General features: G+C 31.3%; 1 protein-coding gene across 1 annotated transcript; it reads left to right on the forward strand.

Moving 5' to 3' along the window:
* The first annotated feature begins 492 nt into the window (after positions 1-492).
* LOC113376893 lies at positions 493-34,151 on the forward strand. The gene is made up of 3 exons (XM_026616986.1): positions 493-745; positions 4,143-4,227; positions 31,714-34,151. The coding sequence occupies exons 1-3, from the start codon at positions 545-547 to the stop codon at positions 34,128-34,130; spliced, it is 2,703 nt and encodes a 900-aa protein (XP_026472771.1). The 5' UTR covers positions 493-544; the 3' UTR covers positions 34,131-34,151.
* Positions 34,152-72,089: the final 37,938 nt, after the last annotated feature.

Below are 72,089 nucleotides of genomic sequence, written 5' to 3' on the forward strand. Positions count from 1 at the left end.
CGGTCTATTTTTAGCAACTTTAATTAATTTTCATAATTAAACCACTTATCATAGGCCTATAATATTTTACAAGGTTTGGTTTGATTATCAACTCTATCACCATGCGAAGTTTCATCAAAATCCCGGACGAGTAAACCTGAGGGTTCCCTTGTTAGTTAATTATCGAAGAATTTTTTTATGCGATTTTGTTGATGTTTGTATAATTATGGGCATACTTATTTAATTATGAGTTCAACACATTTAAGAATCGTGACAATTTAAAAAGGGGCTAAATCTCAATTCTAATTCACTAAGGCGATTTATATTAAGTCGACACATTTCGGGAAAGTTTTACACTTACACTTAATTTATAACTTTTGATTAAACAAAAATTGAACAAAGTTTTAAGAGTTGAAAATTAATTCTGAGCCAATTTTCATTGCGCATCTTTTTCCGCTCAACCATAAAAATTAATTACTATCATTTATCTCAACTCTATAATTTCAGAGACTGGATATTACTTCTTTGCATTTACTGTGGTTCATCAGGATGTCACAAGGCGTGCATGAGCCAAAGTTTAAGTTCCGAAGAAAATTCAAAATATAAATGTACCATGTGCCTATCGAATGCTTTACAACAACATAACATTTCTTTATCGATGCAACTGCCACCAATAAAATGCAAGAATAAATCTTTGAATAAGAAATGTTCTAATTATGGAAGTTGTAAAACCGTTGAGGCGAAGCAAGTCACAGAGGGGATAATGGTTAGTGTGTGTATAAAGTATGTTTTGTTCTGCGAATAATTCAATAATGGGCAGCTAATTTATTAAAAAAAAATTTAAGTAATTGTTTGCTTTTTTAAATTACGCAATGTGGTCATTTCAAGAAGCTGCCGGATATACGCATTGCGTTTACAAAATAGGTCAATTGTTATACATTTCAGTTATATATGTATAAAATATGCTTAGTACGCTTTCATTATGTCTGGGAATTGTAATCAGTTGCCACCATATAGTTTAATCGCAACCAAAATGATACCATGAAAATCAATCGTCATCAAACAACTATAATATATTCGGAATGTCGTCAAAATGTATAATGTATCAATTTATATATCATGTATATGTATAAGTTGTTAAAGTAACACCACAATTAACAATTTATAATAGGAAAATTTAAATAGACAACCAAATGTTTTTAAAACTACGAAAGTACTATTACGTCACTCAATAAGTCCGTAGGATAACACATAGATAATATAGTTATGTAATCGTCTATAGGATTTATGTGAAGCAACAACTTTAAGAAAATGTATGTCAAAACTTCATGACAATCCGACAATTAGTTTCCAAGTTACAAGTTACAGTTCAAGTGACGCTACTTTCGATTTTTTTGAAACCAAAGCAATTACTGTCATTGCTTTTTGATGGGTAAAAATACTATTTCTGCACTTAGCACCGCGATGATGGAAATTGGCAAAACTGATATGACCTGATTTTTTTTTAAGATGTTTTGCTTCGATTGGTATAAACTAATTTTTTTTTGCTTTTTCCGTTCTCGAGATAAATAGGTGGGGCCAAATTCGGTGCTAACTATAAGTATAGTCAGCACCGACCCCTCTAAAAATGCAAAAAAATAAAAATTTTTTTTACTATCGTTATCAGTGATTTTTTTTGCTATCGAATGGTGCAATTAGTTTTGGGAAAAGTTTTACCCATCATAGATTTCAACGCATCGGAAAATTCCCAAATTTACCAATTTAAAAAAGTGGGTGGCTTGAAACGGCCGGACCGATTTCAAAAATTTAAAAGCCATTCGATGTATCTCGATGAGGACTTGCGTTTTTCGGTTTTGTACGACGATCGGCCTAAATGTTTTTGTAAATCGCAGAAAAGTGAAAAAAATGTCCACGTTTTAGCTCGCAATTCTGAATCGATTTTGAAAATTCAAAAACCATTCGAAAAATATTGGTTGGGAATCGACCTGATTAGTTTTTGGTAAAGGTCGACCGGGTCGTATTCTTGTAATAACTTGTTAAAAAAATTTTCGACGATTTTCATGATTTTTTACGGTAGGTACTAACCGACAAGTTTACTCTACCACAAGAAAATTTGTCAAAGTTAGCAAAAATTAGTAACGTTTTTTAGGCGATTGTCAAAATTAGAGTTTTCATCGACATTTGCTCAAAAAGGCCTGAACCGATTTCAGAAATTTAAAAGCCGTTTGATGTATGACGGGGTGAGGGTTATCGTTTGTCAGTTTTGTGCGACGATCTGCTGAGCCGTTTCTTTGTTCTTTGGAAAATAGTGTTAAACTTCTCGTCCATGTTTAGGCTCATACTACCGAATCGATTTTAAAAAATCAAAAGCCGTTCAAAAGTTGGGAATGATACTGGTTAGTTTTAGGTGAAGATCTACCGAGCCGTTTTCTTGCAATTAACTGTTGAAAAAAAAAATTAAGCCGATTTTTATGGAACTCTTTTTGGCGATATATATCATAGTCCTATAGAACTTACTAAAATATTACGGCCACACGGCAAGTAGTTTAATTTAAAAAATTTTTTTTTTGGAAAAAAACTCTCTTTATTTTGAAATATTTTGGAAGTTCCGAACTTTTTCCAAAGCAATCGTACTGCTTTAACTGCATATATGGTAAACCGTTCCGCTTTACCCTATATTTATCCGTATCTTTTGGTTTCAATTTCCGAAAACCTGTCCATTCTTCACTAGTTTGGTGACCTTTTTCCTGCGGTTTTTTAAGCCCCGCTTTACCCTACTACTATAATGATTATTACAAGATATGCGTTTGTTGTAAAAGAGATAAACGTACTATAAATATAATTGTTTAATAATTTAAAATAAATCTTACTAATGGCCAACCCTTTTCACTTGGTTTTGATAAAAAATATGTAAAAATCCTCCCGGTGATATACCTATTATTTTCCCAAATTTTTACGGCGATTGCATGTATCGGAAAGAAAAGAGACACAAAATTACACACAAAGCGATTAATATTTTTTCAATATCTTTTATATTTTTGGAAAAAGGTTTGTTATTTACACAACAGTCTCTACCGAAATGTATATAAATCAATATGAGTGATCTTCTACGGGAAGTTAACTAGTGGGGCGCATGGCATCGTGCCTTAAGGCAAATTGCTGGAACTTTCCGTACCAAATTTTTTTTTTAAAAGATTAGCATTTTTGAAAAAATGAGATTTTTGAGAAACTATGAATTTTTGACAAAAATTTACTTTTTTTGAAAAAAAGAAGAAACATTTTTTTTCTTAATTTTGAAATGTTTTGGAAATTCTGAACTTTTTTTGAAAGCAATCGTATTGCTTTAACTGTATAAAGACAAATTATCGAAGCGCGTAAGCGCCGCGTCACCGTCTAACGGATAAACATTGGTACGGAATCGATAGGAATGTAAACAAAATTTATACATTTTTTTTACTTTTTTTACTAGATTTCCGAAACTGCTAGACCTGCTTTCATGAAAATTTGATAAATTTTTCATCTTGTACATACAAGTACAATATTTTTTGAATTATTAAAATCGGACACTCCGTTCTCTTAAAAACTGAGTTACCGTTTGTGGCACATTTTGCCCCATATCTTCGAAACGGTTAGACCTACTTATGCCAAAAACTGATCAGCATGTGTCCTTATCAATACGAATCGAATGTTTTTTGAATAATCGAACTCGGTTGAACCGTGTTCCCGAAATCGTCGACGAAATTTGTATTCGCACACACACACCCATAAACACACACCTATACACACACACACATACATCCATTTTTTCTAAGGTATGCCAAAATGTTCAGAAACCTCTGAAACGAATAGGTATATAAAAATTTTCATTTTCGAATTTTTTGCGATTACTATAACTTACCCTACGGCAAGTTAAAAATATTTTAAGAAGCCAGTTTAAATAAAATTGTTTATATTGACATATTCAGCTATGTTGAATATGTTTATTAATCTAGTTTATCGCAGGAAGTTAATTGATTTGATAAATAGTATCCTCGAGAAATAATTATTATTCCTCTTTTAAAATTCGTAAATCCATCCTTAAAATCAAAAGAAAATAAATTGCTCCTTTTGATGTATTATGTATTCGTATTGATTTGTTAATAAAGAAAATGTTGTTAATGTAGGTAGTTGCCGATGCACCTGGTAAAGCAGTTGATGTGTTGGATAATGTTGTTGATAATGGAGTGAGAGCAATGTCAAGCTCCTCAGGTATGGACTTTAAACATAATTTTATTGTAATATTTCGCTTTTAAATTGTGATTTATAACATTTTGCTGACAAAATCGACGTTTCTCGAAGTTTTCAGAACCATTGACAAATAAAATTTCACAGTTTTTTCATTACTCTCAAAATTAATTGAAATTTTTCAAATGTTAATATTTCGAATATGGACTGGAACTTTTTACCATATTAATTACAACTTTTTAATTATTGATTACAACCTGTGTTAGATATAAATGCACGGAGTGAACAAATTAAATTTAAAGTCGGCATATAACATGTATGTGCATAATAATAATAATAATGGGTAGTACAGCTCTAAGGCAGGTCTGTGAGCTAAGTTAAACTCAAACTCAATTGAGGGAAGAAGTCAGCACCTTTTATCTCAGAACAAAACCCGCATTGAGAAGGGCTACTTCCATTTGAAGTCGCAAATTTGGCGCTAGTGAGCCGACGAAAAAGTATTTTCAAATGTTTTATGTTGGTTACTAAGAAGTATTATACCAGTACTAAGTACACTACCAGTATTATTTTTGTGTCAGTTTACAAAATGGCGATTCTTGTTCGTTTGTCTTTGTATATTCGTTAATAAAGTTTTCATTAAAATTGTTTAGAAGAAAATGAATTGCTTAAGAATGTCAAATTTTGCACGGGATGATTATTAGTTATTGAGAGTTAAAAATGACAGACTATGGAACGAACTAACACTATAATGCATTTTTTACTAAATTTCACTAAATGTTTATTATAATAAGTTGAAATGAATATTACAACTGGCCATGTTTTTGTTGATTTATATTACGGTTTGATTATATATTTCCTAGATAATATTAGAATTTGTATATTTATCTTAATATAATATATTCTAGTATATTTTTGTTATTATTGAATTATTACAAATATAATATGATTGTAATACCAAAATTAGTTTCAAATACTCGATTACTAAAATTCATTAATTTTCATTTCAAAGGGTCTGATCGAGTTTCCATACAGAATTGGCCCCATCCTTTTGAATATGTTCTACCACATGGACTAAAAATTATTTTTACTTTTTCATAGAATATTTATTAATGATAATATAGTCCACATCGATGTGAATAGAACTGCGTTATTTGTTTGTCGACATCTTTTAGAGTTTCGTCAAAAAACGACTTTGAAAAAAGGGGCCACTTTCACATATTTTCAATGATATCTCGGCCAAATGATAAGCTACGGATTTGAAATTTGGTATATCGGATTTTCTCGAAAATGGCATCATTTCAATACCAGGGTGGGGCCAATTCTGTGTGGAAACTCGATCAGACCCTTTTGCGCCATTAATTTGAATGCCCACGTCTGAGCGGAGAACCCTTTAAGTATTCCTTCTGAACGTAAAAATCGGGAGAAAGAAACGAATATATTAAATTTTAATATTGTCTAGGGAAGAAGTAGTGTGAGAGTTTTTCCCATTTCCATTTTACTCCGCAGTGCCCGAGATGGGCTAATTTTCAATTAGAAACATATTTTGATCTATATGAAAACATATACAACTTTTGTTTTACGTATGTTTGACATAACCAAGTTTTAATAAATTTATAAAATTACCATAAGTTTAATAATCATCGATCTAACATGAATTTACTGAACTGTGGAACTAAAGTTGATGTGCTCCCATGATTAAGGGTACAGCAGCTTTTCCAGAGCAAATTGTTAAATTTTCGTCCACATTTAAGCTCATTCTACCGAACCGATTTTAAAAAATCAAAAACTGTTCGAAAGATATTGGTTGGGAATGATACTGATTAATTTTAGGTGAAAATCTACCGAGCCGTTTTCTTGTAATTAACTGTTAAAAAAAAATTTAAGCCTTTTTTCATGGAACTTTTTTTGGCGATATACATCATGGTCTTATAGAACTTACTGTAATATTACGGCCTTACAACAAGTAGTTTAATTTTAAAAATTCGTCAAACTTTGCTAAAATTATTATCGTTTTTTTTTAAAGTAGGATTGATGAAGTATATTATTTACACTTTTTTTTGATTAAGTCGATTATTTACACATATCGGGAAGTTCATGTAATTTGCCTCAAGGCTAAATACCAAACCAACTAGTTTACACATTTTTTTGATCAAGTCGATTATTTACACATATCGGGAAGTTCATGTAATTTGCCTCAAGGCTAAATGCCAAACCAACTAGTTATATTTATATTTATATTTATATTTATATTTTTATTCATATTTATATTCATATTTATATTTATATTTATATTTATATTTATATTTATATTTATATTAACTTCCCGAAGGAGAAGTTTATGTTTTCATCAAAAAATCCGAATTGCTAATTTTGTTTTCTCGTCGTTTCAAGCCATTCTGAATCGAATGACACCAAATTTGGAAAAACTATGTGTGTGTGTCTGTGCGTGTATGTGAACATATTTTTTGCCGTAAATTGACGTTTTCTCGAAAACGGCTGGACCGATTTCAAAAATTTAAAAGCCACTCGATTTATCTTGATGAGGACTATTGTTTGTCAATTTTGTGCGACGATTGGCCAACCCGTTTCTTTATGAATCGCAGAAAAGTGAAAAATTTTTTGTCTACGTTTTAGCCCGCAATTCTGAATCGATTTTGGAAATTCAAAAACCATTCGAAAGATATTGGTTGGGAATCGTGCTAATTAGTTTTAGGTAGAGATCGGCCGGGCCGTTTTCTTGTAATAAAGTTTTTTAAAAAAAAAATTCGACGATTTTTATGATTATTTTTTTGACGGTAGATACCATAGTCTTCTAGATCATACTAAAATATTACGGCCCTACGACAACTGATTTAGCTTTAAAAATTCGTCAAAGTTTGCGATAATTAGTATGGTCTTTTTGGCATTTGTCAAAATTAGAACTTTCATCGACGTTTGCTCAAAAACGCCTGAACCGATTTCAGATATTTAAAAAGCATTTGATGTATCTCGATGAGGATTATCATTTCTCAGTTTTGTGCGACGATCGGCCGAGCCGTTTCTTTGTAATTTGGAAAAAAGTGTTAAACCTTTCGTCCACATTTAAGCTCATACTACCGAACCGATTTAAAACAATCAAAAACTGTTCGAAAGATATTAGTTGGCGATGATACTGATTAGTTTTAGGTGAAAATCTACTGAGCCATTTTCTTGTAATTAACTGTTGAAAAAAAATTTAAGCCGATTTTTATGGAACTTTTTTTGCCGATATATATCATGGTCTTATAGAACTTACTGAATTATTACGGCCTTAGGACAAGTAGTGTAATTTTAAAAATTCATCAAAGTTTGAGAAAATGAGTAGTTTTTTTGACGTTTGTTAAAAATAAAATTAGATGATTTAGTTGGTTTAACGATAGTGTACTTGGCCTTGAACATAGTAAACCATTAAAGTCCCATGGAAACTGGTTCAATTATAATTATTGATTAATTGAAATTATTGATTTGTGAAAATTTGCTTTTAGAAAATACTCGGAGTTAACGTGTTCGTTCGTTCGTTTGCAATGATGTGTAATAAATCCACTCGGAATACTTATAACTTACTATATTTTTTATTGATTAAGTCGATTATTTACACATATCGGGAAGTTCATGTACTTGCCTCAAGGATAAATACCAAACCAACTAGTTTTAATTTGTTTAATAAGCATTTGCAGTTCATTTGTGAACTTGAGGTTAGTAACTCTTTTAATTTCCTAGCCTTAAAAATTATCAGAACTAGTGGTGTGTATGGCATCGTGCCTTAAGGCAAATTGCTGGAACTTCCCGTACCGTAGCGAAACGATCGAGGAATATTGAATGTTTTCAAATAGATTATTATAAATATTGTAACATTGTCTAATATTTATAAGAATTATATAAACTGAATTGCAGAGTTCAAATTAATTGTTTAACCCTTCGTCGGGCGCAGCCGATCTGACAGATACAGAGCCAATAATTTTTCATGCTGCGCCTTGGTTGAATGTTATAGAAACCTCCACTCTTCAATAGCCTCCTAATTTTATATGTTTTATTTATGCGTCTTTATCATTTTGTGTTTGACCTTCACATATAGTGGCAATCGGTATTTTGATCCTAGAGATACACTGCGCCCGAACGTGCAACGTTTTGATACGTACGAATATTGCAATTTTTTGTGAATGTAAGTATTCTTTTTCTGTATTTTTTACGTATTTTTGAATATATATCTCAATACTTCTCATTTAATTGCAATTTTTTGAAAGTATCTACGAGATTCACTGCGCCCGAATGTGTTACTAACTTGAGTCCATACATTTTATAGGCTAGTAAATATGGCGAGTGGTAAAAAAATATATAATTTAGAAAAGCCAGCTCATTCAGAAGAGATTCTAAGAATGCTGAATGATGATGCTGATGAAAATAATCTTCTTGACGATTTAGGTGATGAAAGTAGAAGTGACGAAGACCATCTAGAGAGTCGCGAAGTCGATTCTTTGACAGAACAAGATGACGAACAGGATGAGAGTGAGGAAGAAATAAATTTGAACAATAATGCTGAATATTTTATGAGTAGAGATAAATCTACAAAATGGTGTAGGAAACCTCCCTCTAATAGGACTCGAACAAAATCCCAGAACTAAGACATTTACCAGGTGTTATAGGAAACGCAAAAAATGCTGCAACGCCTATAGAATGTTGGAGTCATGGGAATGGTAAGAAAGATCTCCGAAGAAGATATTTTTGAGACAATTATCGCATGAACTTGTTCTTGGACAGCTAACAAGAAGAAGTGAAATCACGAGTGGGATACTGTTCACTTTGCAGGCAGGACTCAAAAGATTCAGACCAAATTCACAGGAAAATGGCTCACAAAAACAAGAAGAGCCACGAAAAAAAACGACGATGTGAACCGTGTACATTAGAAGCTAATATTAGACGGCTTTCAAGATTTTGTTGTGCTAAATGTCGAAAAGCACTGTGTTTCCAACATGCCATCTTTCTATGCAGTGCTTGTTGAAATGCTTCAATAAATGATAATATTTAACTATACACATTAAACTATCATTATTATATTACTTATTTTTTATAAAGTGACAAATGAAAAAAAAGTTAGAGACTGTGTATTTCAATAAAGAAAAGTGAGTGTATATAATTTGTGCATATATACACAGGTTTATATTTTTCTACATTTTATAATAAAATATTATTGAATTCTTTTTTTTCTATTTATTCAAAAAGTATACATTCTGAAATATAATTAAACAAAAAATTAACATGTTTATAAAATAAGGAGCCTCCTGAGGATATACTTAAAAACCGTTGCTGTCGGATACACTGCGCCCGAACGTGTGCGTAACGGGACTGCGCCCGACGGAGGGTTAAAGTATATTAGAACTATAGTCAGAATTAAAAATAAAATCTGAATTAATTTCGATATACAAAAAAAAATTGTTTGAAAAAAAAATTGAAAAAAATTGAAACAAAAGTTTCTTTTCCAAAATCAATTATTTTGTTAAGACAAGCAGAAAGTTTTTTGAATCACTTAAATCGTACGCTTAGTTCTATCAAAAACTGACATTTTTTGCACATTTAGCTCCGTATCTTCGAAATGGCTGGGCCTGCCATTGCCAAAAATTAATAAACACTTCTCCCAATCATTACTAATTGAATGCTTTTTAGATCATTGAAATCGGATCCTCCGTTCTCTCAAAAACTCGATTTCTATTTTTTGCACTCTTTGCTCTTTATCTCCGTAACTACTGGACCTGCTTTTGCCAAAAACTAATCAGCACATCTCCCTATCAATAGGAATCAAATGTTTTGAACCATTTAAATCGGTTGATCCGTGCGCTCGAAAACGTGACCTTCCAAAGTTACTGGAGGTCGGTCATACATTTGTATATTATTGAGGCGCTCTAAATGAGCCAAAACAGGATTTTTTAAAATTTGACCCAATCTTTGGGTGAATGCACGGGACATAAGAATTAATTTTAGAGATATGGTTTCTTCCGCAAAGTATCTTATTTTGATCCCTAGTATACGAAAATCATATGTGCCTATGTGTCTTTTTTACCCATGCAAATCGACCCGCCCTAATATATATCTCTTATATATAAAAATGGAGCTCTCTTTCAAATGTCTTAGTAAAACTCGAACACGGCTAAACCGAGTTGGCCAGTTTTAGTCTTGAAAAATTCGTGCCAATCCAGAGAAAGTCCAAAAGGTGAGAAATTATTTCAAATCCGCGTAGAAACTTTACATTTTTAATTTGAAAATTTTTGGTAAACAGCATTTGATTCAGAATGGCTTCCCACACAATATTATTCAATTGACTGATTTATCGCCTACTCATATGTCAAATGGTTTTGACAAGTTAAAACAGATTATGTGTTATTCTTTTAATTTTAATATTTAATTATTTATATATTTTTAAATGTTAATAAGAATGCTGATTTTGATTTTATATGAGGTTTTTATTTAAATCTCAAGTGTTTGCTCACTGCCTTTTTGTATTCTTTTATCAAGAGCTTGAAATAATACTATTATTATTGATTAAGGCTTGCTTATGGTTTGTTTCAAACGCTGTGCAAGTAGTTATTGGTTTAATGTGAATAATGTGTTACCAAAACATTTTATGAATTATATCATTATTGCATTGCATTTAGGTTATTCAAATTGAGATCCTAAATTTGGAATTCATCGAAGGGGACACCATGAACATTTCTGCCTAATCACTTATTGCAAGTTATAATAGACAGCAATATGAATAAGAAAATTAGATTATAACACAGATAATAATTTTAGAAATCATATTCATAAAAATCTCAATTACAAGATATTATTATTGCATTTAGGTTATTCAAATTGAGATCCTAAATTTGGAATTCATCGAAGGGGACACCATAGACATTTCTGTCTAATCACTTATTGCAAGTTATAATAGAGAGCGATATGAATAAGAAAATTGGATTATAACACTGATAGTAATTTTAGAAATCATATTAATAAAAATCTCAAGTACAAGATCTTTGGAAACAAAGTTGTTTGAAAATTGCTTATAAAGCTCACATTATGTTATTTTACATCCACATAAGTACAGTTTAAATATATATGGAAGTAATCATTTCGAATATATACAGTACAATCTATTTACAATACAAATTTTTCATTACAATACTATATGGAGTTTTGTAGTTATATGGTCCATGACATTTATATTTTTAGAGTTTCACAAATGTCACAGTTCACAGAAGAATGGAAAGTATCAGCAGTACGAACTTGCATTATATTACATGATTTCATCATCCGAATAGGCTTTCTAATGCATAGAAAGAAGTTTTTCCAGCATTCCAATTTGCAATGAAAAAATTAAAAAAGTTAAGCATGTCCCACATGATAATTATAGAATTTTTACAGAATTTTTCTTATGTTGTTTAGATACTAATGCTTTTATTCATTTTATTCAATTTATTTTAATAGTAATTATAAATATTGATGCAGGTTCAAAACCTCTTAGAAACTCTGAAAGATCAATATTACATCGTCAAACAAAACAACTGCAGGAAAATAATCGGTTACTGCCAATTTATTAGAAAATCTTGAGCAAGGTATCAATTTAGATGTTAATGTCAACACCATTGACATAAGTAAGAATACATACATACATTTAAACATATTATTAAAACATATTATTATCTTTTTAGATTAAAGTACTGCTGTTACTTTTTATGATACAAAAACTACTAATATCACGTCAATTACAAATTGATGATTCTGTATATAATGTGACAAGATGTATAATGTGATCTTTTGCAACAGTCAAATGAAGTAATTGAACTTCCATATAAAGACTTCAATTTGTTCAGGAATGCACGAAAATTGTTTGAAAAACAATTTACAAATGATAGCTTTGGCTATGTATGTTTTGTGTGTGATCGACTTTGGTTTCAAAGTGACTTAGAAATATCAAATTATGCTCAAAAACAAATTCTTAATAATGGTTTTTTGAATATTGATTCAAATAATCAGGCTGGATGTCAAATTTGTCGAAAGGTATTAAATTCGGGTAAAATTCCCACTTTGTGTAAATTTAATGGGTTTGTATTTCCACCTATACCAAATTATCTACCTAAACTAGATACTGTATTTGAAAGGTTAATTTCACCTAGGTTGTGTTTCATGCAAATTAGACGATTGAGACATGCAAATGGACAATTTAGAATATTTGGACAAATTATAAATGTGCCTTCTGATGTTGATAATATGGTTAATTTATTATCTCGTAATATTGATGATGATCATTGCATTAACGTTCACATAAAAATGACCTTCATTACATTATTGTTTGCAAATATTATACATATTTTTAATGCAATCATAAATATATAATTTATAATTTATCATTATATAAATGTGTATAATTGTCGACGCTAATAAATGTGTGCGTCACCATATGTGTGTTAGCATATTACTAATAAACATTGTTCCAAATTGTTATATGATGTATTTATTTTTACTTAACTTAAATTTGCTACTTTACGAATGATGACTAAGATGCTAGCCGAAACGTATGGATTTTAAATAAATAAACTTTTAAAAAAACTCTCATATTTAAATGGCATATAACTAGTTCATTTAAATGAAAATTAGAAACATTGTATGCTATTTTCATTTGCATGATAGCTTACTCATTTTACACGCAGAAGACCCTTAACAGTACTCGCTTGCTTAGCTTAAAAAAGCTTATTTTGAGCACCATAAAATCCCATGGAATACATAAAATGTAACACCTCGCCGCTAGATGGCTCCAAATACAACAATTAAATTTCGAACGAAATAACAAACGACTTTGCTCTTTCATATCTAGCTTAATATTGTTTCTAGGACCTATTAAAAAACGCCGATTTATTAAGATTTTAATTGATAGAATTTTGTTTGAAATCAATTACATGATTTTCGTTAAAATGTATATCTTGGAAATATTTGCAAAAAAACGATCAAAAACTCCAAAAAGAAACGAATTTTTAGTAGCCGGTAACATGAAAAGTATTTGCTTTTTTAAAACATTACAAAACTTTTTTTTTTCTTATAATGAATTGTTCTATCGATATCCGACGTAATTTTGAAAAAAAAATTGCACTAATGAGAAGGCCTGTCATCCCCCCGAGTGGTAGCGGCGGAGTTTAAATTACTTTCATTTTTGAACTTGATAGTAAGATGAATCTAATTCCAAAATTTCATCCCAATTGGATTAAGGTAAAAAAATTCAGACCCAAAACGCTCCATTGACTACAGTAAATATTCCGTATCCAATGCCAAACAAATGAATGTTTGACACAATGAAACTAGTGGTGTATGGCATAGTGCCTTAAGGCAAATTGCTGGAACTTCCCGTAACGTGATCGAGGATTATTATGTTTTCATATAGATTTTGATAAATATTGTAACATTGTCTAATATTTATAAGAATTGCAAATAAACTGAATTGCAAAGTTGAAATAATTTGTTTATGGTTTATTAAAATAGAATTAAAATTAAAATCTGAATTATTTTCGATATACAAAAAAAAAAAAAAATCGTGAAAAAAGTATTTTTTTCCAAAAGCAATTATTATGTTGAATCAATAGGAATCGAATGTTTTTTAATCATTCAAATCGGTTGATTCGTGCGCCCGAAAACATGGACGAAAAAATGCTGACATACAAAACACACACACACATCTATTTTTCCTGAGGTTTGCCAAAATGATCAGAAACCTTCAAAACGTCGAGAAATGCAAAAATTTTCATTTTCGATTTTCGCCCATTACTAAAACTACCCTACGGGAAGTTAATAATTTTTTGAATAAGTAATTTTTTTTGTTTTGTGATTTAGTAAAGTAAGGCAAATCACTAAATGCATTTGTTCGAAAAAAATCTGTTAAACTGAATTATATAATTTCATCTGCCAAACATATACTGTATCTTATATTATTTTAATTTCTGGCACATCTCAAGTTCAATTGCTTGTTGGAAATAATGTAGACATTACATTTTTCTTATTCATAATCATGAATATATTATATTCTAATATTGTTCAGGTTCATAAGTTAATTGAAATTTATGGCAGTTGACAGTTCTTACTTGTCAAACTATTTTCAATGTCAAACAATGACATGTCGGTTTTTGCAATTTTTAAAATCAAAATACCCTTTAACAAACTTCAAAAAGGTTTATTAAAATTTATATAACCATGTAGGAGAGGTTTGCTCTTATACACTCTTGCAGCAGAATTTTATATATGAGAAAGATATATATATATATATATATATATATATATAATATTAGAGCGGGTTGATTTAAAAATCTTTTAGGCGCATGTGATTTTCGGATTCTATTTATCACAATAATATATTTTGCTCAAGAAACCATATCTCTAAAATGAATTCTGATGTCCCGTGGATTGATCCAGAAGTTTGAATTTAAAAAAAAAAATGTATTTTTATGTAGTATATGTAACAAATCAATGAATATTCTTATTTATTATAATATTTAATCCGATAGATGTGAACAAAATTGAAAAGCATAAGCATAACTCTGTTTGGGTTTTATTTCGTATTTATTTTGTAGAAATATAATCAGTGGATTTCAACCAGCTCCAGTGGATTTCGAAAATAAACTTTTCGCTGTCTTTAGAATCTAATCAATCTAACTTTTAATTAAGTCTCAAACTTATCTTTAATTATATTAATTACTATATTTAACTATATTAATTATAAAGCACAAACACATACTTTTATGTCTTTAAAGCGCAGCCCTTTATTCCAAATTTGAATGAATTCGACCAATTTTGTAAGCCTCTACTATATTAGGGTGTTCGTTCAATACATGAACTCCACCGCCTTGTTATGTTTTATTAAAAGCGCAAAAAATAACATTTAATACAAAGAAACGGCTCTGTCAATCATTGTCAGAAACCAATCAGTACGATTCCAAAATGATATCTTTGAAACAATTTTTGAATTTTCAAAATCGGTTCAGTAATTTTTCGAAAACATAGACATTTTTTTTGCACTTTCTTGCTACTTCAAAAAAAGGGCTTGGCCGATCATTTGAAAAGCCCAATCAAGTCCCTGCTTATCGAGTATCAAGGAATGGCTTTTAAATTTTTGAATTTTGTTCAGCCGTTTTTGAGAAAACGTCGATAAATATCAAAGGGTATGTGCGTGTTTCCATACAGAATTGGCCCCACTCTGGTATTTAAATGACTTTAAATTATTATTATACACATAAATATGAATATATATAGTTAATCAAAATATAAATGTATATATTTTGTGTTTTATTGAAAATGTTTTACAAAGAAATGTTCCATATTGGATTTGAAATTCGGTATATTGGATTTTCTCGAAAATACCTATAAAATGGCATCAAAATCATTTAAATACCGGGATGGGGCCTATTCTGTATGGAATACAGATACCCTTTTGACTCAACACATCACAGAAGTGACTTTTGACACCCACATTTCTTCGATATTTGATGAATTTTTTAAATCGTAGGACTGTAATATTCTGGCATGCTTTAAAACCGTGATCTCTATCTTCAAAAAAAAAAAATTATAAAAATTGATGAAACAAGTTTCTTTAACAATTAATTGCGTACAATCGGATCGGCCGATTGTTACCATATACCGATCAGCGCGATTCCTATTAACCAATATTTTTCGAACAGAGTTTGAATTTTTAAAATCGATTAAAAATTGTGGCTACAACGCGGTCAAAAAATTTCACAATTTTTGGCTGATTACAAAGAAACGGCACGGCTGATCTTCGGTAACGTGAATCAAAATTATAATTAATTTCAATTTTTGTTAAATTAGGGTAAGGTTTTTTATTTCAAAATCGGAACCTGAAATTTAAGTTATTACTAATTCGAGACGTACGGAGCGCACATTAATTTTAAATAACAAAAACTATTTCAGGGTACAGTAAAAATCAGTTTTTGTTCATAACAAATCCTGTTTTCTTTAGCTAAATTTACCTGACAGTGTGTAAGTAAAGAACTTACATCATATTTTTGTCTATGGTTTTTCTCACTTTTATGGTCTTTTATTATATTCTGTTCTGTTTCTTCACAAATAACTTAAGTGATAAAAGCTGTCACTAATGCACTTGTGTTGACTAATAAAGCAGTCAGAAAGTTTGTTTTCGTAATTCTTAATAATTTTCGGAAATTTAAAATTTTGCATTCGGCAATTTTCAATTCATTCCTTATGTATAGTTTTGCATAAGCATATATCATTTTCAGATATTTGATTGGTAGTTATAAATTTATCATCACGTAATAAAGAAAATTCAAGTTCAAACTATACTTTCCAAAAATTCGGGCCAACCCGTGAAAAATTCCAAATCCGAGACAAAAATTGCTTCTAAAAATCTAGTGAAACACGGTGGAAAATTGACTTAAATCTAATGAGCTTTTTTGTTAAATAATTTACCGCCATACTGAGCAACCACCATTATGAGTCGTGTTGAGCAATTTTTAACTTTCCGAAGGAGAAGTTTGTTTTCATAAAAAATCCGATTTGCTTATTTTATGTTTTCTTTGCGTTTCAAGCCATTCTGAATCGTATTAGTATGTGAACAGATTTTTTTACCTTAAATCGACGTTTTCTCAAAACCGGATGGACCGATTTCAAACACGACGACTATCGTTTCTCAGTTTTGTGCGACAATCGGCCAAGCCGTTTCTTTGTAATTTGCAAAAAAGTGTAAAACTTATACGATTTAGCTCATAATACTGAATCGATTTTATAAATCAAAAACTATTCGAAAGATATTGGTTCGGAATGATACTGATTAGTTTTATGCAAAGATCGAGCGAGCCGTTTTCTTGTAATTAACTGTTGAAAAAATTTTTTGTCGAATTTTATGAAACTTTTTTCGACGATAGATAACATGTTATTATAGAACATACTGAAATATTACGGCCCTACGGCAAATATGAAATTTTAAAAATTCATCAAAGTTTGAAAAAATATTTTAGTCAAAATTTGTGTCAGTTAACACATAATGCTATTTTAGATATTCATATTTTAAATTTAAAATTATAATGCATTGATGATGAGATACACCTAGTCTCGAAACGTTTGTAAAATTAATATTATTTAATAAATTAGTGCAAAAAAAGAGTGCTGTTTGTTCATATTTCTAAATTAATATATATATATATATATATATATATATATATATATATATATATATATATATATTGTAGGGTTTCGAACAAGAATCCAAAAATAATACAAAATAAAAAAACAAGAAAAGTTTTTAATAAACAGTTTCTTTATTTAATTATTTGTTTACTGTCGACGTTTCGGAACTAGGTACGTTCCGTCTTCAGGACATCTGTCAAGAAACATGATCTTGATGAGATTTTAGCAAACAATATGTTTAGGAAAAGAAAATAGATTTTTCTTAAATAGTAAATTAATTTTAAGCAAAATTTTTGCAATTAATTTACTATTTAAGAAAAATCTATTTTCTTTTCCTAAACATATTGTTTGCTAAAATCTCATCAAGATCATGTTTCTTGACAGATGTCCTGAAGATGGAACGTACCTAGTTCCGAAACGTCGACAGTAAACAAATAATTAAATAAAAAAATTGTTTATTAAAAACTTTTTTTGTTTTTTTATTTTGTATTATTTTTGGATTCTTGTTCGAAACCCTACAAAATATACACAAATCCAAGACTCTACCATTCAATATATATATATATATATTTATTGTCATAGCATAGATACACAGGTTGAACATTGAAATCTTTCAAAAAGTATAACAAATTCAGAAAGAATTAATATATAGCATGCGCAGTAAAGATACATATCACCTTGGATTTTTCTACCCAAAATAATTGCTTCAATAATGTTGCCTATAATTTTTATAATTTCGTATCATATTTTAACTGGCTTTTAGTATTTTAATATCTAAATTACATTTTTCACACTAATAATTCAATATACATTATTACTTAAGTTCATATATGAAGTGAATTAATTTGTCAAATCTTGTTCACATGTGCTCTATTCTACCTACTATCAACAAAATTATTGCAGTAAATGGAGAGAAAAAAAGCGTATGCCTAGCTAATCTTAATCTTAAGTTCAGAAGTGAAAACAATTTGCATTCCGTCACCCCCCCCCCGCATTAATTGGATTATAACTTTTTTAATTCTGATTTTATCATAATTTAGTGCAGTAAACGGAGAGGAAAAAAGGGTATAACCTCTGAATTTTTTTACTGTGCTCCGAAATGCATAAAATTTTGGAATTAGGTTCATCTTACCCTCAAGTTTAAAAGTGAAAACAATTCGGGTTGCGCTATCAACCCCCAGGGGGATGACACCCTCTCTCAATTGTGTAATTACATTTTTTCAAAATAACGTCGGAAATCGATAGAAGAACTAATTATAAGAAAAATATGTCTTTTATAGTTTTTCAAAAAAAACTAATACTTTTCAAGTTACTGGCCACTAAAGATTTATATATTTTTGGTGTTTTTCTTCGTTTTTTTGCAAATATCTCCTAAAATATACATTTTAACGAAAATCATGTAATGAACAAAATAATGTCAATAAAAATCTTAATAAATCGGCATTACATAAAGTGTTCTAGGAAAAATATTAAGCAAGATTTGAAAGAGCAAATTCGTTTTTTATTTCGTTCAAGATTTAATTGTTGTATTTAAAGCCATCTAGTGTCGACGTTTTACATTTTATGCATTTCGGTGAAATTGGGTTTTATAGTGCTCAACATAAGCTTTAAAATGAGTACCATTACAAGTTTTTTGCGTGTAAAATGAGTGAGCTATCATGCAAATAAGAAGCATATACGAAGTTTTTTTCTTTTAAATCATATGGTTTAATGAGCGCCATTTCCACCAGAATTAAAGTAATTCACATTCCATCTAGAATTCACTTCATTATAGATATCTTGATGGATTCTAGCAGATTCACTACTTTAGTACAAACTATTTTCAGAATAATCACTTTTGAGTTTTCACTTTTGAACTTGAGGGTAAGATGAACCTAATTCCAAAATTTCATTCAATTCTAAGCACAGTAAAAAAATTCAGACCTAAAACGCTCCGTTTACTGCACTAAATTTGTAATATACTATTTTAAAAGTGATTAAACGAGCTACAACTTTCTCTATTATAAATTTTACCGTAACTTCTCTTATTTTGAAACGGTGAAGGGTTAAAGGCTCGAAAGACCTCTGGTTGGACAGCCACGCACTCCTTAAACAATCATACCTCTACCAACATTTGTGTAACAGAAAAATAATAAAAAGCAATAATTGTCACCAAAATACCTTGAATTTTCATATATATATGTTACGGTAAATGTGCGCTTTTGGTGAATGTGCACATTCACCGGTGAATGTGCTCATTCCCCAAAACGCTAGGTGAATGAGGAGTTCTCAAACAATCAATTTAAAATAATGGTGTACGTGCGTACTTGGATCGGTCTCATGAACATCTTGCGTATTTGGCGCATGCGCACTAAATAGTTAATAGTAAATAGTTGAATAGTAAAGTAGTAATATAGTGTATAGTGAATAATTAATATTAAATAGTTAATTGTTAGTAAATTAGTAAATAGTGAATTTAAAATAGTTAAATAGTGAATAGTGAATAGATAAATAGTGAATAGTTAATAGATCAATAGTTATAGGTAAATAGTTAATAGTTTAAGTAACTAGTTAATAGTTAAAAAGTAAATAGTTAAATAGTAAATAGTTAAATAGTTAATCGTGAATAGTAAATAGTAAATAGTTATTAGTGAATAGTGAATAGTGATAACTAAATAGTTTAACAGTTAATAGTTAAATAGATAAATTGTAAATAGAGAATAGTTAATAGTAAATAGTGAATAGTGATAATGAATATTTAAATAGTAAATAGTGAATAGTTATTAGAAAATAGTGCATTATAGTTGAATAGTTGAATTGTGGATAGTTAAATAGTGAATAGTTAATAGTTAATAGGTAAATAGTTTAATAGTAAAATAGTGAATAGTGAATAGTGATAACTGAATAGTTAATAGTAGATAGTGAATAGTGATAACTGAATAAATAATAGTAAATAGTGATAGTGATAACTGAATAGTTAATAGTAAATAGTGAATAGTGATAACTGCATAGTTAATAGTGAATAGTGAATAGATAATAGCAAATAGTGAGTAGTTATTAGTAAATAGTGAATTAAGAATAGTTAAATAGGTAATAGTTAATGGTTAAATAGTTAGTAGTTAGGAACTTATTAATAACGTGTTAATAGTCATAGAAAATTTAATATAAATATTATAAGTTAATAGTTCAGAAGAAAAATGGATAGGAATAGTAATAGACGAAAAGAAAAATAATAATAGAAATAAAAAAAAAGAAATAAAATAGAAAGATAAATATAAATAGAAATATACAGATAAATATAAAATAAATAAATATAGATAAATAGAAATAAATATAAATATAAATATAAATATAAATATAAATATAAATTATGAATTAGTATTTCGCCCGCACATGCGCGAGTTGAACTCACATTTGCCAAATGAGCCGGTAATTCACCGAAATATTCACATTTACCGTAACATATATATATATATATATATATATATATATATATATATATATATATATATATATATATATTAACAAAGTTTAATAATCGGGCATAACATCAATAAAAAACATGAATTTCTTTCAAAAATTTATTTTAAATCCATACGTTTCGGCTTTAATCCTAGCCTTCATTCAGTGGAAACTAAAAATAAAATTAAAAACTAAAACAATTGAATTGGAGTGAAAAGAAAAAAATAAAATAGTAATTAGTACTTACAATTAGTTGATCTTAGTGTTAAATTGGAAAATTTTAATAATCCATGGTATTAGGATATGGTAATGCACTACACTATGTATTATGAACATTAACTTGAAATTACACAATATTTTCACAAAATACTGATTTGAAAAAATCACAAATGGATAGTGTGTTATTCGTAGACTGGTTGAAGATGTAATGGAGAAAGACATTTTTTAAAAAATATTTTTACCAAGATTCTGCACATGTGTGGAACAAATTGTAAATCCTTTGCGCGAACGCTTTTATTGTTTTGTAAGAAATTTGGAAATGTTATCTAAATAGAAGAGATTTGTGTCGCACAGCGTGTTGAGTTCATTCCGTTTATTTATTGTCTTATTGTTATAAATAGTTAAAAAAGATCCCTCTATAATTCTTCGTTTAAATAAATTTTGTTCAAATTGTAGTACAGTCGGATTAGAAAAGTCCATATTGTGTTTTAAAGTGTATATATGGTCTGCAAGAAGAGTTTTGAATTGTTTTTTAAAATATTTTTTAAAAAATGTCTTTCTCCATTACATGTTCAACCAGTCTACGAATAACACACTATCCATTTGTGATTTTTTCAAATCAGTATTTTGTGAAAATATTGTGTAATTTGAAGTTAATGTTTATAAAACATAGTGTAGTGCATTACCATATCCTAATACCATGGATTATTAAAATTTTCCAATTTAACACTAAGATCAACTAATTGTAAGTACTAATTACTATTTTATTTTTTTCTTTTCACTCCAATTCAATTGTTTTAGTTTTTAATTTTATTTTTAGTTTCCACTGAATGAAGGCTAGGATTATAGCCGAAACGTATGGATTTAAAATAAATTTTTGAAAGAAATTCATGTTTTTTATTGATGTTATGCCCGATTATTAGACTTTGTTAATACATATGTCAACATCAAATTCAGAATCATACAATATATATATATATATATATATATATATATATAAATGTTTTTCTATATTAATTAAATGTACTTTATAATGAAACAGTAATAACACGAGTTTATTAATAACTCCAAACTGTACAAAGCATCCAGTATAATATTTAATTTTGATATCAATTCATTTACCTTTACGCTCACTCGACAATAAAAAAGGCGAAAACAAAAAACAGAGAGAGATTTTTACTTGTCCCTATTATCCTCTAGCGCCAGGGTTGCTAGATTCGACGTTCTGGATAACTGCGACTTCGTTGTGTGTTGCGCGCTTCATATCGGCGTCGCTCAACTGACAGCTGTCAAGCGTACGCTACATATATATATATTATATATATATATATATATATATATATATATATATAGGGTGGTCCTTAAAATGGTCATTTTCGAATTTCCTTGCTCCCAGGGGCTCAAATGGTTCCAAATTGATAAAAAACAATTCTCTGAAAGTTTTAGCTCTTAATATTAACGTTTAGATAGAGCGCAATTCAATCAAAGTTTGTATGGAAAGAGCATAGAAATTTTTTTGAAAATTTAAAAAAAATGTTTTAGGTATAACTTAGCGACAAATGAATGAGTTTTATTCATTTATTTGTTCGCTAAATTACATTTAAAAAACATTTTTAAAATTTTTGAAAATTTTTCCATGCTATTTCCATACAAAACTTTGATTGAATTGCGCTCTATCTAAACGTTAATATTAAGAGCTAAAACTTTCAGAGAATTGTTTTTTATCTATTTGGAACCATTTGAGCCCCTGGGAGCAAGGAAATTCGAAAATGACCATTTTAAGGACCACCCTAATATATATATATTAGTGATGGGCGTTGAAACAACGAACGGTTATTTTCAACCGTTTCTTCTTCGTTAACTAACTAACCGTTTCGTCGCAACGAAATAACTAGTTGAAAATCAACTAGTTTCGAAACAGTTGAAAACATGGCGGCCAGTTAGTTATTCAACGATATAGGAGTTCGTTCGTTCTCGAAAACGAACGTTAGCAGGTACCTGGCGTTGGAAAGGATCAACTAATACTATGAAAATCGCTTAGTGTTAGGCTACTGCTTTTATAATATTGCAGATGTTCGTGCACATATTATAGAAACTTGCTACACGCGCCAAATCGTTTAATTTTAGAAAATCAGTTACATTTATTATAGTTTTCAATGATTAATATTTTTCATAAAAATCTCATAGCATTTGTCTTGTAATAATGTTTTTAAACTAAACCTGAAAATTGATTTTTTATTTTTCATAACATTTTTATAAACTATAGATTTTTATATTGCTATTTTTATATAACATGTAAATTCGATGTTTTAGTATATGGCTTTGCTGTAATGAAAATATTTAAGTTTTTTAAATTAAACCTTTATTTATTATATATATATATATATATATATATATATATATATATATATGTGTGTGTGTGTGCGTGTGTGTGTGTAATAAATGTGACAATTCACATTTATTTCTTTTTATTCATCAAATCCAACGTCAACTTGACTTTTATAAGAACAAACTTCATATTACTAACTTTCAATGAAACAGTTATTTCAACTATCAGTTTCTTAACGTTGCCAGCGTTGAATCGTTAAAAATAACTATAGTTGAAAAATAACTAGTTATTTAACTAGTTGACGAAACCCCGATAACCGTTTCGTTTCGTTGACGGCAAAACCGTCAACGACCCACCTCTAATATATATATATATATGTATGTATGAGTAAGTTCTTGTGGGGCGATACATCAAAGAATAAAAAGCAAAGATTTATAAATTAATCTTTAATTCAAACGTTTCGACATTCAATTTAATGTCGCCATCAGTGGATCTAAAAACAGTATGAAAAATTAGTATATCTAGGTAATTATAATATATGTGGATTGGTATAGTAGCTATAAAATAAGAGAAAAATGAACAAAACAGCAACACTTAACAACAAACAAAATATATAAGATAGAAAAGGTAATAGAGACCAGATATTAAATAAATAAAAAAGAAAAAGAATATATGCATAAATATATAAGTACACACACACACACACACACACATATATATATATATATATATATATATACTAGATGACCCGACAGACGTTGTCCTGTACCCACCTCTACGTTTTTTAATATCTTATACCAATATTTATACCGTTCAGTTAAAAATAATCATTATTGTTTTTCGAATTATTTACACCAATATATGAGTGATGTTAAATGTAGTACTGTTTCAAATAAAATGATTATTCTCAATTCCCACAGTTAACACTTTAATTATCCCTTTAACAAATATTAAAATATGTTCAATAAAATTATATATTAAAAATTATACTCTGCGATTTATAGAACAATTTATTTTATTGAATTTAAGGGTTATACAATATTTTTAGACATACCTGTAGATGTGGATGTTTAAATGATTTTTTGTTTATTCACGGCTAAAACATTGATTTTCCAAATTTATCACCATGTATTTATTGTCATAGCATAGATACACGTGTTGAAAATTGAAATCTTTTAAAAAGTATAACAAATTCAGAAAGAATTAATATGTAGCATGCGGTCAAGGTACAATATCACCTTGGATTTTTCTACCCAAAATAATTGCTACCCAACAATGTTGCCTACAATTTTTATAATTTAGTACCATATTTTAACTGGCTTTTAGTATTTTAATATCTAAATTGCATTTTTCACACTAATAATTCAATATACATTATTACTTAAGTTCATATTTGAAGTGAATTAATTTGTCAAATTTTGTTCACATGTGCTCTATTCAACCTACTATCAACAAAATTATTGCCGTAAATGGAGAGGAAAAAAGCGTATGCCCAGCTAATCTTAATCTAAAGTTCAGAAGTGGAAACAATTTGCATTTCGTCACCACGCCCCGCATTAATTGGATTATAACTCTTTTAATTCTGATTTTATCATAACTTGTAATATACTATTTCAAAGGTGATTAAATGAGCTACATCTTTCTCTATTATAAATTTTACCGTAACTTCTCTTATTTTGAAACGGCGAAGGGTTAAAGGGCTCGAAAGACACTCCGGTTGGACAGCCGCGCGCTCTTTAAACAATGAGAACTCTATCAATATTTATGTAACAAAAAATAATAAAAAGCAATAATTAGTCTGAAAAATACCTTGAATTTTCATATATATATACTTTTATACCGTAATGAAAAATTGTTTTTTTTTAAATGGATTTTTTTATGAAATCATGAGTTTTTTGAAAATCGTTTGTACTAATGTTATGGTATTTTCTAGAATCTATCAAGATCTCTCAAACCAAGATAATTCTAGAATTCTAGATTGAAAACGATTATTTTTAATTTTGGTGGAAATTACACTCATAAACTATTTGATTTAAATGAAAAAAAAAACATTGTATGCGTCTTTTAATTGCATGATAGCTAACTCATTTTACACGTAGAAGCACTTCTTTTAAAGCTTATTTCAAGAACTATAAAAACCCATTTTCATAATTAACTTAATATTGTTCCTAGAACACTGTAAAATAGCGATTTATTAGGATTTTTATTGATATAATTTTGTTCATTACATAATTTTTGTTAAAATGTATATTTTTGAAGATATTAACAAAAAAACGATGAAAAAGGCAAAAAAGAAACAAATTTTCAGTAGCCAGTAACTTGAAAAGTATTTGCTTTTTTGAAAAACATCATTTTTTTTTTTTTTTTGTTACAATTTATTTTTGTTAATCAAGACTTTAATGTCTTATTTACAAAATTGATATGAGCAAAAAAAAAATACAAAAAAACAAAAAATGCAATTGAATATAAAATGAAAAAAGTTGAAATAAAAATTAAATTAAAACAGTAATACAAAAATAATAACATAAATGAACGATGACGTGATGATGTATGCCGCGTACTACGTCAGGACGCGTGCAGACATTGGGCTAGGTGTTTGGTAGATCGGATCGGCCATTTCTTGCTCAATCTTCTTATCGGTCTCTGAATCGCTTGAATTGTAGGATTTGTATGCTGGATTAATTTGTTGTTAAAAGATGAACTTCTAATCTTGATCATTTCGTTGACTGTTGAGATTTTCAAATCCTTATGTAGACAAAAATTCGAAATATACCAAGGCGCATTAGTAAGGATACGCGGAATTTTATTCTGGCACCTTTGAATGATGTTTATGTTAGATTTGCAAGAGCAACCCCATAGTTCGATTCCATAAGTCCAAATGGGCACTATGATAGTTTTATACAAAAGTACCTTGTTATCGAGAGAGATTTCAGATTTCCTCCCAAAAAGCGAGTAAAAATCTTTTATTTTCTTGTGCGTTCTCCATGTCAATTTCGAATCAATGTGCATGCCTAAATATTTAACAGAATTGCATAGTGGAATTATTGAATTGTTCATGATGATAGGTGGACTGTTGTGATGTTTTAGAGAAACAATTATGTGCTGAGATTTTTCGATATTGATTTTGATATTCCAATCTAAAAACCATTTTTCGAGACTAGATAAATAATTTTGTAACTGACAAGTTGCTGTTCTAATATCGGAATTGCATGAAATAATTGCTATGTCATCGGCGTAAGTGCATATGGTTAGAAGATCATCTGTGGGCATATCGTTTGTGAAAAGAAGATAAAGTACAGGGCTTAGCACACTGCCCTGTGGTACCCCGCATTCTATATTTCTGATGCTCGAAGTCACATCTTTAATTTTGATTCTAAATTTTCTATTAAGCAAGTATGAGCTTAAGATATTGAAGTAGTTTGGAAAAGTTGTTTTGATTTTATATAGGAGTCCTGAGTGCCAAACCTTATCGAAAGCCTGACTGACATCTAAGAATACGGCTACACTGTGTTCCTTTCTATTCATGGCTTCAAGAATACGAGACACCGTTCTGTTGCATTGTTGAATTGTAGAGTGATTTTTTCTGAAGCCAAACTGATGGTGAGGAATTCAACTATCATTCGGATGAACTTCTGACAATCTCTGCAACAAAAGTCTCTCTAAAATTTTCGATAATATCGATAAAAGACTGATAGGACGGTATGAACTAGCAGTGTGATGGTTTTTGTTTGGTTTAGCGATCATAATAATTTCTGCAGTCTTCCACGCTGTGGGCCAATAATTGTATTGAAGTATGGCGTTGAAAATATTTGTTATATATACGATACCTTTTCTAGGCAATTCTTTTAACATCTTTGGAGTAATTTTATCCATACCTGGCGAAGATCTATTTTTTATCCTTTTTATTTCACATAAGACATCATTTGGTGAAAAATGTCCTAACGGTGTAGAATGTATGGGTTGATTTACGAAATTGTTAATTAAATTATTTTGGGAAATATTTCGAGCGCTAAAAATGCTACTTAGATGATCAGCAAATGCCTCCGCTTTTTCTTCGTTGCTTTTTGCCCAAATGAATCCGTTTTGGTTGGTTATTTTCAGAGGAGGGTTTTGTTGTAGGGGTTTACTTTTGTTTCTGATTGGTTTCCATATAGAATTATCGTACCTATTTAACTGCAATATATACGACCTGAATGTACAATTCTTCCATTCTTTCATTTTTTCCCCAGCGTGTTATTGAGATGATTAAGCGATGTCTTATCCGTTGGTAGATGAGAATGTTGCCAGGTTCGTCTTGCTCTTCGTTTCTGTGCAATTAGCTTCTTAATCTCTTGCGGAATTATTAGATTATCATTTCTTGGATTAATGTTCGGGGTGATGTGCTTGGTTGTTTCACGTACAATCTCAGAAAAATAATCTATATTATTTTCTATATCAATAACGCTTGTAGGCCTAGATTTTGGAAATAATTTTGAATCAAGTATGGATTTGAATTGAATCCAGTTAGAAAGATTGTTGTGTAGAATATGATTGTTGATAACTGGAGTAGGAAATGTGCTAAACGTCACAAGTATTGGAGAATGATCTGAAGAGAGATCGTAACTAGACTCAATATTGAGATTTGAAAGATCAATACCTTTCACAATAAAAAAATCTAAAAGGTCTGGAACTTTAGTAGGGTCAGAAGGCCAATAAGTTGGACTGCAAGTTGAAATAAAGGAGAGGTTATTTTGCCCTATGGCTGCATGAAGAATCTTTCCTTTGGCTGTAGTCAGTCTAGAACCCCAGGCAATATGTTTACAAAAAAAGTCACCACCAATGATAAATTTATTACCTAATTGAGAGAAAAATGAAGAAAACTGAGCACAAGAAATTTTGAATCTTGGTGGACAATAAACAGCAGAAACACAAAAATTATATAAATTTGTTTCAACAGAAATTTGAGTTGCTTGTAGAAAATCATCAGAAATATTTGGTAGAACAAAATGCTTTATATTATTTTTGATTAATATAGCCAAACCGCCGCGAGCCCTGCCACTTGGGTGATTTAAATTATAAGTAGTGTAGTTATAAATTTTGAAGTAGTTTTTTTCAGTGAAGTGAGTTTCTGAGATTAATAAGATATCTATTAAGTTTAACTTTAAAAAACATTCTACTTCATTTTTGTGAGGTATTAAACCGTTGGCATTCCATTCAGCAATTTTAATTATTTTTGCCATTGCTTTTGTTGTTGACTAACGTGGATAACATATTTATTATTATAGTGTTCTGTTGCAAAAGCTGATTGAAGATATTTTTAAATTCTAAAATAAGTGTTGCTAGAGAATCAGAATCGGGATTTGATGGTGAATGATTAGAAGCAGAGTAATTGTTTTTTGCAATGTCTGCATAAGATGAATTTTGAATTGTTGGATTTAAGGCCGGAGAAATGTTGTTTATTTTATTATTAGAATTAGAATTATTAGAATTTTTAAAATTTTGGTTATTTGGATTTGGATTTATGACTGATTGATTTACTGGAGTTTTGTTTCTTTGTTCTTTAATTTTTTGGAAGTATGAGCAACCGCGATAATTAGCTGGATGAGCACCGTCGCAAAAATAACAACATGCCGGAGCATTCGGATCTTTGGTACAAGCTATAGTATTATGATTGTCACCGCATTTTAGGCAAGCAAATGGTCTATTGCAGTATTTTTTGGTGTGATTAAAGAGTTGACAGCGAGTGCATTGTATAATGTTGTTGGATTTTCTCGGTGGTTCGACGCGTATTATGCAGTTGAATAATTTATAAATGTTATAAATATTTTTGTTATTTCTATTTGGTTCCAGATCAACAAAAAACATATTAAGAGGTTCTTTTGTTATTCTATGTCTAATATTTAGGATATTACGTACGACATGACCCTGTTTTAATAGTTCTAATTTAATTGCATCTGTGCTTGTTGAAAAGTGTACATTTCTAAGAACAACCCTATAAGCCTTCTCTTCTTTTAATTGATATGTATGATATACGGCATTAGTTTCTTTTAGATGTCTGGATAAAGTTCGAAAATGGTCGACAGAATTACATAGAATTTTAAATGTATTGTTAGCTAAACTTCTCAGGAAATATTGATCGTGCGGAATTATTTCATTTAATTGATTAGACATATCATTAATATCGTCAACTCCGTAAATAAATATTGGAGGGGGCTTACTGACTGGAGCCGGTTTAACTGAGTTGTCATCATTAGCTGTTTCTATTGTTGAAAGGGCCGAAAATCGGTTTTGAATTTTGACATCTATTCCTAATGGTTCAAATGAAGTTTTTCTTTTTTTGAAATTGACTACTTGCCATGAATTAGGAGGTTTCTTGACATCAGAATGTGGTTGAGTGAGACTTGTAGATGCACTATTACTAGATGATATTACTTCCTGTCTTGAGTCAGAAACTGATGAAGTTGAACGCAGCGAGACCTTTTCCGATGTAAACATATTGGTCCGACCTTCTTCGCGAGGTATCTTGCTGTATTTGCTGGATCCAATAACGGTCTTTCGTAGTTTTGGGATTTCTGATGGTTTACTGTCCGATTCCATATTCGCTTCTATATCTTGATTGAAATGTAAGACATTTTTTTGATTCCACAAACGCACATTAGAGTCTCGATTATGTATGGTTTTTTATAAGCAATTATTTAATTATCTGTACACTTTTGTAAGCTTTTCATGCAATTTTAATAAACCGTAAAATTCAATCTGACATGCACTTCAAAAAAAAAACATTAATAAACATTTTTCTCTTATAATTAGTTCTTTTATCCACATCCAACGTTATTACACCACTGAAGGAGTCTAAATTGTTTTCACTTTTGAACTTGAGAGTAAGATGAGCCTAATTCCAAAATTCCAAACGAATTGGAAAACAGTAAAAAAAGTTCAGACCCAAAGCGCTCCATTGAGTAAATATTCCGTACAAAATGCCAACCATATGAAATTTTGACACAATGAAACTTCTAAATAATTTTTTTTGTATTGTGACTTAGTATAGTAAGGCAAAACGACCGCAAATTGAATATTTTTGAGCGCAATCACTTATGGCTCGTCTCCTTTGCACGAATTCGTACGGCGAATCTGTTCGCAAAGTGCGTTGAGAACACGATTCGCCGCATGTTTACTTATCTATGATTCTCCGTGCGCGTCAGTCGCATGCGCAGACTGTCAGACGTATGTTATATTATTTGCATCTTATATTATTTTAATTATGGCACATCTCAGCTGCTTTTCGACAATAACAATTACATTTTCTTTATTTTTAATCATGATTTTATTATATTTTAATATTGCCTTAGCCTATAAGTGAATAAAAATGTTTGGCAAATGACAGTTGTCATTTATTTTTGATGTCAAATCCTGCCTTAAATATTTCAAAAGTCAAACAATGATAAGCGGTTTTTTGTAATTTTTTCCATTTATTTCTACAATATAACTATATTTCTGTGAATCAAAAGATTCTAGAAAATTCCCCGAACAAACTTGAGGAAGATTCATGAAAATTCGAATTATAGTTTATGAGAATTAACCATTCATACATTGTTACAGAAGAGTTTTATATATAAGATATATATATATATATATATATATATATATATATATATATTTATATATACATGGTCTGTTCAAAAAGTACCCGGAATTTTCGTTTTTCCAAAAAAATATTTATTTATTCGTCTACATTAATGTGGTCCCCTTCAAAGTAGTCCCCCCCAGATATAATACACTTATGCCAGCGTTTTTTCCAATTTTCGAAGCACCCTTGATATTCACTTTTTGATATGTCCTTGAGCACTCTCAGCGATTTTCTTCAATCGAGGAAAACCGCCGTCCTTTCATGGGTCTCTTCAACTTTGGGAATAGGAAAAAGTCACACGGAGCCATATCTGGTGAATTTTTGCACTTTGCAACACTTTATTTCATTTTTTACGCAAAATTTAATACAAATTCTTTGACTTTTCAATTCTTCCATTGTAAAAATCGCCGAGCTCAGAAAAACACGTCGAACCTTAGCGACTACCACAGACAAAGTAAACAGTGAATATAGCTGAAAATTTCATCATACTTTAGGGGCATGTATACCAACACAATAAAAAAAAATTTTGACAATCAGACACTCCAGACCCGCGAAATTTAATTATTAGTAATTCCGGGTACTTTTTGAACAGACCTCGTATATATAATTATATGTAAGTATATTTACTTCATCATAATTACAACTACCTGTGGGTATCATAGTGTGTAAGAAACAAATATAATTAGGCCAAATATGTAATTCTGTAAATTTTTTTTTGCAGATAATTCAAAGAAGACTAATGATGCAAAAGATACGAATAGTCTGAGTAATTCACTGAATCATTATGCAAGTACAAGCCGACAAGATATAAGTAGTTTGATGCATATTGCACTGAGTCATGGTGCTGATACAAGCGAGAAACATCCGATACACACTTTATCGAGAATGAAAATTAATCAAACTAATTTATTAACTTCTCAAATATTTGAAAATATAAACAATACAACTTCTATGCAAGGATTGATCAATAGCAAAGAAAACAGTTCGTTGAATGAAAATAATTTATCAGAAATAACTCCTTCATCTAGTACAAGAATTATAGTTAGTCAATCTGATAGTTCTACAAATGAATGCTTGAAGCAACTAACAAGAGAGTACCAGAACACTGACAATACCTTGAAAGAATTGAAAAGACAAAGGGAACATAAAGATCTGCCGAATCGTTCATTGTTTCTCTCAAAAAATTCTGTGTTATTTACAGCTGAAAATGTTAGAGATTGGCATCCGGCTAATCGTCTGAGCTATGTTAGGGCTTCCAGTTATGCTCTAAACATACGCACTTCATCAGAAAATAAACATAGTTTTGACATGAATCAGAAACGAAACTATAAGGTTCCTACATGGAAAGAGTCAGTTGAGGAAATTAGAAAGAACGTTGTAAATAAAATCAATAATGTCGTGACAATGGAAAGTATGATTTATCATAATTTAGAGCAACCAGAGAATGACATGGAGAGTTCAATAAATACTTTGAATAGTAGAACGGATGCAATTATCAAAACAAAGCCGGTAGATCAAATTGCAATTGCAAAGTCTGTATCTGAACAAGCTTTGTCTGCACCATGTGTACGCCAGAATAATTGTTTATCTGAAACCACCAAGTCATCTTTTGACCAACTAATAGAAGTAGAAAAAATATGCGATTATCGTTCGTCTGATAATATTTATGATTATTCATCACAAAGACAGCAAATTAATAATATATTTGATTCAGAAAAAGAAGCTAAATTGCGACAACTTGATGCTCATCTTGTACAGCCACCAGCAAATAAAAAACGTAAGATTTTAAACAAATTAATAACCAATACCGGTGAGGTTGTCAGTTTCGAAGATGCTCCAACCCAAATAATTCATCGGAAAATTGAACCAATCGAAATTTTGGATGTCAAATTAATTGAGAGTTGCGCACCGTCTAATTTAAAATTAGAGAATTGCATGGAGAAAGTTGGGTATAAACGTACGAGTTTTAATAAAAATGATACTAAAACTAATACACCAGGAATTGTTAGTTGTGTTTCACATCAGGAAGTGTTTCTAAATTATAGCCCGGAAATATCCCCTAAACCTATTTTGCTTTATGATTTGATACCTGGTGAGCTCGCTAATCCAATACAGTTTGATCAAAGACACGAGTCAAAAGAAACCATTGCAAATGAAAAATCTGCAAAACGTCAAAGTTCAGGTAAACTCGAAAGTCTAAGAAAGAATGTACAAAAAGAACCAAAACTCTCTGCATCTGTTTTGACAAATAACAAAATACAATCATCTACACTTACTCAACGAATAAAAACTTCTATACCATTGCCTGGTAGACACACTTCCCAACATGGCGAACAAATTGTTGAGAATGCACTACTAGATGTAACTCCTCAACCGAATCAAAATGTAGCAGTTCCCATAAATTGTGATGATTCTCATACATCTACTCAACAAATAAACTCTTATGCAAGATTAAAACACAAACACACTTCACAAAGCGATGAACAAATTGTTGAAAAATATTCTCAGTTGAATAAAATAGTAATGATTCCCGTAAATCGTGATGCGGTGTATGATGAGCATTTTTCTCAAGAGGCTGGACCTTCAAAAGCCAAAGCAATTTATACAAGTTCTAGCATCTCTCCTGACTTATTCAAAAATGAAATAAAAGTTCCCGCGTATAAGAAAATATTTAAAGACAGACCCAAAAATAAAAGTGATTCAAATGATATTTTTAAACAAGGCAACAAGATTTTCCGCAAGAAAGATAAGACCAATGTGTCAATCATAACACACATTATCGAACCAGAACAAAAGAATAGGAACGAAATATCTAATGAACTTGTAACAGAGAGTTCAAGAATTATTTCACCAACAACAATATCTTCCAATAAGTGTATCAATAAGGACTTTGTCAATTGTATATTCTTGCCACATGAACTCTTAAGACAAAGCAATCATGATCCATTGTTAGAAAAATTGCGAGAAGCGAAGAAGATTTATTTTGAATTGAAAGAGAGATATAAAAAAGGCAAAGTAGCGAAACAAGAGTTGTCAAAATGTCGGTCCAATGTGCTTCAGCTACAAACAGATTTTAAAAAGGAAGTGCTGAGGTTAAAACAAATTGTTATTGAAGAAAAAAATGCAGTGACGAGATAATTGTGCAAATATATAAATGAATGCGTGTTGTTAAAAATCAGATTTATTAGTTGTACTTCTAGAATAAACAGATTTGTGTATATGTGTACATCATTTAAAAATATAGTTACAATGTTATATTTGTATATATCAATTCTTTTACACATTTAATATTTTTAAGATTCGATTAATAAATTTAATAATTTGTCTCATGAATAATTTTTTAGAAGTTTTAAATTTGGGTTTAAAGATCGTTTGCTCATTTCATATGAACCTGATTGTCATTAACAATGATATATTGGTTGTGTAAGATTATAGATTTTGTTCAATTCACTATATGTAGTTTCTTGTGATTAATTAGCTAGTTTAAATAAAAGAAATATTAGTAATTATTCAAGATAAATGTACCATATTACGCGATGTTAAGGAACGTTTGACGTTAAAGATGATGAGCTAAAACTGTACTATTCTATAAATTAGACTTATAAGATTATTATAGAACAAAATTTTTCGTTGTAGGATTTTTTAACTTCCCGTAGGGTAGTTAAAGTAATGGGCCAAAAATCGAAATTGGAATTTTTTGCATTTCTCACGTTTTCAAGGTATCCACATTTTGGCATACCTCAAAAAAAAATGGATGTGTGGGTGTGTGTGTTTTGTGTGTCCGCATTTTTTCGTTCACGTATTCGGGCGCACGTTTCAACCGATTCGAGTGGTTAAAAAAATATTCAATTCTTATTGATAGGGAGATGTGCTGATTAGTTTTTGGTAGAAGCAGGTCCAGCCGTTACGAGATAAAGAGCAAAGAGTGCAGAAAATTGAAATCGAGTTTTTGAGGGAACGGAGCATCCGATTTGAATGATCTAACTAGTGGGGCGCATGGCATCGTGCCTTAAGGCAAATTACTGGAACTTCTCGTACCAATTTTCTTTTTTTTTAAAGAATAACATTTTTGAAAAAAAATTACTCTGAGAAAATTTGGTTTTTGAGAAACTATAAATTTTTGACAAAAATTTACTTTTTTTTGAAAAAAAAAGAATTTTTGAAGAAAAATTTATTTTGAAATATTTTGGAAATTCAGAACATTTCTTCAAAGGAATCGTACTGCTTTAACTAAATAGAGATGAGATATCGAAGCGCGTAGGTGCCGCGTCGCCGTCTAACGGATAAACATTGGTACGGAACCCATAGGAATGTAAACAAAATTTATACTTATTGTTAAAATCTGTGTAAAATATCTGATAATTTTATGTTCATATGTCTAATGATCATTTTTGACCATCATATGGTATTTTTTTTACTTTTTTTACTAAATCTCCGAAACCACTAGACCTGCCTTCTAGAGTACCTATTCGTAATCGAATTAATGAAAATTGAACTGACTAAAATGCTTTTAACTAGTATCATATTGCCAGACATTATTGATTGCCAGACATGCTTAACAACCGCAGAAACGTCTGGCAAATTTACTTTATGTGTTTTTACCCTTAACGAACATAATATTAAAATTTCAGACAGACTAAAATGATTTGAAATTTAAAAAAACTACTCAGCTATAACGACATGCTCACGCGTATAACTATTAGCGGGTGTCTATCGGATCTAATCGGAACTTCTGCACTGTTTTTTAAATTATTCAAATCGGTTGATTCGTGTTTCCGAAATTGTCGACGAAAATTTGTATCCGCACACACACACATACACACGCATACATACGTCCATTTTTTTCTAAGGTATGCCAATATGTTTAGAAACCTTTGAAACGTAAAGATATATAAAAATTTCGATTTCGATTTTTAGCGATTACTATAACTTACCCCACGGGAAGTTAATAATCTTTAAAGTCTTTCAAATTAACAATGCCAACTAGCTTAAATCAAGTTTGATTGGGAATTTTGTATGTTTTAGAAGCTTTAAAAAACAGTTAGTACACTATTGCAAATTTCTTTTGAACCCTTTTTCGGGGTTTCGGGTGAATATTTAATTGGAGCCATCGTTCTTTGGAAAACTGAAAGAACGATTTAAAATAATACGCAAATATTTTCACTGATATTGAATATAGTTTTAATAGTTTTCAATAAACTGTGTATCATACTATTAGAGAGCTACTTTCAGGTTTTTGGGTGAATATTTAATTGGAGCCATCGTTCTTAGGAAAACTGAAAGAACGATTTAAAATATTACGCAAATATTTTTACTGATATTGAATATAGTTTTAATAGTTTTTAATAAACTGTGTATTATACTATTAGAAAGCTACTGCATTCAAGAGTAGCTTCGGCAACGTATTTTCGAGTAATTGCAATTCATATTGATTTAATATTATGATGTATGTTCGTTTTACTAATATGCATGTTATATAATGGTTATCTGCCAAAAGATCACTACCTTAATCCGGTCAAAATTACTGTGTTTACAGGAATGTCCCTAGATCTGTGCATACATACATCTATACCAGCGCCCTAGTGAATCCGTGCCCTATAAGTACCATGAGCTATACGGGGTTTACCTGTATTTTTATTCAATTTATATAAAATAATTGATCATAGATGAAAAGGTAGAAACAAATTATTCTCGCATTTCTACAATATTTTAAGTATAATTGAATACTGCAAATAAGTGAAAAAATCGTGTACTTTCTTACGAAAGAGTAGTCATTACAAACCCAATTATTAAGGTTAAATATTAAAAAAACATATACCGTAATTAGGTAACAGTATTCTGTAGTCATTACCAAACTTATTAACACCAGAAACATCGCCGAATTTAAGCACAGGTAAAAATAAAAGACAAAAATATTTCAGGTCAAATTTTCGTAATTGCGGGATACTCACAGATGTGTGAACCTAATTACGGGAGTCATGGAATTGACAATTTCTTGACAAATATAGGCTCGATTTAACTATAAAACTAATCACTTATTATTACTGATGATATTAATCTCTTATTAATAATTTCACAAATTTGAATCGATTAAGCTTACCGACATCGTATAAAAACCTTGAGCAATGGAACCGTCACATTAACCTAACTATCTTACAAGCCAGTACGAAATGGCGAGCGGGTCACGAGCGATGCGCTCAAAAGCTTTTTTAAAACCTAATATTTAAATTTAAAGATCGTGCTATTTTGTTAGGATTTAAATTATAATGGATGCGCTATTGCATGATATTATTATTTACCGACCGTTTTATTATTTTGCGATCAAAATGAAAAACTCCCATAATAATGTACTATCCCGGAATAGTGTACGATACATTTACCTTAGGTGTTAATATCAATTTACTGTTAATCTTAAATATCACTTCTAATCTTTTTATTTTAACTTCCCGTAGCGTAAGTTACAGTAATCGCAAAATAATTGAAAATGGAAATTTTTAGATACCTTTACGTTTTAGAGGCTTCTGAACATTTTGGCATACTTTAGAAAAAAGGGATGTGTATGTGGGCGTGCCATTTGGCGGTCAAAATTGAACGGTATTATCACATATTTTATAAAGATTATAATAATACGCGGCGCTTTGATATTTCGACTCCAAATCAGCTATGGCGTGCGATTGCTTAAAAAAGTCCAATATTTTCAAAAAAAATCAAAATACATAAAAATATCAAAATATAAAAAAAACAAATTTTTCAAAAATGTACCGACAATTTTTGGCATACTTTATAAAAAATAGATGAGTGTGCGTGTATGTGTATATGTGTTTTTTTTATAGAGGCGCGAAAAGAAATTTTTTTAAGACACTGCCACCGTTGATACTCCGCTGTTCATCCTACAGCAAATAACGATTTATTAATTAACGAGATTTATTTTTAACCACTAAAAAATATTCCTCTGCCCTCTTCCCGCAGATGGTACGGAGAGGACTGGATTCGAAACGCCTTATCATTACATCAATCCAGTCCGTGCTGCGTCTTGCAACGTCTGTTTCCGACTACTGACTCCTTTCTCCTTCTCCGGGATCAGGCGCGCCGTCTATCTGCCCGTCTCTCCTGACGTCTACCGATTTTGCCACTCTTGTAACGTAATTTTTGAAGTAAAACTTCTTTAGGCACGACTAGGGTGTAAATCCATACAAATGCAACGGAAGTGCGTTACGGCAAATAAGATAAGATAAGAGTCGCGTGCCAAAGATCTGTCATTGGCTCTCGATGATATCATTTCTATACGGGTCGATTGTGATTAGTCGTCGTGTATGTGAATGTAGATCTGTCATTACATGCGTACCGGCATCAACGTTGTAGGCGTACCGGCATCAACTTTGTATGCGTACCGATATCAACAAGGAATTCGGCATTGATAGGAGGAAGTCCCGCAATGCCGGGCGGCACCTAAATCCGGACACATTATTTAACATGTATTATTTAAGCGAGATAATTCTTTATATCACAAACAGACGAAACCTTCTCCGCTTCCGTTGTCGTTGACGGTAGTTTCCTTCGAGTTTATGATACAGATTGCTACTGTGCCAGATCGATCGGCAAACCATGATTTATCTTGAATATTTAAATATTGCTTGCAGATAAGGCAGATGACTCTCCTGGCTTCAGCAAGCGCCACACGGAATGCTTTATAGATCGCGGATTCAGCGACATGGCTCACGCAGTTCCGGTCTCTTTTGTCTACTGTACATAGGAAGCATTTTGGCTTTTTCGTGTAGTCTACAGACTTATGATTTCTCCCGCCGCATTTTTGCTTCTGCCTGGTTCCCCGCATTTATTCGTTTGCTTTTCTAAACAAATTTTTTTATTCGCCCACTTTAACAACTGGGCGAATGCGACAGTTAACCCACCCAATTTTTATGCGAGCCTTATTTAGGGTTTTGATTGCATTGGCCTCATCTACCTCATAAAAGGCCGCTCGTTGTTCTCTTGGTGTAACTTTAGTCAAGTTTACTCGTCGAATTTCCAGTTTTGTCGTGAAGTTCTGATTGAGTGCTTTGCGAACATAATTTTCGGTAGAGATTCCATCAAGGACAAGATATTCTAGGCGGGACTAAGTGCGGATAACAGCCTTTTGTTTTTGTTTTGCTCTTAAGTCTTAGGGGTTGGTGTTTGATCTACATCCGGCTGAAAAGTTGTTCCGCGAGAGGTCTGTGTTGTTTGCACAGTCATTGCGACAGGTTTGGGGGCTGCCGTATATTCCTTTAGTGCCAAGCTATATGCTGTGACAATCCACCTTATTAGCTCCTTTATTCTGCTATGAACATTGTTCCTTTATTTGACATACTCCGCTCGTCAATTTTGGAGCTAAATCTCTTCATCGGCGTTCGACGGCATCTAGTCGATGGTGCAGACTTTACTCTGTCTCGGTGAAGATTATCGGAAACCTTCTTACCTCCTTTGATTATAGCGGATTTGGCCGCATTTTGCTCGACATCCTGCTAAATAAATCACCTGTATTTTGTTTTTTTTTGGGGTTTTGATAGTTATCCATGCTGTTTAAATAGGCCTCCAAAGCAAAAAGTCGTCTCCGAACGCGGAGCCTTGGGAAGTAGAAGGGTGATTACCCTTAGGGCTACCTCCATTGCTTTAAGAGCTTGTGATCATTGGAGCGGAAAAAAAACATCCGCTCCGGCCGTGCACCTTCTTCCTTCATTGGCATCCTTTTGCTCCCGTGGGTGCGGCAAGTTGATGCCGGGAGTTACTACGCACGGTGCGCTATATAGATGATCCACACATCTCTTTCAAGCAGTGTCCCCTCATCCGCTTACGTACGTGACCCTAGGTCCGATGGTGTGACCAACCTTTCTTGCTTGCAAAAGGGGAGTTTTTGATTTTTTTCGCGAGAGCTATTGTATTTCGCTATTACCCTCTGGTCCGAAAATAGCGAGCTTTCTCCGAACCACTAGGATACACGGACGATGGCTGTTACTTCTCAGCTGTGGTGCCTAATTTGGTCCGCTAATTTTATTCTGCCCCAATCTGCCGATCTTACGACCGGGTAGGACTTTGCTCTCCGCCATCTGGGGACGCGCCCGGTAGGAGTTTGGCTTCTCCCAACGGGGTATGTATGTGTGTACGTGTGTGCGCGTGTGTGTTTGGATACAAATTTTCGTCGAACTGTTGTAATGTTTCGACGATTTCGGGAACACGGATCCACCGATTTGAATAATTTAAAAAACATTTGTTTTGTATTGATAAGGAGACGTGCTGATTACTTTTTGGCAAAGGCAGGTCTAGTGGTTTCGGAGATCTAGTAAAAAAGTAAAAAAATGCCGTTTGGTGGTCAAAAATGATCATTAGACATATGCACATTAAAAAAAATCTATAAAAAAAACATTCAATTAGTAATGATTGTTAGTATGTGGTTATTACTTTTTGGCAAAGGCAGACTCAGCCATTTCGAAGATACAGAACTAATTGTGCGAAAAATGTCAGTTTTTGAGTTCGATTTGTATGATTCAAAGAACTTTCTGTTTGTTTCAACAAAATAATTGATTTTGGAATTTGTTTCAAATTTTTGTTTTCATTTTTTTTTTCAAAAATTTTTTTTGTATATCGAAAATAATTCAGATTTTATTTTTAATTCTGACTAAAGTTCTAATATATCTTTAACAAATAATTTTAACTTTACAATTCAGCTTATATAATTCTTATAAATATTTAACGATATTACTGCATTTATAATAATCTATTGGAAAACATTCGAACATTTCGCTACGGTGCGGGAAGTTTCAGCAATTTGCATTAAAGCACGATGCCATGCGTCCTACTGGTTTTTATATGATTTCTAAAAGAAATTATAACAAAAAAAACATTTAAAATTAATTTTTCATAAAAAATACTAGCTGCATACATGATAATATATAATACTTTATTCGGCTGTGTCACATTGTTTATTAAGTGTTTTAGTTTATAGTGTATATTTGAGCAAATATATCTGTTTTTTCGTAACTCTCGCAAAATTTTATGCGACTAGTTTTTCGACCACACAAAGCCAAACTTATGGCCAGTGCCGATACAAACCTGATTTTCTTGAGATTTGAATATGCATCATCGCGTTAGAAAAAATGACTAAAACAAAAAAATGCTTTTACACGTCGTCTATCTATATACAATTTAAGCATTTATCCAGCTAGAATCAAAATTCTGAAAAATACCTTAAGTTGCCATCTACAAATTATCGACTTCATATTACATTTCTTAGCCTGGTCTGCCACAATTTCACCAAACAATGTACTAATACAAAATCTGATAGTTTTCCGTACATATTTGCTACTTTCTCCTATTTCTATTGAATATTTTTGAAACTTTGGAATAAGCAACTTTTTGGTTTACTTTTATGCACCATGAGAGTAATGAAATTTGATTTAAACGAATTACTTCAAAATCTATGAATGAAGACATCAGTTTTAGAACTACGAGCTAAACAATTGAAAAATTGAACAATCGCTTTTGTGTCGTTTCTCAAATAGGAAACCCATTTATTGTATATTTATAATTGACTGCATACTTCATTCAAAACTTTATTTTGAATTTGTCTGGTTTAGTTACATTTCGACGGAAACAACTGAAACGATCGACCGCGGTAGTTAGGTCATATAACTTTTTTTTTTGAAAAATATAAAAAATAACTGAATCAAAGAGTGAAGAAAATATCATTAATATATATTTAGAATTGGCATATAGTTTGATAATAGTATTTGAACGTTTAAAATGTATAGGTTATATACAAAGTTTGAAAAGGTCATTCTGACAGGCGTTGGTAGGTTTAGTGTTAAGCATAATAACGTAAGTGTACAAAATTCCTATTAGTACATTATTTCCTAATATTTTCATTTTCCTCGCAAAATAAGAAAACGCTTATGTAAGTAATAATTTTATACATTACCACATCTAGAATAGTTTGAATCCTATTAAATAACACGATTTTCGAATTTAAATATTAGTTTCTAAAGACATATCGTAATGTTTGCTTCAGTCATAACCAGGTTCTAGTTCCGTACGGTCTAGTTGTGGTTGGTGGCCTAAGGAATTCTTCCATTTTCTTAATGTTTTTATTTGACGCTGATAAGTTTAATCTTTTTAAATTTCTAAAATTATTGATTAGTATTAAACATATTTTTCGAGAAATTGTCAATTTTATGAATACCGTAATTATGTTTTCACAACTGCGGTGGTGTATGTAATTCCGTGCATATCACGGAATAACGAAAAGTTGGCTTGAAATAATTTCATCTTTTATTTTCAACTATCTTTAAATTCAGTAGTGTCTTTGGTGTAAAAAGGTTTGGTCACAATCATGGAATATAATAGTAACGTAATTACGGTATATGTTTTTTATAATTTTCAACTCTTATAATTGCGTTTGAAATGACTACTCTTCCGTAATAAATTACAACTTGTCACCTTTCCAAAGAAGTTTATGATTTCGCAAAAAAATCCGAGTTGCTAATATTATGTTTTCCCGACGTTTCGAGTCATTCTGAATCGAATGATACCAAATTTAAAAGAATTTGTCACTAAAGAAAAAGAATGTGTGCCTAGCCCTTTCAAACAAATTAAAATCTTTTCGATGAAGCTTGATATTTACTAGCAGTTTTTTATACGACCAATTGAGCCATTTGATTTGAATTAGTACAAAAGTGCAAATTTTTTCGTTCACATTTTAGCCGAAGTTAATTGTACGTCAAAGAAATTAATTAGATATTATGTCGTTAAATTTTTTAATTGTTCTATCAGTAAATAACAGTTTTATCTACCAGTGTGGAATAAGTGCATCTCACATCTGAACGCAGGTAAAGTTTTTATAAAAATTATACCCATCGGAGTATATTGTCAAATAGTGCTAATGTTAATAATATGGACATGGCACCAGATTCAAGTATAAAAGTTAAACTTCGAAGAGCCGTTATTGGATCGAGCAAATACATCGCGAGGACGGTCGAAGATCTCTTTACGTCCATATACATCAGATCCTGGCTCAATCATGGAAGTATGATTCATAGATAAACATGTGGGGCACATGGCATCGTGCCTTAAAGCAATTTGCTGGAACTTTCCATACCATAATTAAAAATAATCAACAATTGTTTTGAATAATTTCAAATAGATTATTTATTATACATATTGTAAACTTATAATTTTTTTTTTAATTGGGCGACGAGTATATTCTACAAACAACTTTGTGTATATTTATGAGATATTTATTCATTTTTTTTAATTTGATTTTTTTTTGATAATTCAGAAATCTTTTCAAAATTTTGAATTTTTGTTTGAAGTTTAAATCTTTTTTTTAAAAGAAACGTTTTTTTTTAATTTTTAGAGATTTTAGAAATTTTTGAAAATTTTGAAATATTCTCAAATTTTTGTTAGATTTAGTAAAGTTATTTCTAAATTTTGACGTTTTTTGAAATTTATCAAAATTTAGTTTTTTTTTGAAAATGATGAAAAATTTCGAAAATTTGTATTTTTTGAAACCTTGACTTTTTTTTACAAAATTACGAAATTTTCTGTAGAAGCATTTTTTGCACTCCGTCTACACAAGCAAAATGTTTTTCGAATTAATTCAATCGGATGATCCGTTCTCTCAAAAACTGAATTGCCATTGTTGGCTTTTTTTGTCCCGTATCTTCAAAACGGCTAGACCTGCCTATATCTAAAAACTAATCATCATGTCTACTCATCAATACGAATCAAATTATTCAAATCGGTTATTACATACTGTCGAAAATGTCGAGAACATTTGTTGATACGTGAATTTTAAAATTCTTGGTACGAAACCCAAAAAATGTACACAAAATGCAATGACATGACCAATGATATTTTTAAACTTATTTTCATTGAGAGTCCATAACTGCGAGACCTGCCTTTCCAAAAATTTAATAAGTTCGTCATTTGTCAATACAAGCAAAACGTTTTTTGAATTATTAAAATCGGACGATCGGTTCTCTTAAAAACTGGGTTACCGTTACCGTTTGGGAACTTTTTACTCCGTATCTTGGGAACAGCTAAACCTGCCTTCGCCAAAAACTAATCAGTACGTCTCCTTATCACTACAAATCGATTGTTTTTTTAATTATTCAAATCGGTTGATCGGTGTTCCCGAAATCATCGACAAAAATTAATATCCGCACACACATGCAAAACGACACCACCCCGTAGCGATAGCCGGTGACTTCAACGCATGGGCGGTAGACTGGAAAAGTAGGAAGACTACTTTCGACTCTAAGCACTTTTGGAGGCCTATATTGCACTTGATGTGGTTTTACTAAATAGCGGTGATACGCTAACCTTTGTCAAAGGCAGTGCAAGCTCAATAATAGACCTTACTTTTTTAGCAATAGCCATAGCAATTGTAATGTCTCGCTTCAAAAGCCATCCAATGCGTTCACCAACTTGCTACGACTATTGAATAAAATAGTAACTACTTTGTTCCCACGACAACGTAATTTATACTACCAGGTAACACATGTGGAACTCCATAATATTTTACCTATAACACTGCAAGATCTGATGAAAACTTGTCATCTAGTTCGAAATAGTAAGGCCCCGAGATTAGATGGAATTTCTGATATCGCCTTAAAAACACCAATTATGACATCTTCGAACATCTATATACTTGGCACCGCCATGGTGGAAATTGGCAAAACTAATATGACCTGATTTTTTGACGATTTTTTTGCTGTCGATTGGTGCAAACTAAAATTTTTTTGCTCTTTCGTTCTCGAGATAAATGGGTGGGGCCAACTATATATATAGTCAGCACCGACCCCTTTAAAAATGCGAAAAAAAAATTAAATTTCTTTTTACTATCGTTATCAGTGATTTTTTTGCTGTCGAATGATGCAATTAATTTTTGGAAAAGTTTTGCCCATCGTAGATTTTCACGCATAGGAAAATTCCCAAATTTGCCAATTTTAAAAAAATTGACAATTATGAAAATGCCCAATTTTTTTGCTCGCTTACTTAAATATGAAACAAAAAAATTTTTCAAAAAAATTATTTTTACACCCCTTTTAGTGTGGTTGCCAATTTTTTTGGGTGTCCTTAGGTAACTTTTTCAAATATTTAAAATTTGTTTCGGAATCTGTAATTTTTTTGCTCTGCGATACAAAAAAGAAAAATTCAAAAAAATAAATTTTAATTTTGATATTTTTCATAGTACCTATTCGCTCCGAGCGTGACTGCAGCGCCCATGCAGCGCCGTAATAAATATGAACTAATTGGGGTTATCAGTGTGTGGTTTTCATGGGTTTTACATGTTTGTTAAAGAAAAAAGATATTAAATAATTGTTATAAATAATAATAAACAAGATACAGTAATAATGTGAACGCTGAATGTTAATTGAAATTATTAAATTTACTTCAACATACTTAAAACATTGTTAAGTATAATGATTAATTAAATAAAGAAATGCAGTAAATATTTGTAAGGTTAAGTGCCTCAAAGCTTATGTCATAAACTCGGAATAGTTCTTAATAAAAACAATATAATAATATGATAATAATGATAAATAATATTTTATCAATAGATTAAGTAAATAGTAAATTAATTTATTCAATTTTTTGGTCAAACTAAAGACTTAGACATTATTATAAAGACATAATTTAGACATTATTATAAAGACAAGACCCATCAAATAAAATTGCAGGAAAAAAACTACATTAACTTTTCGAAATTAACTTATTGAAGAAAATATTGTTGACAAGTAGGTAGGACTCAATACCTCGACCGATTCACTGCAAATGCTTGGGAACCCACGGTGATCCATCAACACTACAAATATATATTTCGCATTATTTCAGCATTGTACTAATTAAACTGTTTGCAAAATAAACATTTTTTCGCTATGTGATAACTTTTATTTTTCTTTTAATCATAAAATTACAATTATTATATAATAAAATGTAATTAATATATAGATAATAGTTATACATAATCAATATACAATATATAAATATGTATTTTTCATTATTTCAGGCTTGTATTAATTACATTGTTTTACAAAACAATTTTTTTAGTAAGCATTAAATTTTGATAATACAACAATTTATTGACTTATAATTTTTCTTTTTGCTAAACATAACAATTTTACAACTATTCATAATACTCCGAATTGTATTTTTATAACAATAAGGTTATGATACTTACTTTATTCTTCTAACCGCTGCGATCCACTTTTCCCGTTGATTTTCTTTCCACTTAGCTGTAGAAAATGTATAGAATTTGCAGTCACTTTTTCTGCTGGTATTTCTACAGCCCACTACAGAACAGCTATGGTGGCTCATTTTTAATTATCTTATTTAAATTTGAAATAAATAAATATTTTATGTGTTTTTGTTTAAAATTTTGTTTATAATAGCCCCTTTTAGTGCTCCAAGTTAGCCACTACGAACGCTTCGGTCGATTTGACTTCCCCTTCCATGCCTTCGCACATAGCCAATAGAAACGAATAGTTTGCGTCCATGATAAGTACTACGATGCTTTTAAATTTATTTACTAACTCCCAAAACAGACTTAATGAAACAATTAGTCAACAATATTTTGGAAGCAATTGCTGGAACCAGATAGAAGGGGCGAAGAAGTACTATCTTGTAGCTCTATTGGATATAAAAAATGCTTTCAATTCTGCAAACTAGGATTGCATTATGAACGTACCACTATACTTCTGCAATATAGTCGCAAGCTACTTTACAGAGAGAATTCTAATGTACGATTTACGCGATGGTACAGAAGAATATAATATAACAGGAGGTGTGCCACAGGGCTCTGTTCTAGTTCTAGAATTTTATGTATGATGGTCTTTTGAGACTTGAGATTACAGCATGTGTGAAACTAGTAGCATATGCAGACAATGTAGCCATAATAGTTGTCTCCAAACAAATTGATGAGATCGTAAGTCTATTTGACATAACCTTTAGAAAAATTAATCGCTGGATGGGAACAATGAACCTCCAATCAGCACAACAAAAAAGAAGTGAAGCTGTCATTATCACGAGTAAAAAAACAGTAGCTGAAAATCATCAAGCTGATGATAGAAAATTTAGAGATCACTTCAAATTCTCACATCTGTTACCTCGGCGTAATGCATGATGCTCGATTGATTTTCAATCAACAGGTGGAACACGTTAGTGCTGAGGCGTCAATAGGACAAGAATTGCTCGACTGATGCCTAATCTTGGAGGCTCTAAACAAATCAGAAGGATATTACTATCATCAGTGGTTACTTCGGTGCTGGTATCACCATATGGGCTGATGCTCTCAAAACTCAAGAATCGAGGAGAATGGCAGGACCTATATATCATCTGAGTGCTTTAAGAATTGCTTGCGCATTTCGCACAATGTCGGAGGAAGTAGTGTGCGCATTTTAGGAACTTTACCTCTCTTGAATTAAGCAGAGGAAAGACGGACAATTTAGCATCGAAGACGTCAACAACCGAGTCCTGAAAAGTTGAAAATAAAAGAACGGCAGAACAGCATTGACCGATGACAGCAACTTTGGGATGTCGCTGTGAAGTGCAGATGGACCCATCGCTTCATTCTAAACATGGAAGTCTGGCTAAATCGCAAGCATGGAGAAGTGAATTATTACACTACACAAATTCTATCTGGGCACGGCTGTTTTCAAGCCTACCTACACCGCATCAAGCACGATAGCTCGTCGGATTGCCCATATTGTTTGGTCGCAGTCGAAGATGCTGAGCATGTGTTCTTCATATGCCCGCGGTTTGGTACTCTACGGGACGATGTAGAAGAGATATTTTTTTTAAATTATTTTCGAACAGCAATCAGGATCTAATAGTTTCATGAGCTGTTGTGCTGATTTGACCTAATACTAGTCTGTTTTACATCTGTTTTACAGGTGGAAACCCAAACAGTTGTCACGTCTCTGTATGATATTGTATTATTCCAATTTCTGTAATCGATCGAATATTTTTATTGGTGCAGAAATGCCGGGTGAGGGCTATTTTCACTTGGAAACATATTGCTATCTATATTTACAAGTGAAAATCGTTGTCACTGCTGTCTGACAACAGGCTGCTCGAAATGGGTATCGAACCCGGGGCCTCTGATTGAGGTGGAAGAGACATTGAAGCGACGAATTATTCCAGGTACTGTTGTTGAAATGATGCTGATAACTGAAGTTGCTTGGAACGCTATAGGCAGGTTTTCGAGTGAGGTGCTAATTGACCTGCGAAAAGGCAAATGGGACTTTGCGCATTTAAAAGATGAGTTAAGAATGATAGCTTTCTAGATCCTCCCCCCACGAAGTAATGCTTAACGGTGGTTTCCGTGGGGACTAGAAGCAAGGGTAAAGCGGAGAATTTAGTCGGTATTATTCCAGGGCGGTATTAAGTCCGACATACACAAACAAAATACCAGTCTGGGATGCATAAAAGCATTTCCTTTGCCATACAAAAAAAACTTACATACACATACATCCATTTTTTCTAAGGTATTCCAAAATGTTCGGAAACTTTTAAAACGTAAAGATATATAAACAATCTTATTTTCGATTTTTTTGCGATTACTATAACTTACCATACGGGAAGTTAATAAGCATAAATAGATCGCTATGACTGGCGATTTGGCGTTACATCCATTTTAATTTACGAATTGATCAAAATATGGCAGCATGTGTACAGTATGTAAATTAATGTATATGTACAGTATGTAAATTTATAGATATGATTCGTATACGTAATACAGTATAAGGAAACCTAAATAAATTCTTATATTATAAATGAGAACAAAACATAAGAACTACAAAATATATTTTCAAATATATCACAAATATATTTTTACATAACAATTAGATTAAAATTTGTAAAGACATTAGTAAAGACATGTTATAAATGTAAAAATCATTATACATAATAATGAGTATTGCAATTTTACATTTGTAAGTATTAGTACTAACAAAAATATTTACAATGGAATGACAAATTTACAACTCTTTGGTATTTTGCCTTGAAGCAAGTTACATGAACTTCCCGATATATGTAAATAATCGACTTAATCAATGAAAAATAAATTAATTCATGAGTGATTAATAGTATTCCGAGCGCATTTATTATACATAATTGAAAACGAACCAACACGTTAACTCGGAGTATTTTCTAAAAGAAAATTTTCAAAAATCAAAAAATTTTATAATTAAACCAGTTTCCGTAGGAACTTAATGGTTTAGTATTATGGGAAATCAAGTAGGCAGTTCTGAGAAACAAATATTCATGTCATGACATTTTGCATAGTTTTGATAATGATATATTTTAAAACATTTATATAAAAAAATAAATATCTTTCTACTTATTTATATATTTTTATACTGGTGACCTACGACATCTATAATGAAGATAGCAATTGAAACTAGATCAAGAATTGAAAGAAAATATTGACTTTGGTGCAACGCCCTAATCACCGTTTTCCGTTGACTAATTAAAAGGTACGCCCAGTCCTCTTGTCATCATCTAGCTATGACACCGGACTTCCATTGTCGGTGTTATCGCTGACACCAAAAATTTTCCTTGTCCTTTATCTTACCATATCGTCTTTTGATGCTTAAGACTTAGGAACTGGACCTGGATTGTATGTTGTTTTTAGGACTGGATTTAGATACTTTATCCAAGTTGTCTTCATCGACTCGAGTCATTCAAACTGTAAGCTCTTATGAAGGTTTAGGCAATTCAAACCTGAACTATTGAATCAACTGTTCGAGATACTCCATCGACAAGCTTGTATTATGTTTTACTAACTTCGTTGTCGTGGACGACGCTTGGTTCGTACCCTCATGAATTTGAGAAGAAGATTTTATGTTCTGAAAGATGTAAAATTCAAACCTCTGCTACAATCTGCCTTCCCACCAAATAAATATAACGTGTTGACCTGCTTATTTGAACTAGTGTGAGGTCAACACTGAGCAGGGGGAGATATGAGGAATCAAGTAGCCAGTTGTGAGAAACAAATATTCATGTTATTTATATAATAATAGAAATGTATTTTTACTAATTTATGTATTTTTATAGTATGTTCATTAAGACCAAGTATTCTATCGTTATATCAAATAAATCGTCTAATTTTAATTTTATCAAATGTCAAAAAATCTACTCATTTTGTCAAACTTTGAGGAATTTTAAATTAAACTAGTTGTCGTAAGACCGTAACATTTCAGTAAGTTCTAAGTAAGACCATTAATTAATTAACTATTAATTACCATTACCGGACCATTTACAGTTAATTACTAGAAAACGGTTTGATAGATCTTCACCTAAAACTAACCAGTGTCATTTCCAACTAATATCTTTCGAAAAGTTTTTGATTTTTTAAAATCGTTTCGGTAGTGAGCATAAATGTGGACGAAAAGTTTAACACTTTTTTGCAAATTACAAATAAACGGCTTGGCATGTCGTTGCACAAACAATAACGATAGTCCTCATTGAGATACATCAAATGGCTTTTAAATTTCTAAAATCGATTCAGGCGTTTTTGAGCAAAGGTCGATGAAAATTCTAATTTTAACAAACGCAAAAAAAACATACTAATTTTTACGAATTACGCAAATTTTACGAATTTTTAAAATTAAACGACTTGTCGTAGGGCCGTAATATTTTAGAATGGTCTATAAGACTATGCTATCTACCGTCAAAAAAATTCATAAAAATCGTCGAACAAAATTTTTTAACATCTTATTACAAGAAAACGGCCCGGCCGATCTATCCCATAAACTAATCAGCACGATTTCCAACCAATATCTTTCGAACGGTTTTTGAATTTCCAAAATCGATTCAGAATTGCGGACTAAAACGTGGACGAAAAATTTATCACTTTTCTGCTACTCACAAAAATACGGCTTGGCTTGAGCGTCGCGCATACATCGAATGGTTCTTAATTTACGGCAAAAAATCTGGTCACATACACGCACACACACATTCACATTATTTTTCCAAATTTGGTCTCATTTGATTCAGAATGGCTTGAAACGTCTAGTAAACATAAAATTAGCGAATTGTATTTTTTGATGAAAACATAAACTTTCTTTTCGGGAAGTTAATGAATGATTGATATTAATTACTCCATGACCAACAATATATAAAATGATCACAGAAATAGTGTAGGAGCATTTACAATAGAGTGATAAGTTTATAAAAACTGTCTAATAATAATTACTCAATGACTAATAATAATATATTAAAAAATAAAAAGCTAAAAAGAGAAAAGCGATTTACGATACATTCTTCTTTATTAACTCTGCATTAAATAGTTTTTTGCTATCTAATCAATCAGTGATAAAGTTGCATTAATAAATCTTTAAATAGTTTCTGTATGTTTTTAAAACATAAGTAACCCAATCCCTGAACTACATTTAATTTATGCCAAATGTACCTCAAACCCTCTATCGTTTTAATCCAGTTTTCAATGCAAGGACGTTTAGTTAAAACTTTAACTAAACCCTTTCTTTTTATAAACTGCTTTTCGGTCTTTCAGTACGCTGTCTTAAATTGAGACAATATCAAATTTGGCCCTTACACCACCTATTAATGTTTCCGAAATATTTGAAATATTTTTTGAACATTATATACTCTTTTGCAATTTATCCCTTAAATTACTGCATTGTTTGTTAATCCTGCTTACTTCCCGGAACAAATTTTCTGATTTATCATATATCTTACATCTTCTAGGTGTTGAGGCACTCCTTCGCTTAATTGCTACGTTCTGCAGCAATTTTCAGCTGCCCCCGAGAACTTTTATTGAAAGTATGATTCAGTTAATAGTATTTTTTGCAAATATTATTAAAGTATTTAGAATTATTAATACTTAGTCTTATCCTCGGAGTTGCAGATTGTTCTCGTGGTTATGCATCAGAACATTCTCCATGTATCTGAGAACTGTGATTGCCGTAAAGGAGACCTCTAATTGGTTATGTTCGATTTTTGCCACACACAAAAGAAGTTAGGTCGTTGAAGGATTATTCATACTTTGCACCGAAATTGCAAATATCTAGAACATTTTCATAGTATTTTTATAATACATTCATTATTCATTATATGCATAATACGTCATTATAAACATACATAGTAATTAGATGCCGGCAAGATGTGCATTTTCATATTATTTGTGGAGTTATCACAATTTGACGCATTGTACTTTACCATTTTAACCGAATAATAAATAGAACTAGTGGTATGGCATCGTGCCATAAAATATCAAATTGCTCAATCTTCCGTACCGTAACGAAATGTTCGAGGAATATTTAATGTTTTCAAATAGATTATTATAAATATTGTAACATAATCTAATATTTCTAAGAATTATATAAACTGAATTGCAAAATTGAAATTATTTGTTTAAAGCATATTAGAACTTTCCTCAGAATTAAAAATAAAATCTGAACCATTTTCGATAAACAAAAGAATTTTTTTTTAATAAAAAAATTAAAAAAAAAAAAATAATTTTTTTTTCCAAAAACAGAAAGTTTTTTGAATCATTCAAATTGGACGCTTAGTTCTCCCAAAACTGCAATTTTTTGCACATTTAGCTCTGCACTTTCGAAATGGTTGGACCTGTCTTTGGCAAAAACTAGTCACCTTTTCTCCCAATCATTACAAATTTAATGTTTTTTAGATCATTCAAATCGAATACTCAGTTCTCTCAAAAACTCGATTTGTAATTTATGCACTCTTTGCTCCATATCTCCGTAATAGCTGGACCTGCCTTTGCAAAAAAACTAATCAGCACATCTCCTCATCAATAGGAATCGAATGTTTTTTGAACCATTCAAATCGGTTAATTTGTTTACCCAAAAACGTAAACAAAAAATGCGGGCACACAAAACACACACATTCATTTTTTCTGAGGTATGCCAAAATATTCAGAAACCTTCAAACGTCGACCCTACAGGAAGTTAATAATATAAAGATTTTGCTCTATAAAATATTTGTAATGATTTTCTACCAACAAATCAAGTTTCTGTTAAAACAAATTTATATAATTTTTGTGTTGCTGCTGTTTATACTCCATCACGATTTATTTTTTGTTTGTTTTCGGGATTCTTTATTTTTTTCACAATTAGGTAACAAATTTATTATTGTTGGTGGCTTTAATTGCAAACATGTTGCTTGGGGCTAAGCTGACTACAGCTAAAGGTAACATCCTCAGTAGAAATACATCTGAACTGGAGATGTTTTTAATGCAAGCTAAATATTTGTGTAGCCAATGTTAAAAATGTTGAGTCCACGATCACTACGTGCGATTCATATGAGCTGTGTATGAGACGGCAAATATTAGATTTACATGAATTTTTCATATTGCTAAATGTGGGATAAATATGAGCTATATATGAGTCGCTGATTATATGTTTTACATATGATTTTTCCATATTGCTGAATGTGGGCTATATATTACACGCTGAGTATGAGTTTTACATGGTTTATTCATATTGCTAAATATAAGCTGTGTATATAAGAGTACTAATATCGTAGGATTTAGAATATAGAATTATTCACATACAAATCATTTAAGATTTTGATAATAAAGAACAAATTTGGAATACGTTTTTTCTTGTATTGCTCAATCGGGATGGAAAATATGGTTTCTCATTTTGTAGAATCGGTATGAAATAAATAAATATACTTTTTTGTAAAAACTGCTATCCGAAATTATTAATCATATATTATAATATATCTATTTATATTTTTAACTTTGTGCTTTATATTGTTCCATGAAACTTTTATGCATAGACATATTATCATAATAATATATTCATATCTTTATAAAGTTATGTTAAAATATAATATTATAAAACATGTTTTGCCATTGATAAAAATTAAAATAGTAACAATATAATACAAATATCATTACTACAATTACTAAATACAATATTAGCTGCAGTTATATTTAAATTATTATCGAAAATAGTTGAATATATAAAAATAAATTTGCGATTGACAAAATATTGTCGATTATTTTTAGCGCGTATCCTTTTTATCAATGTGTGCGTGGCACGCAAAAGGCAGCATAAATCGGTAACGATTTATTAACCAAAAACATAAACTTCTCCTTCGGGAAGTTAATTAATAAATTTATTAATTTTTAAACTATTACACTTTGTAAAATATTCGACAGAGATTGTGACCCTGATTTTTGACTCACTAGCCTAGCATAAAAACTTTGCCGTTTATTATATATATATATAATATATCAATTTATGTATATGTATATATATACATATATATTATATATGATATATATATATATATATATATATATATATATATATATATAGATCCAGAGTCCACTGTGGATGACAAAAAACTATGTGTCGAAACGTATGGAAACAATAAAAATGTTTTAAAATTCATACAAGTTTTTAATTGATGTATTGCCCTGAAGACTGAATCTCACATATCTCAACATCGAAATTATAAAAATTTAATATATATATATATATATATATATATATATATATATATATATATATATATATAAATTTTTATAATTTTGAAAAAAAATAAAAATTTAATATATATATATATATATATATATATATATATATATATATATATATATATATATATATATATATATATATATATTAAATTTTTATAATTTTGATGTTGAGATATGTGAGATTCAGTCTTCAGAGCAATACATCAATTAAAAACTTGTATGAATTTTAAAACATTTTTATTGTTTCCATACGTTTCGACACATAGTTTTGTGTCATCCACAGTGGACTCTGGTTTAAAAACACAGATTAAAACTATTAATTAAAACTAATTTATAAGAAAGTGGTGTGGTTTAAAAACTTACATGTAATTGTAGTAATCCTAATTATTTCATAATGATAATTGTTCACAAATGCACGATAAAAAACAATTCTTGTCACTTTAAATCGGAACAATTAATAAATTTTTTTTAAACGAATTTTTTATTGTATAGTACATCTCGCAAATTCGTATTCCGATGCAAGAGTGGAGCCTGAATATGCACCAATGTGCGCACCACATGTTAAAAGTTAGGTAGAAGGCACACAAACTGAGCAGAGAATTTAAGGTTTGACAACGCGAGGAGAGTACATGTAGTAAAATATAAAGAGATGACAATTGTGAGGGTCGACATAGTTGGCAGAATTAAGATAAAATTTAAAAGAAAAAGAAAAATTAAAATTAAAATTAATATAATTAAAACGTCGAATCAGGATAGGTAATTATTTTAAAGGTATGAATTTCGAAAACTACTTGGTAATTCTCACACAGTGAAGCAGTATCAACTCTTTTGTTTATGCTATTTTTAAAAAAGTGTATGAAACAAGATTCTGAAAAGCGTCTCTTCGATGTATTCGACTCGCGATGTATTCGATTCGTGATCATGCAACCATAGAGCAAAATAACCTCTCATTTATTTCAACTTGTAGTCTAACATGTTGGACTTCTGACCTAGTTAAAGTTCCAGACCTTTTAGAATTTTTTATTGTGAGGGGTATTGATCATTCAAATCTTAATTCTGAATCTATTTACGATCTATTTTCTGATCTCTAATACTTATGACCTTTAGCAAATTTCCTACACCAAATAACAATAATCACAAACTTCAAAACAAATTATCTCCATAATTTAAAAACAAAATTTGATTTAAAAATATTCCCAAAATCAAGGCCTACAAGCATTATGAATATAGAAAATAAAAAAGAACATTTTTCTGAGATTGTACGTGTAACAACCAAGCAGATCACCCCGAATATTATTCCAAAAAATGACAATCTAATAAGTCGACAAAAGATTAAGAAGCCAATTGCACAGAAACAAAAAGCAAGACGTACCTAGCAACATTCTCATCTAATAACGGATAAGACATACCTTAATCATCTCAATAATACACTGAGAAAAAAGATGAAAGAATGCAAACATTGTGCATTAAGGTTGTATATACTGCAGCTAAATAGGTACGATAATTCCATATGGAATCCAAGCAAGAACAAAAATAAACTTCTCTAACTAAAAATTTTTACTAAGTACCATTTTTATCGCGCTAAATTTTTTCCAGAATAATTTAATTAACAATTACGTAAATCAACCCATACATTCAATACCGTTAGGACATTTTTCATCAAATGATGTCTTATGTGAAATAAAAAAGTTGAAAAACAGAATTTTACAGGGTATGGACAAAATTACTTTAAAAATGATAAAAGAATTGCCTATAAAAGGTATTTTATTTATAACCAATATTTTCAACGCCATTGATAATGTTGTCAAGCATTTGTTGTATTTATCAAAAAACTCTTCTAATTCGTTATCAAATAAGTTATCAATTTCTTCTTCATCATCAAGTAAAGTTGCTATTTTGATAACCGTATCTTCAAATGAGTCAAAGATAGTGTAGAATTTATGTTGAAAGTTTATGTGAATAATAATACAACCGTTTATGCAGAAGGATAAAAATAGACTGACTGATTATATATTCTTTAACTAATCACGTTCATTACAAACATTATTAACAACCACTTGTTTTACATAAAAACAAAAGACAAACATATATACATAAACATAGTAGACACAGAGCGTTTAGTATTAAATTTCAATACCCCCACTATACTAAACAACTTATGTACTCATACCTAACTATTATTAGCTTTAAAAACCTCAAATGTTTATGTACACTTAAGCTCTTCGTGAATATATCAGCAGGCATATCATATGTCTGCACATACTTTAGATCGATCACACCATCTGTAATCGCTTCCTGATGAAATGATGTCTCACATCAATGTGTTTTGACTTTTTGTTAAAAAACTGGATTTTATGAGAGTTTTTGCGCTGACTCGTTATCATTGTAAAAACATACACTCTTATCTATATCCGTTAATTCCATTAACAAACCTTTTAAGTATATCGCTTCTTTAGAAGCACCTGTCATTGCCATGCACACGGTCTCTGAAAATTGTCACACGCATATGTGACATGATCGTCAAACATTTTCTTCTTTCTTTTTCTTTTAGACTTTCGTGTTTCTATAACATTTTGTTCATGATCACTGCCAGCATTTTGATTCTTTTCTTCCGTTACAGTATGCATTTCATTAACCCCCACTGAAACACTGTTCACTACTGATTCTATTGGGTTCTTGCTAGGCACATCTTCAATATTTTCCAGAACTTTTACTGCTCTTGATCCTTTGTGTTTGAATGACAATCTAGTTTGCTTTCCTTTACAACCAACTATACAATTATTTATGTCCGATGTTGCCTTCTCGGATATGGTGAGTCCTTTCACTAAGCCTTTACTCGATTTACACAAATCTGTTTTATTTATATGTCCTAACCGTCTATGCCATATATTTCCTGACGTAGGATCTGTAACTAACAAACAATTAATATTATTTGTCATGAGTTTATATACTCCAACTGTAAGTACCGCCACTGCAACCAAAGTGTTATTTTTATCATAAATTTTGCATTTATTATCATTGAATACAACCCTGTTACCCTTTCTGGTAAGAGCGCTAACAGATAATAAATTTGCTGACAACTGAGGCACATAATGAGCATCCTGTACTTCAACATCATAAATTTGACCATAAACCTCTGTCCTAAGAGAAACGCTGCCACAAGACACTACCTTCAATTGCATGTTGTTAGCTGTCCTTACTTCCTGCACATCAGGTTTCTTGTTGTATTCTCTTAAACTGTTATTGTCATTCACAAGATGAATACTGGCTCCTGAATCAACATACCAATCTGTTTTATTGTAACTACTAGTTGAAAAAACTCTGTTAAATTCATTTTTATCAGGCTCATTATTCACATTATCGAAACGCCATTTATTTTTATAATGACCAATTCTTTTGCATTTAAAACACCTAACTTCCTTTTTAGTATCAAAATTGTTGGAGTTTGAATCTTGGCGCTGCTTGTATCTGCCATTTTGTTTTGCTACAAAGGCGCTCTCATTATTATTAACTGCAACATCGTTGCTTATATCCAGCAGCTTCGTTTTTATTGTGTCCGTTGTAATGGCTATACCACAATGCATTCTGCTAAATCTTCTAAGATTAGAAAATTTTCTGCTGCAAACGCCCAATCGTCATATGTTTCACGTCCTTTTAACTTCGGTACATTCACCAAGTATCCCGACGACATAATGATTAAAAAAGCACTAAACTGTTATTCAATAAACTTTAAAAACATGGGATCTGGGCCCATAACGTGTAGAATTTATGTTGAAAGTTTATGTGAATAATAATACAACCGTTTATGCAGAAGGATAAAAATAGACTGACTGATTATATATTCTTTAACTAATCACGTTCATTACAAACATTATTAACAACCACTTGTTTTACATAAAAACAAAAGACAAACATATATACATAAACATAGTAGACACAGAGCGTTTAGTATTAAACTTCAACAGATAGGTCTTACATATTCTATAAAACGGCTTATTTCAGAAATAATCAATTCACACACAGGCATGTGTGACCATTGATTGCAAATTTTTTCGCAATATGCTAATTGCGATTTAATTTTTAGTTGCTTCGTTTTGAGTGCTTGCTTTCCTTGTGCTTGTAGCTGTAGCTCCAAATTTTTATTTATTTAATCTTTATTGATTTGGTTTATGCTTGTTTGATTTCCTTCGATTGCTGGACGTCACATCCGACTCGTCTGGACTAATGTTATTTTAATGGTTGTTGTGATTGATTACTTTTTAATTGTAAAATACTTTAATTATAACTGTATATATATTTATTTTATGTTAATTACAAGTTATAAGTGTCTTTACAATATTTTCAATATGTTGGTTTTGATAACGTATTTATTGACTTGATTTATTTTATAATTATCGCTTGAATATTTTATGTTTATATATCAATATAACCACATGCTTTGATTGGCGCGAACAATCGGCTTAAAAATTTTTCAGTAGTTAATTACAAGAAATCGGCTTGATAGATTTTCACCTAAAACTAATCAGTATCAATCCCAACTAATATCTTTCAAACATTTTTTGATTTTTTAAAATTGACTCGGTAGTATGAGCTTAAATGTGGACGAAAAGTTTAACACTTTTTTTATCGTCGAACACACGATAGTCCTCATTGAGATACATCAAATGGCTTTTAAATATTGCAATACTACAAATAATACAAATATTGACGATACTAATTTTTGCAATATTTGAAGAATTTTAAAGTTAAACGACTTGTCGTAGGGTCGTTTTATTTTAGTATGATCTATAAGACTATGCTATCTGCCATAAAAGAATTATAAAAATCGTTGAAATTGTTTTTTTAACACTTTTTATTACGAGAAAACGGCCCGGTCGATCTTTACCAAGCTAACAAAACTGGTCGCACAAAACTGACAAACAATAGTTCTCATCGAGATGCATCGAAATTCAATTTTTGTAATCGGTCTAGCCGTTTTTAGAAAAACTTCGATATACGGCAACACTTTACATACATACTTTTCATGTACATACATACTTTTTCCAAATTTGGTCTCATTCGATTCAGAATGGCTTGAAACGTAGAGAAAACTAACATTAGCAAATTTTTATGAAACATAAACTTCTCCTCCGGGAAGTAAATAAAAATAAGTGTTTGAAATTATATCGAAGTGTTATTATTTAATTTAAGTGTTATTTTTTATAATTTATTCAAGTACATTTATATTTATATGAATATATTATCTTTATATAAATGTATGCCCCGCCCACGCAATGGTGTTCAGCGTTATACAGAATAATATCAGTCGCCAAAAAGTTCTACTGTTTTTTAAATTCATTTTTAAAGTCAAATGTTTTTTATAGTACCGGAATATGATACACTTATGATAATGGTATTTTAATTTTCCTCACGTGTTATTTTATATTAAAGCACAGGCATAAGATAGAAAATTCAAAATGTTATAAATTCTAATATATTTAAACAAACAGATTATAATTAACAAGATTTGCTTCATATCTGACTTTATTAATTAACTAACAAAAGCCGCATGCGTTAAGAAACTGGGGTGAAAAGCTATAGAGAATTTGAGGCACATTTGAAACAAAAAGAAAGTGATTTCAGAATTTCATTATTTATGTACCAGAAATTAATCAAGATCCATTGCAGATTTTTTTTGGAAGAATAGGAGTCGGAGATGTTAAATTTTCTAAATGCCAAGTCAAGTCAAAAACATATATATTTCAATGAATATAGGTATGTACATTACATTTTATACCATGTTTTTTTACCCGTAGGTATAGTAATACAGCAGAAGATAGTTCGGGGACTATCCGGCTTGTTCGCTACGCGGTTGCAATATCGCGCATATTCCGCGTACCGTACAAGGACTGCTCGCTTTGAGATGTCTCAAATCCGCGAAATCGTACGGTCCAGGGACGATCCGTCATGTCCGCACGCGAGGACAGTGCCCAAACTAAAATTTCTCTTTCCTGTTAGCGCGTTACTATTCCTTTCTAACAAAGCGTATGAATCATTTACCGACGCCATATTAAATACATTCCATTTTCTGTTGTAGTGATTTTTTGTGAAGTAGTTGACGTTTGATTTCTTATAATATTTAATTAAATATTAACTTATATTTATAGTTATATTATAGTATAATATTTAAATAATAATATTAATTAAATATTTTTTAGTATTGACTGAAGTAAAGAACTTAAAAATATCTTTTTCTTAAAATATGGCACCAAGAAAAGTTAAAAGTGTTGGACTTATTTCAAAGAGACAATTTCGAAGGCGAGTTAATAAAGAGGTAACCGACGTTAACGCTGCGTATTGCACGTCGTCGAAAAATTCTGTGACGTTTAATATATGCCCAGAAACATCAATAATAAACAATATAGATAGTAACATGGTACCATCAAGTGGCTCTTCTATGACTTTTAATAGTAGTTCAGAACCAGCAATTATGAATAATTTTGATAATAGTTTGGCACCATCGCCTCTCCAGAAAAGAATCTTCAGGAAGGTAAAAATTCATCAGATAGTATTTCAGATTTTCTCAAAAAATGGGCTATGTTGTACCATGTTAAACATAATGCTCTATCAGCTCTCTTAAAGCAATTGAGAAAGCATGAATGCTATTCTGATTTACCTCAGGATAGTAGGACATTATTGAAAACTGAAAGATTATCGAAAAGTAGGATTGTATCACCTGGCGCGTATATCCATTTTGGTTTGTCCAATGGAATTAAAGACAGCCTGAATAAAAAAATTCCAGAAGACAATAATATAAATTTAGTATTTATAATTTTGATATCCGTTTGCCTTTATCGAGGTCTTCTAGAACAACATTATGGGCAATATTAGGCTATGTAATACCTTCTAAATATGTATTTGTTATTGGAATATATTGTGGTTTGGAAAAACCTAAAAACGCTGACAACTATTTAAATGATTTTATTGAAGAGGCAGTGGTTTTGTGCAGGAAAGGACTTACATATGAGGAAAAGCATTTCAAATGCTTTCTAAAATACTTTGTGTGTGATGCACCAGCCAAGTCTTTTATTTTTCACATAAAAGGACATACTGGGTACAATAGCTGTACTAAATGCACAACTGATGGTGATTACATTCAAAACAGAGTTTGTTTTCCAAAAGTTAATGCTCCTGAAATGACTGATGAACTTTTTAGTGCTGGAGGGTATGAAGATTTTCAAATAAACACTTCAAGATTGATGGATATTCCTCATATAGGTTTTGTTACAAATGTTCCTTTAGACTATATGCATCTCGTTTGCATAGGTGTTATGGGCAAGTTGCTCGAGATGTGGATCAGTGGTAATTTGAACTGCAGAATAGGTACCGCACAAGTTACAAAAATATCTCATCAATTAAGAGGAATAAGAAATAATATTCCTGTTGAATTCTGTAGACGCCCCAGATCTCTGAAATTCCTCAATTCGTGGAAAACTACAGAATACAGGCAGTTTCTGCTATATACAGACCCAATTGTTCTTAAATCTGTAATATCTACAGATTTTTATAATAATTTTCTTAGTCTGCATGTAGCCATATTAAATTACAGTAAATCTTTATTAGTATATTTTGTTATTGGTTTTAAAGCTCTTTACGGAGAGCATTTTATTTCGCACAAAGTGCATTGTTTAATCCATTTACCAGATGATGTTCGAAGATTTGGTTCATTGGATAATTTCAGTGCTTTCAAGTTTGAAAATTACATGCTGACTTTGAAAAAATATGTTTGGAAACCTGAAAGACCTCTACAGCAAATTGCTCGCAGATATCATGAATTTCAAGGATACCACTCGGAACAAGTGAATAATATCGAATGTGATAATGATGTTGTGTTCAAGCCATGTTTATCAATAGAGCATTTTGATGGTCCACTTTTTACCTACTGTGAAAATCCACAATTTGAAAAAATTAAATGTGAATGTGCTGTGATTAACATAAGACGAGAAGCTGATAGATATTGTTCATTGATTGATGGCTCAATTATCTATGTCTGTAATATTGCTTCATCGAATGGGGAAACGGTTATCATAGGCCAACAATTTAAAATGATGGAAGATGTTTATATAGGTCCTTGTCATTCATCATTAATTGGAGTATACAGGGTGTATAATCTTTCAAGTTTACAAGTTTCGCCTGTAAAAAATATAAGAAGTAAAATATTCATCATACCGGACAAAACAAATGATACAAAAATTGCAATTCCTTTGCTTCATTTATCCTAATACGAGTTCTTAGAGTTCTTGAACATTTATTGTTTTTTTATATCTTTGTTTTCGATATTTGAATTTATATATTATTTTTTAGATTAGTTATTGTTTTAGTAATTTCTCTGTGTTCAGTGGTTCAGTGATATTTTTTTCTCAAATACTACAAGTGCGCCAACATTATATTTCTTTCTTTTTAATCGTATTGCTTAGTGATCATGTTATCCGAAAAGCGGCGCTAGTGTTTCAAAACAACACCACGTGCTTTATTCCAAATATATTTTTGTTGGGTTATGCTTATTATTGTTTCGTCTTTCAAAGTGTCGACAACCAATTTTTATTCAGGAAAAATGGAATGTAAGTATAAATTTAACAATAGAAACATGAATCGTTCAAGTGTAAAGTTTTATATATTCTACTGTTTATACATTTAGTTTTAGCAAAAAATATGAGATGCTATGATGTTGTGGATTTTCGTGATGGTATTCGTGTTTTACCCCGAAATTGTATTGATTTTGAAAAGAAATTAGCTTTCTGGCCCCATTTTAAGTCAGATATAGTTTCGACAAGGCTGCTGAGAAGATTGAGGTACCAGAGAGCTCTTTACCAAAATATAGTGTTGAAAGAATTTTGGCCTCTTGTGGTGAGTTTATGTATACATATTAATTAATCATATATGAAAATTCTACAGTTGAATACAATAAATATAGTTGCTTATAATAAAAATATATTACATATTTAGATGATTATGGCAAAGCCAGAAAAAAGCTGGCAGAAGTCCGAGTGTACTCGGGTGTGGGATCCGAGTCGGAAGAAATCAAAGCTAGTAAGAAAAGATCAAAGATTGTACTCTCATCAGATGATGAGAGTGATGATGGGAGTCTATTTCTGCCACCTCCAACACCGGTGTCAATTGTGTTAGCAAAAAAATGCTCCAAATAATACAAGTGTTACAAGGGAGAAAGAAAGTGGAGCATGTTTATATATACCACATAAAACACTTTTTTGTTACCATATATAACACTTTTCTTTAATAAATACATTATATATAAGTTACTAATAATCATTATTTTAGAAACACATTTTCCAATGTTGATGAAGGAGATCACGAAGGTGAAATTAACAGTTGAAGGAATTCAACATGATATTAAAGATTTGAAGATGAACAGGGCAGAGGCCGTAGCAAATGTGGAGAATATTGACCAGTATGCTTCAATAAAAGGTGTAATAAAAAAATTTCCACTGAAAACAATGGAGGACCTGCAAGTAGTGTGGAATTATATAATTGAAAATAAAATACAAAATCAATTGGTATGGGCAATATAATTTTCAAATAATTTGTATTATTTTTTACAACTAATATAGCTTTGATACTTAATTCTTGTATTGATAATGAAATATTTTTATTACTAGGTTCAGTATTTAGCCAGAACTGGTGGCGCGAGTGCCAGGGCAGTGACAGTGCACTTACTAAAATATATGTTTACTGACTCTTCGGCTAAAGAGATAAGCTGGGCTGGAGGACGGGGTAAATACAAATTTTGTGATATGGGGTTCTGCGAGATCATCACATGTATTTATTAAATATTTTATTATTTTGGTTAATAAGATGTATTTAATCTTTTATCAATTACAGATACTGTACTCAAAAATCTACCGAAAGAGACAAAGCATGCGGTTGCAGAGGCAGTTAAAAGTTGGCTGAGACATGCCAGCGAACGGTTGATGAGGAATCAATTGTAAGATCATATATATACTGAACTGTAATAACAATTCGAATCATTATTTTGTTTAATAATTACAAAACGCGTTGCTAGTTATATGTAGGTTACGTGGTCATCGGAAGTGCTTACTGTTGGATTTTGTAAATAGGTTGTAAACAATAAATTAGTATATAAGAGTTAGACAAAAGTTAGACAGGCAGTCAAGCTTGGAGTAAAACTTGGAGTAAGTTTGACAGACATAGTATTCAGTAAAATATAGTCTTTGCTGATATGATAACCAAAAGGTTATCAACAATTATTGATTGTAAAAATAGTGAATAATAAAAGTATCATTCAAAGTAAGAAGTGTGTTTACAAAATACTATCAAATCGTTGTTCGTACTAAAGGCCTTTCACACTACCAGTGGACTCTGGAGAGTCTACATCACAAGTATAATATTTCAACAACTATTCAACTGTTCACCGCTCGGGTCCAGCCTACCATTACTATTCCTGGTCGTACTGGTGATCCAGAACCTACATCCAAAGGCATCACAAACAAGCCAGGACAATTCATGGTGGCTTAGCGGTTTTTTCCCTCGTAGCGCTGAAGAATTTTCTGACGGAGACATCGAGTTCAATAGCTGCCACAACTTGATAAACCGAACGATCATTTGCAGCACAAACTAAGGAATGGTGGCGTCTACCGAAAAATTTTAGAACGAACGCGAGACTACGACTAACTTGGACATAACTATCTCATCGGATTCAAGTAAGCAAATCAAAATTTAATCATATCTCAAGATGGAACCCATTTTTGTAGAAGCTAGATAAGGTGAAGATAACAATATAGGAAGAAATAAATTTAGAATTCAGTTAGCAATTAGCACTATACCCGATTTTGATGGTAATTCAGATGACCTTTATAGATTTTTAAGTACTGTAGACTCAATTTTAGATAATGTAGGTTTTGAGACATATAAATTTATATCAAAAATTATTATATGTAAATTAAGTGGAAGAGCTATTGATTGCATTAGACGGGCTGATTATCAGTTATGGAATAATATCAAACCTATTCTAATTAAACGTTTTAAAGATAGAAGGTTAATCACTGATTTACATCACGAGCTAGCAACAACAATAAGAAAAAATGGGGAATCAATTGAGGAATTTGCTGAGAGGATTGAGAGTCTGCTTACGTCAATTAATAATAGATATTGCAAGAAAAAGGGACACCACACTAACCAATGTCGAAAACTTACAAATAGGAAAGGAGACGACAAACTCAGAATCTACAATGGTGGAAATGACGATAGAATGGACTACGAAAGTAATAAGGATCTGAAATATACAAAAACATATGATGACACATACAAGGCATTCATAACAACTAAAGAAGAATCCGAAGAGTCCGAAGAATCAGAAGAATCCGAAGAACAAGAAAAATACAAAGCTGAAAGTTTGACTCACAACACCAAAATAGAAGAGTTGACGACAATCGCTGCAAATTCATACGAAGAAGAAAAGGGTCTATATGTATCAGAAGATATGGAACAAACCAGAGGAACAAATTCACACGAAGAAGAAAAGGATCTGAACATATATGTGGCACAAGATAGGGAACAAACCCAAGATGAGGTTTACGATATGAAAGAAATAAATAAAACAAGAAGAAATAAGAATACTTAATGATGAAGGACCAGAATATATGAAAACTATTCCCATTAAAATAAAGAAGAAAAAGAAAGAGAAAAGAAATATTAAAAGAAGAAAAACTAATGATAAAATTATAGAAGAAAATAATCAAGAAATCAGGGAATATAATATTAATATTATAAGAAAAATACCTTCACAACGGAAATTGTCTATAAATGAAAATATAGTCACTATATCAGATATGTTCAACGAAAAAACAACAAAACAACGATATGTTCAACAAAAGAAAAATATGCACATTTACAAAGCCAAAGCAGCAAAAAATTGATATCGTCGCAAACACATGTAAAGAAGAGAATCATTCCCGATTTTATTATCTTCAGAACAGCATCAAAATTGTTTAATTATAAATCCCGGAAGAAACTTTAAACTCGCCAGTTAGTTTTGTTTGGTTGACATAAGCGAAATCTCACATTTCAAAGAAGCATTTGTCCAATTTTGATTACGTAGCAAATTTCGGATATATCAAGTATTAACAATACAATGTGAATTTAAATTTTCATTAATTGCTATTTATGATTTAAATTATCAAATGCAATTTTCTTTACGCCATTAATATTTTCTTGCAGATTTTAAAGACATTTTTCATGGTATGATTTTTATGCGCTATTTATATAAAAGTTTTTGAAAACAAATATATATATATATATATATATATATATATATATATATATTGCATCATTTATGGTAAGTTCTTCAAAGCATATTTTGTTTTACAAGAATAACATTTTAAAATTCAGTGATGCCTTTACATAATCAGCGACCATCTAAATTGCATTTAGTGAAAATAGTGAATAATAAAAGTATCATTCAAAGTAAGAAGTGTGTTTACAAATTACTGTCAAATCGCTGTTCGTACTAAAGGCTTTTCACACTAACAGTGGACTCTGGAGAGTCTACATCACAAATATAATATTTCAACAACTATTCAACTGTTTACCGCTTGGGTCCAGCCTACCATTACAATTCCTGGTCGTACTGGTGATCCAGAATCTACATCCAAAGGCATCACAAACAAGCCAGGACAGTTCAATACATTATTTTGAGTTTAAAATTTGGGGGTTAGATCAATAAAAACTAGTACGAGAGTTTTAGAGATTTATTTAAAATCCATTCGTTTTGGCTAGCATCTTAGCCACCATTCAGTGGCAATCGATCTAACTTTAAGAACTAAAACTAAATAAATAATATGTAAAGAATTTCATAGAAAAACAATAATGTTAATAAAAAAATATTTATTTTTAATTTTCACAGTTAAATTGATTGCCACTGAATGAAGGCTAAGATGCTAGTGGAACCATATGAATTTTAAAAAAATTCTAAAAACTCTCATATTAGTTATTTTACATCCATATGTTTCCTCATTCCTAGCCCTCATTCAGTCCAAAAATTAGTTAATCTAATTTAACACTAAAATTAACTAATTTTTCCACTGAATTAAGGATAGGATTATAGCCGAAATGTATGGATGTAAAATAAATTTTTGAAAGAAATTGATGTTTTTTATTGATGTTACGCCCGATTACTATAGTAATATAGTATATATATATATATATATATATATATATATATATATATATATATATATATATGAGTAAGTTCTTCAAGGGCATACATCAAATAAAAGGCAAAGATTTAGAAGTTAATCTTTAATTTTTCCAAACTTTTCGACATGGGATTTTATGTCATCATCAGTGGATCTACAGAATGAACATTGAAAAATTAATATAAACTAGGAAAAAATGACAGAAATTGGAAAAAGAACTATAGATATAAGTAATATAATTATAACAATAACAATTACAACTAAACAGATAGATAAACAAGAGAAATGAAATGTAAAAATAAATATATACAAACATACAAAAGCGTAATATATATACATAAATATACACATAAACAAACATACGTATATACATAATATACATATATATATACATAATACGTATATATAAATATATACATACGTACATGTACACATGTATACATAAACATATATATATATATATATATATATATACATATATATATATAATAAATAATAAATGGTGGTCTGCCCGAAGGCAGGTCCATGGTGTGAGAGCCACCACAACAAATGATTTCCTTGCCCTTTATCCCCCCCCCCTTTATTTCACGTATTTTCCTTTCCAAACTTTTGTTTCCATGCTTCTTGATCGTGTGCTTCGGCTTTCAGTTCCCTGTATTTTCTCTTCTCGCGTAGGTCGTCAATCGTCTGCATTCTTCTTCTTCCCATTCCTTTTGTTCCTTCTATTTTACCCTCGACGACGTCGTGTAGGAGGCACTCTTTTTGCAAAAAAGGTCCGATCCATTTTCCTTTCCTTCTGAGAATTGTGCTCAGTAGAATCCTTTCTTCGCCCACTCTTCTCAGTACTTCTTCATTTGTTACTTTGTCTGTCCACTTCATCTTTTCCATTCGCCTCCAGCACCACATTTCAAAACCTTCGAGGTAGTTCTTATCGGCCTTTCTCAGAGTCCATGTCTCCGATCCGTACAGAGCTATGCTCCAGACGTAGCACTTTATTAGTCTCTTCCGTAAGTCAAGACTCAGTTTGCTCGTCAGTAGCGTTCTCTTCTTTGTGAATGCCGCCTTGGCGCTTGCGATCCTTGTCCTGATCTCTTTCGTGCAGTATCCGTCTCTGGTTAGTATGCTTCCCAGGTACTTGAAGTGATTCACGTCTTCCAATTCTCGATTTTCTACTGTTATCCTCAGGGGGTTATTTGTTTTTGTGATTCTCATCACTTTCGACTTGTCTATGTTGATTTCCATTCCGTATCTTCTACCCACTTCGACGATTCTGTCCATCATGTTCTGCAGCTCGGTTTGGTTTTTTGATATCACTACTAGATCATCAGCGTACTTTATGGTGTTGATTCTTCTTCCTCCAATCGAAAAATTGCCTGCGCCCTCAAGTGCCTCGTTGACGAGCCATTCTCCGTACAGGTTAAATAGGATCGGTGACATACAGCATCCTTGCCGCACTCCTCTGCCTATTTCAACGCTGTTCGTATCTCCCTGGTTTATTCGAACCTTTACTTTCTGACCCATATACAGATTCTGGATCAGCCTGCGATCCCTCCAATCAACCTTAATAGATTTTAAAATTCCCAGAAGCATACTCCAGTTGACTCTGTCAAAAGCTTTCTGCCAATCTATAAAACAGAAGCATATGTCCTCGTTAACGTCGAGACAACTGTCCGACATTATTCTCAGTATTCCAATAGCGTCCCTGGTGCCTCTTCCTTTTCTGAAACCAAACTGGTCTTCGCTCATGTGCTGCTCAATCTTATTTTTGATTCGCCTCGTAAGGATTTTGGCCAGAACCTTTCCGGTGTGCGAAGTTAAACTGATAATCCTGTGGTCGCTGCATTTATTCGCTTTGGGCTTTTTCTGAAGAGCTATCATCGTGACATCCAAAAAGTCCTTTGGCCATTCACCCGTTCGATATATTTGATTCAGTAATTTGGTCAGTTTCCTTAATCCGTTGTTGCGCAGCTCTTTCAGTAGGTCCGCCGGTATGTCATCATCTCCCGTTGCTTTCTTTCTTCTCATCTCATTTATTGCTTTCTCGACTTCGCTTTTTAATATGCACGGTCCTTTGTCGTCTTCATCCATTTCTTTCTCTTCTTCGATCTCGATATTATCAGGACGGTTTTCTCTATCGTACAATTTCTCAATGTATTTTTCCCATACGCTGAGAATTTTCTTGTGGTCATTCACTCTATTTCCATTGTCGTCTTCTAATTCGTATATTTTTCTGCCTTTTCTGTCATTCCAGTTCATTTCCTTTGTAGCCTGAAACATTAAATCATATCTACCATGTTTTTGATGTTCCATTATCTTGTTGCACGTTTCGTCCATGTATTTCACCTTCGCCTTCTCTGTTTCTCGTCTTAATTCATTATTCATTTTTCTATACATCCTCGGGTCTGTATTTTTATACTTTCTACGCTCATCCATTTTCTTCATCATCTCCTGGGTTATCCATGGCTTTCTAGCTACTTTTTCTAGCTTTCCGACGTTTTCTTCTAGCGTTTCCAGAAGTACACTTTTTACCTCTTTCCAATCTTTTTCTACTGCCTCTTCCCTATCTTTTATTACGCTAAACTTCGACTCCATATCTCTCCTCACTACGATTTTATTGTGCCTCAGGTTTTCCAGATTCCATCTCTGTCTCTTTTTACCCGTTTTGCGGATGTTCTTCAGCTTTGTCTCTATATCGGCCGTGAGCAGATTATGATCGGAGTCTATATCGGCCCCTGGAAAAGTCTTAACGTCTTTCACGCTATTTCTGAATCTGTTCTTGACGATGATGTAGTCGATTTGATATCGTTCGCTGTCTCCCGGGCTTTTCCAAGTATACAGCTTTGTCTTTCGCTTTTTAAACCACGTGTTTGTGATCATCAGATTGTTTCTGCGGCAAAAATCGATCAACATATTTCCTCTGTCGTTCCTTCTGCCCAATCCGTATTTTCCAACTATCTTTTCCTCTGATCCCTTTCCGACTACAGCATTAAAATCTCCCATAATCACCACGTTGACCTTTCCTTTGCCTTCTTGGGACAGCATCTCGTCTATCTGCTCGTAGATTTGTTCTACCTGCGCCTCGTTGTGGCTCGATGTCGGCATGTACACCTGCACCACCATCACGTCCACCGGCTCCGCTTTCATTTTCACACTCATCAAACGATCACTCACGCAGTTCACATTCAGCACACTCCTCACCGACTTGCTTCTCACCATGACTGCCACTCTTCTCTCGGATTTGTCTCCTCCGGAGTGATACATTGTGAAACCGTCCGATTCGGTTTCACCTTGCACCTTCCATCTTACCTCGCTCAGTCCCACGACGTCCACTTTGCACTTGTTCATTTCCCTCTTGAGGTTTTCCAGTTTTCCTGCTCTCATCATTGTCCTGACGTTCCAGGTTGCTAACCTGAAAGGCAGATCGACCGCAGTTTTGTTGTTACTTTCGATGGCTTCCCCCTCCATAGCCTCCACCCGGAGATCCGAACGGGAGGTCATTACTCCGGAATATTTTACAGAAGAGGAAGTCATCATTGGAACCATTTTCTCGTAGAATACTCTCACACCTACTCTGGGAAGAATGTAATGTGGTAGTATTCCCCTTTTCCTTTCCACATCGCAGCGCCTGGACCAGCTGCACCCGTCATTCGGGTCGCGCTCCGGACTTTTTGATCTGGAGCCATCTTGAGCATCATTTACTTTGTGCCTCCATTCAATACTGATGTCGCTGCTGCCCGACACCAGCTGACTCGGTTAGCCGATTTCGCTGTTTCCAGCTATTTGTTGCCCACCCCCCACGGCGAGGACGTCGAGTCAGTTCGGGGGGTTCGAGTCAGTTCGGGGGGTATATATACGAGTATATATATATATATATATATATATATATATATATACTAGCTGACCCGACAAACGCTGTTTTGCCATCAAAAATATTTTGCCGCATTGCAGAAGTTCTTATAATATACATGATATATTAATAATAATGTTATATTTTTATTACACAAATTTCTTCACATTTTGATAATTAATTCGAACGCATCATAGTGCTTTGTTTATTTTAATTTTATTTATGTCAAATAGTGAAATATTTTTAATCAATGAATAAATTAGATTTTAGTCTGAATCATCGCAGTACCATTATCTAAATATTTAATTTTTATATAAATATCAGATTTTTTACTTTTGCATTTAATTTAAGAATATTGAATGTCAATTTCATATATCCAATATGCACTTAATTTTTAAATGCTAAAATATTTCCTTTTTGGTTCGAAATTTAATATAATATAATATAATTTATATCTATAATTTGATTGCCAATATTGCCTATAACATAACTTGGAATAATTAATTTATTTGTATCTTATTGAAGTCGTT

The sequence above is a fragment of the Ctenocephalides felis genome, unplaced genomic scaffold, assembly GCF_003426905.1.
Source record: "Ctenocephalides felis isolate EL2017-DRISC unplaced genomic scaffold, ASM342690v1 CF-g0.4_SCAFFOLD_00845, whole genome shotgun sequence".
In the NCBI taxonomy this organism is placed as follows: domain Eukaryota; kingdom Metazoa; phylum Arthropoda; class Insecta; order Siphonaptera; family Pulicidae; genus Ctenocephalides; species Ctenocephalides felis.

Excerpts from the sequence above, each read along its gene's own strand:
- LOC113376893 (XM_026616986.1), top strand. The coding sequence starts at position 545 with ATGAGCCAAAGTTTAAGTTCCGAAGAAAATTCAAAATATAAATGTACC. Across the intron at positions 746-4,142 it reads AAGTCACAGAGGGGATAATG|GTAGTTGCCGATGCACCTGG; the intron begins GTTAGTGTGTGT and ends TTGTTAATGTAG. Across the intron at positions 4,228-31,713 it reads AGCAATGTCAAGCTCCTCAG|ATAATTCAAAGAAGACTAAT; the intron begins GTATGGACTTTA and ends TTTTTTTTGCAG.